At 41.3% G+C, this 70,508-nt stretch overlaps 4 protein-coding genes and 1 long non-coding RNA gene across 15 annotated transcripts in view; 2 read left to right on the top strand and 3 right to left on the bottom strand.

Moving 5' to 3' along the window:
* The window catches only part of LOC137152891 (uncharacterized), a 13,477-nt gene extending 12,034 nt beyond the window's left edge, over positions 1-1,443 (bottom strand). Inside the window, exon 1 of the long non-coding RNA XR_010919641.1 lies at positions 1,347-1,443. This is a non-coding gene — a long non-coding RNA (uncharacterized lncRNA). The remainder of the gene's footprint in view (positions 1-1,346) is intronic.
* An 11,100-nt stretch (positions 1,444-12,543) lies between these two features.
* On the bottom strand, positions 12,544-38,158 carry MFSD11 (major facilitator superfamily domain containing 11). 3 transcript variants are annotated; one of them, XM_067547632.1, is made up of 14 exons: positions 38,071-38,158; positions 37,604-37,774; positions 35,786-35,841; positions 34,847-34,954; positions 34,284-34,363; positions 34,080-34,176; positions 33,588-33,646; positions 31,293-31,437; positions 29,869-29,909; positions 28,623-28,688; positions 23,686-23,811; positions 21,872-22,046; positions 19,724-19,859; positions 12,544-18,249 (listed from the first exon to the last, which is right to left on the bottom strand). In XM_067547632.1, the coding sequence occupies exons 1-14, from the start codon at positions 38,140-38,142 to the stop codon at positions 18,085-18,087; spliced, it is 1,497 nt and encodes a 498-aa protein (XP_067403733.1). In that variant the 5' UTR covers positions 38,143-38,158; the 3' UTR covers positions 12,544-18,084. The 3 variants fall into 3 exon arrangements, with proteins under 3 accessions (XP_067403733.1, XP_067403734.1, XP_067403735.1); XM_067547633.1 differs by having other exon boundaries at positions 38,116-38,150; XM_067547634.1 differs by having other exon boundaries at positions 37,959-38,095.
* A 3,375-nt stretch (positions 38,159-41,533) lies between these two features.
* SRSF2 (serine and arginine rich splicing factor 2) lies at positions 41,534-45,378 on the top strand. Of its 7 annotated transcripts, none has more exons than XR_010919585.1 (4): positions 41,534-42,481; positions 42,907-43,217; positions 43,539-43,642; positions 44,329-45,378. XR_010919585.1 is itself a non-coding variant. In XM_067547630.1 (3 exons), exons 1-2 carry the CDS (start codon positions 42,120-42,122, stop codon positions 43,208-43,210), a joined length of 666 nt encoding a protein of 221 aa, XP_067403731.1. In that variant the 5' UTR covers positions 41,536-42,119; the 3' UTR covers positions 43,211-43,217; positions 44,329-45,378. The 7 variants fall into 7 exon arrangements, 2 of the variants coding, with proteins under 2 accessions (XP_067403730.1, XP_067403731.1); XR_010919587.1 differs by having other exon boundaries at positions 42,907-43,642; positions 44,329-44,439; positions 44,948-45,378; XR_010919588.1 differs by lacking the exon at positions 43,539-43,642 and having other exon boundaries at positions 41,536-42,481; positions 44,329-44,439; positions 44,948-45,378.
* A 1,158-nt stretch (positions 45,379-46,536) lies between these two features.
* METTL23 (methyltransferase 23, arginine) lies at positions 46,537-51,283 on the bottom strand. Of its 2 annotated transcripts, none has more exons than XM_067547626.1 (5): positions 50,925-51,283; positions 49,448-49,552; positions 48,401-48,638; positions 47,431-47,515; positions 46,537-46,899 (listed from the first exon to the last, which is right to left on the bottom strand). In XM_067547626.1, exons 1-5 carry the CDS (start codon positions 51,033-51,035, stop codon positions 46,731-46,733), a joined length of 708 nt encoding a protein of 235 aa, XP_067403727.1. In that variant the 5' UTR covers positions 51,036-51,283; the 3' UTR covers positions 46,537-46,730. The 2 variants fall into 2 exon arrangements, with proteins under 2 accessions (XP_067403727.1, XP_067403729.1); XM_067547628.1 differs by having other exon boundaries at positions 50,894-51,046.
* Positions 51,284-53,328: 2,045 nt separating this feature from the next.
* Positions 53,329-68,812, top strand: JMJD6 (jumonji domain containing 6, arginine demethylase and lysine hydroxylase). 2 transcript variants are annotated; one of them, XR_010919583.1, is made up of 7 exons: positions 53,329-53,734; positions 55,530-55,918; positions 57,752-58,038; positions 59,644-59,740; positions 59,953-60,088; positions 61,517-61,655; positions 63,008-63,144. XR_010919583.1 is itself a non-coding variant. In XM_067547625.1 (6 exons), exons 1-6 carry the CDS (start codon positions 53,606-53,608, stop codon positions 63,137-63,139), a joined length of 1,212 nt encoding a protein of 403 aa, XP_067403726.1. In that variant the 5' UTR covers positions 53,338-53,605; the 3' UTR covers positions 63,140-68,812. The 2 variants fall into 2 exon arrangements, 1 of the variants encoding a protein (XP_067403726.1); XM_067547625.1 differs by lacking the exon at positions 59,644-59,740 and having other exon boundaries at positions 53,338-53,734; positions 63,008-68,812.
* The last annotated feature ends 1,696 nt before the right edge of the window (positions 68,813-70,508 follow it).

Below are 70,508 nucleotides of genomic sequence, written 5' to 3'. Positions count from 1 at the left end.
ATCAACTGCCAACTTCTCATTACCACAGGGGATTGCTGTATTCTCCGGTCTGCACAGATGCGTGTTCTAATACCTCTATGTCAACGGTTCCTGGCCTGGAGTGAGGGATCCCCTTGTGGGAGGGGTGCAAAAGATTACAGGGGGTCCATGAGGCTTCAGTGATATTGAGGTCATTTAGCCCCCTGAGCTCCGTGCCGGCCCCCAAGCTCCATGCCAGCCAGAGCAGAGGAACAGCCTCAAGCCCCACGCCAGCCAGAGCGAAGCAGCCTCAGCTCCAAGCTCCACTCCGGCTGGAGCAGAGGAGCAGTCCTGACATCCCCCACACCGACCAGGCACCCGGCCAGAGAGGAGCAGCCCGGCCAACCTGCACAGGACGTGCAGTGGCGACTGCGCCAGGGAAGGCTTTGCTTCTTATTCAGGTCAGAATCATTTATTAATTATTATGATGTAATTTAGTGTTATTATGATCATTATGTGTTTGTTTATGGCTGGTGAAAAGGGAACTGGGGGGGCCTGTTTTACCTAGTGTTAACTAGTGGAGCTTTCACTGGCTGTGTGTTGTGTGAAGAATACTTCTTAACTACTTGTCATTTATTGAGTGTCCTCCGTATGCTTGGGGCCGCATAGAACAAAGAATATCCACCCCACTTAGGTCATCAATATCTTCAACACTGAAAGTGCAAGCTGCTACTGATCCCTGCTGGCCTTAAACTCTATTAATCTTGATAGCCTCTTATCCTCCTCCTTAGATCAGCCAGTAGAGGGAGACAGACACGCACTGCGCTAGGGTGTACTTTGCCTGCAGGGATGTGCTATTTCATCCTTTCTTACAGCTTGTCAGCCTGCCCAAGTTATACCACTTTAACTACACCCGTACAGTTCAAGCAGTACAACACCCCTAGTGTGAACACAGTTATGGTAGTAGAAAAGGGTTTTTACTGGTATAACTTATTCCTGTCTGGGAAGGGGAATGATCTGTACTGGTATACAGTGCCTCTCTAGCAGTGTAACTGTGTCCATAGCGGTTGTACTGGAATAATATTTTGGCAAAAAACTTGCACCCCTAACCAGCATAGTTATATTGGTACAAAATCTGTGTGCAGACCAGGCCTTGGGGGAGGGGGAAAGGGGCTAAACATGAATCTGAAAGGCTTCGAGCCCTCAAAGGCTGCAGGACTCTGAAATCATTTCGTCACGGCCTATTTACTCAGTAGGCCACCATTCCTTGGGCTGCCACTCAGTTTCCCATTGGGATGTTGTCATGGTTACAGGGCTAGTCGCATCTCTGCCCCCTTTCTGCTTTCTCCAAGTGCACCCACAGCAGGCCTTCAGCCTCTTGCCCTTACCTGTCTGGGGGTGGAATTGCAGACCAGGGCCCGGTCATGCTGCACCATGTACCAGCTGCCTACCATCCTGCAGATCCAACGGGGTTCAGGCATTTACCTTTCTTCCCCTTTGGGAGCCTGTGACCAGAGAGACTGACTATCAGCTTTCTTGAGAAAGCACGTTCTGGAACAAAACATCAGAAAGTGGGTTTAAAACAATAAGCAGCCTGCACCCTACTTAGCCTCCACTGCTCTTTTGCTTCATTACAAGCTATATCAAATTGGTTTTCCTCTAAAGTGAGGGGAACAGCACAGACCGACATTCGCCCCATCAGCTCCAAGCCTCCTGTGTGTGAGAGCCTCTCTCAAAATGGCTTCTCCCCAACCTGGCCCGCCCTGTTCTAACTGGTTTCAGAACCATTAAGCATGCTTGCTCTGGCACTGGCTCCTAATGACCCTTTGGTCTCAGGGAGTTGTAATCACTGATGCTGTGTCTGTATCTCACCTGTGGGGGGAAGGTGTTGAAACTCCTCTCATTCTGGGATACAATTCAACAATCCTTAGCAAGCTCCCCTACATTCATAACCGGTGTCTTGGCAATGACCAGGACTCACATTATGGGCAGCGGCGTAGCATGGCAGCTGTTCACATTCGGGATGTGTGTCCTTCCTTCTGCTTCCAAAACCCAAAAGCAGGGGGCGTTTGGCGCAGAATCCACAAGTCACCTTGACTGACAAAGTTTTGCTGTTAAAACCAAGATCCAAACTTAGACACCACGTAGCCTTGCCAATCTCCTGGGTTGAGGCTTCACCGTGAACCATGGCAGGGCAGGCTTATTAATTCAAACGGCTGCAATTGTTTCTCTTGTACTGGATAAGTGGGAAGGCTAATGCAGGCCAGCAGCTGTATTGGCCCCAGAGAGCAACAAACGGAGTCAGTGATATGACAAACGCCACCTCTCTCTTCATGAGCCGTGTTCTTAGATAGCTCTTTTCATCAGTAGAGCTCAAAGCACTTCACCAAGAAGGGCTGTATAATTATATGCCTTTTACAGATGGGGAAACTGAAGCACAACGTGATGTGACTTGCCCAAGGTCACCCAGCAAACCAGTGGCAGAGTCAGGAACAGAACCCTGGTCTCCTGTGTGCTGTGCACTAGTCCACACTGCCTCTCCTAGGTATGAAAGGCCTGTTCCAAAGGCCACTGAATGAAGTCCTTCCATTGACTTCAGTGGGCGCAGGCAGGAACCAATGCAGAGATTTCCCCTCTTACCTTGGTGCAGGGGCGTCTGGCTTGGTTTGTAGAGTTGCTGAGCACTTGAAATGACCTGACTGCGAGTCAGTGGGAGCGGTGGGTGCTTATCCCCCTAAAAAACAGCTCAATAGAGGGTGCACCCTAGCACAGGAGCAACAAACAGCAATGCTGCTTCAGGCTACAATCCAAAGCCTGCAGAAGTCAATGGGAGCCTTTTCACTGACTGCAGGGGCTTAAAAGAGTGGGAAAAGGAGTTAGAGCCCCATGCATTTGCACTATGGGAAAACGCACGGGGAGACAATGGGCCGAATTCCCCAGATGCTGTTAATGACTGTTGCTGACTATACACATCAAATCAAAACAAATAATCATACTATCCAATTTGTTTTTATTCCGTGCACAATTTGTTAGAGGGACCCCAAGTCTACAGATCAAACCTCCAGCTTCTGACATGGGCCTTATCGTTCTCTCTCTACTGTACAGCACCATGCACACACACTATCCTTAACAGTAATAACCATCATCACTAACAGTGTAAGTACGTACATGGGAACATGCGACCTGTCAGACTGGGTCAGAGCCAAGGTCCTTCGAGACCAATATTCTGACTCAGGCAGGGGCTAGCACCAAATGCCTCAGAAGAAGGGGCAAGAAACCTCATAGTAAGCACGTGTGACAATCTGCCCCTGTAATAGGTCCCTCCCTGCTCTCTAATAGTTAGAGGTTGGCATTTAAGCCCTGAAGCACAAGGTTAATATCCCTTCCAACATTCGTGTGTTCGTTAATTAGGATAACTCTGGATACAAAGTGCTGTGCACTCAGCAGCTAAGAATTAACGTTCTGTACTTCCTACCGCCTCTCGGTGCACCGAAAATCTGGCTCACCAAGCCAAGCGTAAGCTACGCTCCAAGCCCAATGCCTCTGCAGAGAAAGTTGCCAAGGAGAAAAAATATCAATTTTAAAAGGGTTGGCTTCCAGCGAAAGATTTTTATTTTTTGTTTTAGTTGCATGTTAGAAATATGCTGGCTGATAACCTCCTCGAGTTACGAGGGAGGCTTCTTGTCAGAGCTGACCTGAGCTGGATTTAATTGAAAGTCTGCTGCTGGCAGTGGGAGTGAGATATCGGAAAGGGCACCTTGATGGCACAGTGTAGTACAAAGATCAGCCAGAAATGACATGCGAAGTCCAGACCTTGTAGACTGGAATGGGAGGACAGGCACTCCAGTGAGTGAACGGCACCCTCTACAGGCCAATCCCGGTAAAACAGCCCAGGGCGACGGCCAACGTTTTCAAAAGTGATTTTGGAGTTTACAAGGGCCGCGCCATGAAACGCAGTGCTGCACGCCCAGGACTCCAAATGAATAGGAACAGCAGGTGCAAAACATGCCTGTTAGATTTTATTCAGTTAAAATAACCCCTGAGCCACTATTCAGCAGTCAGCTTTATAAAACACTGAGCTCTCTTCAGTTTAAAATGCACGAAGGCAGCAGCCATACGAAATAAATCTGCATACAAACCCCACACTGAACGGGCACTGCCAGGGCTGCGAGGCCCAAAGGCCTGCCTCCAAGCTCACTTCATCTTCTCCTCCAGATTGCCCCAGTTTGTAAAATGGGGTTGTAGTTCCCTACCTCAGAAGGAGGTTTTAAAGCCGAGTCAGCAAATGCCTGTGCATAGTGCTTTGAATGTATGCATCTAAAGAACTGGTGCTATTTGAACCCTTTTATTCCAATAGAGGAAAACACGTACATCAGGAGCTTCAGTCATTCCCAAGAAAAATCCCTCTTGCTCTTTATGTTTCTAAAAACAGTTTGAGGTTTGCAGGAGAATATTGCATTCCTGGCCTCCACGCCATACTTTGTCGGTTGTAATTTATGTAGCTATTCCAGCTCCTTTCTATTTTGACACTCTTCTAGCTAATCCCATAATGCTTCAGCCTTATCAACGTTTGAAATGGGGTTTAATCTTTCATTGTGCAGTGTTATCCTCCACTCATTTCAAAATAAGACGAAGAGGGGCAGCAAACCCACCCCATCACATCACATCCCATCCTGTGAGTTTAAAAGAGAATCATTTTTGCCCCAGTCCTGCAACAAGCTCCATGCAGAGAAGCCTTGGCACCCACACAGAGGCCTATTGAAGCCAAAGGGGCTTCATGCAGGCACAGTGGGCCATACACACCTAAAGAGCTCTTTGGAGAATCAGGACCTATCTTTGCATTATGTCCAATTGTTTCCACCTGCCATCTCTTTACTTTAATACAGTGCATTATAACTTAGTAACTGACCTATTGTTATAATAGGAAAAATAACCTCCTGCTTTATGTTTATTTGTATGTCATTAGTGCTTAGAGGCCCCAATTGTGCTAGGTGCTGTACATTCCATATGGATTTTAATTAAGCACATTTAACATTCATTTACCTGCCAGACTGGAGTGAGACCTGAGCTGTTCTGGTCTATTGAGCCCAAAATGCTTGCAGCCGCTTGCAACCAGAAATCTCAGAATCAGAGACAGTTGCTCTGATCTCTTCAAGGGAGGTACTCAGGCAGTGGAGCTAGAGATGGCCTCATTCCAGTACTGAACTGTGGATGTTGCAAGAGGGGCTTACATAAGGAGGGGGGAACACTCAAATATCTTAGACAAACCTACGTCCATTTTCCTTTCACAGCACAGTCATAATACCTTTCATCCCATTGCTACTTAGCCTACCCAGTAGTGCTAAACCAAAGGCTTTGCGCCCTTGTGAATCGGTATGTGTTCTTCCCTTTGACCCTGCGGCGAAGCCAGAACTGGAGATGGGAAAAGCGTGACAGTTTGGATCAGAACACAGACTTCTTTAGAGTACAAAAGCGAGGTTTGGATTTGACCCATGAGCGCAGCTATGCAAAAGTACCATGTCAATTTATCAGCCCAGGCATCAGAATCCACCTCACCCTGCTGAGTGGTAATGAAAAGTATCTTACTTACCTAATGAAAAATATGGCTCTGTTTGGCTGAGCAGCAGGGTATGATTGTCCACTGCCCTGGTAAACCTGCCATACCATAGTGGAGGGTTTGCAGCCATGCAAGCAGCTGATTCACATAAGAGATTAATTAATTTGCTGCAACTACCACTTAGGGACCTTAGGACTTGATCCAAAATCAGGTGGAATAATGCCATTAACTTCACTGGGAGTTAGACCAGGCCTGCAGTCCTTTAACTCAAGCAGTAGAGACTTGGGAGGGAAGGAGCATGCTAAAGGTTCAAAGGTCACCTGCAAATAAAACCTAAACATTGAGAGAACCACTGAAATAGGAGAGGAAGCCCCAACTAACTGGGGCTCAGGCAGCACAGAAGTACTTTAAATAGCCTTTTAAAAGAAAACAGTGTTGCACAAAGATCACCTGGCTGGTTTTGGGTTCACTTGAGCCTCTTCTGGCCCAAGCGCATCATTCTGGGTTGTCACAAACCTGGCCAGGTGCAGGACTGGATCAGTTCAGAGGGTAAAATGGGATTTTCTTTGCGTCCCTGTGTGCATTATTCAAACTTCCCTTTTGTACTGTTTTGTAAATGGGGAATTAAAAAGAGGAAAACTAAAACCACTCAGTAGATGAAAGCAAACTGGGCTTGCCTATTTGTCATGTTCTTTTCCTGGGGCAGCGGCTAGCAGATGAGATCCTTGGAACAGAGAGAGTTTAAGAAAAACTGGTGTTTCCTGCAAAGCCATCTGATTAGCTTTTCAGGGAGCAAGCCCCAGGAATCTGTATGCTGCCTTCCCTCTCTCCCATTCTGTTTTATACCCACAGCACAGACTAACCTTTAGGTACCAACCTTGCAAGATATTCTACCTGGGCAGATCCAGGCACCTTCCTGAGCCTCACTGACTTCTGTGCGGCAGAAGCCAACCTCCCTCCCTGTTTTGTGCCTGTGCACCATTTGTGATGGTACCAGGAGTGTACACGCTCAGGATGTTGTGGTAAAATGCTGCCTTAGGGTCAGCAAGAAGAAGTGCACATCTTTTTTTATGCATCCTAGGGAAAAATGGTGTTTACAAGCCTGTGTTTCAATGGCTCCGAACAACGTAACAGCTGATTCAAAAGAAACTTCAATTTAGGATCACGAGGCTGTATTAGTCTAGATTATATCAAGGAAGAAACCACAGTTTGAGCACTATATCCCTTTAGGCAAGAATGGGATGCAACCTCATGGTCAGGCTGACCCTAAATCTCTGATTGCTAGAAGCCAGGAGGAAAGTCAGGCATAGATTTCTCCAGAATTCCCCTGTTTTATACACTCCCCACTGCTTGGAGATAGGATACTGGGCTAGATGGCCCATTGTCTGACCCAGAATGGCTTTTCTTATGTTTTTAAGAATATATCAGGAAGCTTTGGCAGACATGTGAAGCCTCCTGGCCTAAATCCCCCGAGTTGCTCACTGGGTCAATCCAGAACAACTCTACTGCTATCACTGACATGCTGTAACAAAAAAAAAATTGTTTTATGAGCAGGAGCCTGCTGGCTAGCAGGGATATGAGGCATCAGAATAGGAATGTGTGTGAAAGGTGCTTTGCTGGCTAGACTGCTGGGAAAAAACACTCTTTGCAGATTGCAGTGCTAGCTATAGTAATTGCCATCTCCAGCAAAGTTTGACAGGCAGCTTCACTAATGGGTAGCATATATGAAGTGTCAGAATTCCTTAATACTTGGGTGTGTTCTCTGGGTAGCACATTTGGAACCTCAGGCTTCTATATTGCACCAGTTCAAGATATAATTTCTTCCCAACACCTATGATGGGGGCTTATTTGTTCACTGCAGATACTTAAAGGTATTTTATTGCCTGGTAATCTTTTAAATCTGATTTTTCTTTGTATGAAATGAAACTCAGCCTGCAGCCCCCTCAGGGTCATATATATACAATCAAATCACAGCGATGCGAGCAAGGAGCTAACGGGAGTTGTTAAGGACTAATTCTGCAGCGTGCTCCCTGCCTTCTGAGTGGGACTGGGTGCCCTCAGCTGCAACTGTTGTCAATGAGAATAGAAAGCACGTTCAGCGCCATTCAGGGGATGCTCAGTACCTTCCAGAATTAGGCCCTTATAAAGTATAATGGTTATTATTAGTCACAAGCTTTGCTGGGTTTAACCAGAGCTATTGGTGTTAAGCGTCAATTTGTTCACAAAAATATACACAGAAGAGCAGTAAGGACTTTGTAACTCAATGGCAAGGCTTGTATGTTTCAGTTTTATTTCCAGGATTTCACTCATGTAATATTTTCTTTTAAAACTTTAAATTATGGGATAATTTGTCATCCACATTGGTGGCTTTAACACTGACTGATGTCCTAAGTGCTACGTGATCTAACAAGCTAATGATGAGTGTCAGCTTCCCACCACACACAGGCTGTTGGCTCTGACTACAGATGAGGAATTGCAACTCATTGCTATTGCACTGCGGGGGAATAGCGTCCAGTTTTGTCATGCTTCAAGTTTGAGGCATTGACACCCACACAGGGACAGATGCCTGAAAGTTAACATGAGCAGACTAAAGTGTAGTCCCCAGCCTATATTAAATTGGGCCTACCAACATTGTGATACAGTACTTGTTCCTATCATTTCTTTTTGCTGTTGTTATAGTAAAATGCATACTGTGAAGAGAGGGAGTCTATAAATTTAGGATCAGAGAAATTGGAAATTTTATCACAGGGGAAAATATTAAGAGTCCACGGCTATCCTCCTGCTACCTTTCTCTCTATCAATCATTCCTGGTTGAGAGGGGCATGTACATGTGTTTTATTGTTTAACACATATTGTTATATGTGTTTAACATTGGGGCCTGTTGGCTGCATCCCATAGCTTCAGAAACTTCAAACCAATTCTTAAGTGGAGTCTCAAACCTTCACCTTTAAGACAAACACATTCAGTCCATTGCTGATGAGGCCTGTTATGTACATGGGAGGATTCCTTCTATGCTGTGTATTCACAGCACTGCCAGATTACGGCCAGCAAACTTTCAGTCAGGAAGGCAGCCACAGAATTCTCTTTGGAGCCCTTCATTTCTTTGTAATTGACTGGAGGGGCTAAAGAGGACCTGTCATGAAAATTGAAAATTGGGCTTGTGCCTTGACATATGAAGAAAGCCTGATGTTTTTTCCCGTGGGTGTTTTTTGGGTCAGTTTACCCTGCAAGACTCTGTGGAGACTGGACACTTAATGAAGGGACAGCATCACAAGAGTGAGAGTTGAGCAATTGAGACAGTAAGGGATTTTTAGGCACATTGTTTAAAATGCTTTGAGCCAGATGTAACTGAAAAGCAGACTCTTCCCAGCTCTGCCACTGACTTATTCTGTGGCCTTGAGAAAGTCACTTCACCGCTCTGGCCTTGTCTTCAGCTGTACAAATGAACTTCAAAGTACATTAAACAAGTTGGCTCAGATAACAAGGAAATCTGTGGCTGAGCCAGAAATGGAACCCATATCTCCTGAGTTGAAGTCCATAGCCCTATCCACTAAATCATCCTTCTTCCGTAGCAATATCCATTGGGGCCTGTACATGCTATGGTGCCACAAATAACAGCAATTCCCATCACCCCAAAGATGATTAGCTCCTGTTGAATGAGGTAGCCACAGGTGGCCCCAAAGAACAAAAGATGGGTCTCCTGTGTGACAGTGCGGACAGTCCCATAAGACCCAGGACCAGCAATTAAATCTGCTTTTAAAACAGCTGCTTATATTAAAAAGGAGGCAAATCAGTAGATTAGGAATTTCATTCATTGCTGCCGGAATATGCTTAAGTCCAAGTGAGGCACATTTCAACTGAATGTACATTTGAATGACTAGCATGTGAGAATATCCAGCCTGCAGTGGGGGGAGAAAACACATTTCATCTTTCCCTGGTACAATCATGTAGCACTGGAACAGTTAACAGAGCTGTATATTCTATTTGTTCTCCTGCAGTCATGAAATTAATAATGATGTATAACTGTGAGACTCTTTCAAACAGGTTATTTTCTACGTATTTTTTCTTTAAAAAGATTAATATTAGACATAAAACCGTGTAGGTCAGCCACGACCATAAGATGAATGGCCCTGACAATAAGCAGAGACCATTATATTTGGTATGCTTGCTTAATTGAAGCTAATTTCAATAAGTGACCTTAACAAATAGCTATTTTCCTTTAATATGACAGAATGAGTAATTTTTCATTTGAGGCACAAACCTCCTTTCTATTTTTTTCCCCTCATGACATAAATATGAAGTGTGAACTCCAAAATGTCCTGAGACACAAATGGCTCTTTGGAAGGAAAACAAATCAGAGTCTATTTTGCTGATCTATTTTTTGTAACGGATTGGAAAGGCAACTGCTTTGAACACAGAGTTTCATGGAAGGAACTCAAATATGAAATGGCAGAACTACTAATGATGATATGTAACCCATTGCTTAAATCTGCCTCTGTACCAGATGACTGCAGGGTAGAAAATGTAATGTTCATTTTTTAAAAAGGGCTCCAGAGGCAATCCTGGCAATTACAGACTGGTAAACCTAATTTCAGTACCAGGAAAATTGGTTGAAATTACTAAAGAACATAATTATCAGACACACAGATAAACATGATATGTTGGGGAAGAATCAATATGGCTTTTGTAAAGGAAAATAATGCCTCACCAATCTATTAGAATTCTTTGAGGACGTCAACAAGCACGTGGACAAGGGTGATCCAGTGGATATAGTGTACTTGGACTTTTAAAAGTCTTGGACACGACCCCTCACCAAAGGCTTCTAAGAAAGCTAAGCAGTCATGGTATAAGAAGGAAGGTACTCTCCTGGATCCGTAACTGGTTAAGAGACAGGAAACAAAGGAGGAATAAATGGTCAGTTTTCATAATGCAGAGAGGTAACAAAGGGGTACCCCAAGGATATATATTGGCACCTGTACTGTTCAACATATTAATAAATTATCTGGAAAACATGGTGAACAGTAAGGTGTCAAAATTTGCAGGTAATACGAAATTACTCACAACAGTTAACTCCAAAGCTGACTGTGACAAGTTACAAAGGGATCTAACAAAACTAGGTGACTAGGCAACAAAATGGCAGATAAAATTCAATGTCGTTAAGTGCAAGGTAATGCACCTTGGGAAAAATCCCAATTATACATACAAAATTATAGTGTCTAAATTAGCTGTTACCACTCAAGAAAGAGATCTTGGGAGTCATTGTGGATAGTTCTCTGAAACCATCTGCTCAATGTGCAGCAGCAGTCAAAAAAGCCAACAGAATATTAGGAACCATTAGGAAAGGGATAGATAAGATAGAAAATATCAGAATGTCACAATATTAATTCATGGTACGCCCACACCTTGAATACTGCATGCGTTTCTGGTCATCCCATCTCAGAAAAGATATATTAGAACTGGAAAAGGTGCAGAGAAAGGCAACAAAAATTATTAGGGGTATGGAACAATTTCTGTATAAGAAGAGATTAAAAACACTGGGACTGTTCATTTTAGAAAAGAGATCACCAAGGGGGGGCGGGATATGATAGAGGTCTATAAAATCATGACTGGTGTGGAGAAAATGAATAGGGAAGTGTAATTTAGCCCTTCACATAATAAAAGAATTAGGGGTCACCCAATGAAATTAATAGGCAACAGATTTAAAATAAACATAAGATAAGCTGATGGAGGATAGGTCCATTAATGGCTATTAGCCAAGATGGTCAGGGACACAACCCCATGTTCTGAGTATCCCTAAACCTCCAAACACCAGAAGCTGGGACTGGAAGACAGGGAACAGATCAGCTGAAATTATCCTGTTCTGTTCATTCCCTCTGAAGCATTTTGCACTGGCCACTGTTAGAAGACAGGATACTAGCCTTGATGGACCATTGGTATGATCCAGTATGGCCACTCTTATGTTCTTACCCCTTCATAAATGGAAATATTGAAGGGATGCAATCTTCAGATTAATAGGAACACACTGAATTTTGTGGTGTGGGATATGCAGTATCCTCAGAGGAAAATGCAGCAGAGCAGGTTCCTTTGTGATAGCCCATCTGCATGCAGGTGCAGGTGCTTCTTACCCCCACTGCAGTCTTCTTATTTTTAATCCATGCCCCCTCATTCAGAATCCATGGTTTTGGCATCTGACAGCCAACAGAACTGTTACCTCAGTTGCTACTGTTCTAATTTACTAAACTATCAACCCTCATCCTCAAATTCCTGAAGAAAACTCTGGTCCAAATGTTACATTTTAGCCAATTAGCTATCAGATTGAACAAAATATCTCCACACTTGTATCTAATCTGACTTTTAAATAGGTTCCAAAACACCATGCTGGAGCCCATTAAACTGACTGATTTTACAAGAGAAAAGGTGGATAAGGTAGTATCTTTTATTGAACCAACTTCTGTTGGTGAGAGAGATAAGCAACAGAAGTCAGTCCAATTAAAGATATTACCTAACTCATCATGTCTCTCCAAAATCCTGGGATCAACAAGGCTAAAACTACACTGATTTTATAAGGGCATATCTCAGGTACAACATGTGAAAAGAGTTGTGAAGTGAATATCAGAACTTGAGACTTATTTTATGGGGCAGGGCATAAATCCCATGCTATAAAATTGGATGGAACCACATCTTTCTTTCACTGATTTGACCTAGACTTCTTAAAATGGGCTTGCAAATGGAGTGGGACGAAAAAACTGATCAGGGAGTGGAAGTCAGATCTGTATTTCCAGAGACATCTCAACAGTCTACTCTCTATGCCATGACTAACATGAAGTGAAATCCTTCCTGGCTGAAATATATTGCTGATGTTACAGGACACATTCATCTTCTAAAAAGCAAGCCCATATAGATGAAGCAAAGACTTTCAGAAATCAATCAGACCACATATGCTGACTCCACAAAGCCTGGGGCATGACTGCACAGCTTAAAACAGTTATATCAATTCTAACAATTTAACAAGCGCATTAGCAAAAATATTGGCCTTGATTCACTTTTATTTGTGTGGTTGTAACCACAAAAGAAATATAGTAAGGAATCTATTGTCACTCAAACACTCATATACAGTCAGTGTCTTCAATGTAACAGTCATCATATGGCTCCTCTTTTAGTTAATGTGACATCAATTACAACCAAAGTCACCTTTATGTAAAAAAGGCTTAAACCAATTTTAATAAGACCTCTGCCCGACATCAAAATGTAAACAACACAGAAAAGATGGCTTGGAGGAGGGCTTGTCAACATTTGAAATAATAATTTAGCAGAACAAACAGAAACTGAATTAATGCCAACAGCTAATTCCCTAAACTCATCCTTTTCATTGAACCCTGGTCTCCCGTCCCCTCGCATGCTCTTTCTGAAGCACTCTCTCTGCTTCCAAATTTCCTTTCCATTGCGCTCCTATATCCCCAAGCATATTTCTTCCACTACTTGCCCATTAGCATTAAACTGTTTTAGATAGTTTCTAAAAGGAGTTGACATTAGTTACTGCATCCCTTTTGAGTGTGCTAATGGAAACTGTAACAAACAGAAGTCTTAGACCCTGACCCAAACCGGTCATGTATCAATGTGGAGCGTCTTGTAAAACAGGATTTCTCAGGTCTGGTCTACATTAAAAATAGGTCAACCCAGCTACGCTGCTCAGAGATGTGAACAATCCACACCCAGGTGATGTAGGTAAGTCAACCTAACCTCTAGTGTAGACAGCACTAGCTTCACAGAATTCTTCCACTGACCCAGGTATCACCTGTTGCTGAGGTAGATAACCTACGCCAACAGAAGAACCCTTCTGTCGGCATAGGTAGTGGTGCAGCTGCAGCACTCCAGCCATGCTGCTTTAGTGTTTCAAGTGTAGACAAGTCCTTAGACCTTCCTTACACTGTTTTTTTTCTGAAATTCTACTATGGCTGACATTTTTACCACCAGGTTACCTACAAAGGGTTAGAAGACATGGTAAAAAATACACTGAAAGCTGGTCTCTATACTCCTCCCACTGTTACTAGCACTGGTACAACTGCAAGGATTCCAGAATAATCAGCGTAAACATAGCCTTACAGGATCATCTTTGCTAGAAAATTAGGTCATTGTTAAACATGATCTTGATGTGTCATGTTAACTAACACAATTTTGCATTAATTGTAGACAGCGCCCAAGTCATGATTAACATTGTGTCAGCTGATATGGCTCGAGCTGGGTATATCCAAGTCCAGCTGGCATGATGTTAAACATAATGGTCTTTGTCTCTATTGACTTCAAAGTTTGTGTTTTAATATTGTGCTAGTTAACACAACTCTTCAAATGCAACCGAATTTGCTACTGAAGTCAAGCACATAGGATAATTTCTGTGAGAACAGTTAGCAGCGATCAAGCAGCGTGATAGCCATGGATCACTACAACCTGTGGTCCAGATCTTCAACTGATGGAAACTGGTGTAGCTCCACTGAAGTCAATAGGAGGTTTGCCAATTTACACCAGCTGAGCATTTGGTCCTGTTTTTGTAAAATAAAGCACTATAATAGCTTCCCTTCTTATTCCAACCTACTAGTGTATATTATAGTCAAAATTAAAATAATACAAATGAAAACATCAATTAGTGATGAACAAGAAAAGACATCCAGATTGCAAAACATCTTTCCATAGATTTTGCTGTTTTCATAAGAATCTAAACTTTTGAGAACTGCAAAATGAAGAGAAATTTACATATGCCCTTATGGTTTTTTATGATGAATAAAGAAGGCCTATTTAAAAAAAAAATCCGCAGTTTTTTAATTAAAAAGTTCAGGAATATCAATTTTGACTTTCTTTCTTCCTACAGGATTTTGCCATTTGTTTGGAGGACTCACAACATGACATCATAGGAAGTTGAAACCATTACAGCATACAGAATAAAGGGTACAAAAACAAACACATGTACTTCCTTGCAGCTAACCAAACCAAGTTCAATCTACAGCTCTTCCGCTTCTGAAGATAACCTTCCCAATATACGTCAATGCACCAGTCATTTTGGAGCCAGCAAACCAGACTACAGCAAATTCACAGAAGGCCTGGTCCTGATCCAAATCCCACTGAAAAAATGGAAACAAAACTGAATACAGTGGGCAGTGGTGGTTCAAGCTCCAAAAGAGATGCAACTTTACGCCATTCATCTCAATAGGCCAGTGCTTAGATTTGGTGATAAGAGCTTTAGAAATGTTGACAGAGATGGAGCATAATTAGATGTCAACATTATTAACCTTTTTAATGCTGATCACTGTGTCAAAGATAGCTGACTTATGTGCTTTATATCCTGTGTAGCTGGACGTATTTTTCATGTTCTGACATTCCACAGGAATAAGTCAGCAAGTTTAGATGTAGTTATATATCATATGGTTGTTTGAATAATTGAGGGTATTTTTCTACTTTTCTTAAAAATCAGAATTAAAACATTATAGGGTTGGTGAGGTAATATCTTTTATTGAACCAATTTCTGCTGGTGAGAGAGATAAGCTTCCAAGCTACACAGAGCTCTTCCTCAGTTCAGACTCTGTATCTTGAAAATGTGTCTCCTTCAGCAACAGAAGGGTCTAATAAAAGATATTACTTCACCTACCTTGCGCCTCTAATATCCTGGAGTCGACACAACTACAAAAACACTGCATACATTTATAGGGCTTAGTTTAAAAATGTTTGGTATTCATAATATGGCTTGAAGAATTTTGTACATTTCTTATCAAACTTGGCTTAGAGAAGCAAACTTAGTTCACTTTAATAACCTAATAAAGTTCTGAGCCTTCCTTGTGTCTTACATCATCTGGTTTTGAGTCAAACCAGGTGGTATAAAAAAGGTAAAGGTTCTGGATTTTCAGAGGTGCTGAACACCCCCAACTCTAAGTGTCATCAATAGAAGATCAGGTACTCAGCGTCTCTGAAAATGAGGTCCAAACTACTTGCTGAAATTGTGAAAATTTAAAGACAAAAATCTTTCCCTACAGATTTTACTAAAGCTCTCTGCATACTTCTATTATCCCACACAAACAATATTGCACACAGAAGTCCATTAATAAAGCACCATTTTTAAAAGCGATCTCATTAGAAGCATTACCTTCTAAAATGAAATTGTATTATTTTTAATGCATTTGTAAGGCACTTATCACCATAAGCACCAATTTGTTCACCCATGTATTACCAAACAGAATTGCTCCTTGTGAACTTTTGTCAATTAAAATCTTCTCTCACTGATGTGTGGAAGAGAACAGACTCCAAGAAGAGTATGAAGATCGATATTTTTTATCTCTTAATTAAATTAAATTAAATCTCTTTATCCCTTTTGGTATTTTGAAGAAAATATAAACAAGAATGCAATAAGAAAATATCTAATCACTGAAGAATTTCCTAATGTCTTTACTTTTTATCATAAATGGTATATAAAAATATTATATTTGAAATTACTGAATAAAAAAAGTGGATGGGAGGCACTAATGTGCAGCCAGCCACGTCATATACATTGATTCAATCCATGTCCTGAATATTCCCTTTTAGTTTGACTGACCAAGTAGAATTATTATACTAGGTCTTCTGACTTTTCATTTTCTCCTCCATCTCACTCCCTTTTATACTATTCAGGGAAACTCCTCCTGACTAACAAGCGTTTCCTTGAGTCCCCCGCACCTATCCACTTCCCAGCTAAGTATCTGGAGTTTCAATAATCCTTCTCACTTACGCCTTTTTGACCTCACAGCAGAAACCTGGAGTGAACTCAAAGCCAACCCCCTAAATGTGTGTACTGTGCCATTTTACTATGCGCACAGATTTGGTTCTGCCACATGAGGGTTTCACATGACTCACCACTTTGAGAGGGGCAGAGAGATACAGAAGGAAACAGGGTTTCCATAATTCAATACCAATTTTATCCTCCAAACACACCTAAGTAGTCAGAACATAGTATGAGAAACTGAAACCTCATTTAAGTATCAACTTTCTTAATCATCTTTAAATACAAGAAGCCAACATACCAACTGTGCTCATAAAAAGGTTTGCAGTCTAACAAACGATGGTACTTTGCTAAAAATTGAACCAAGAAAGTTTCTAAAAAGGTGTTTCTAAACAGTTTCTACCTTGGTGTTCTATATTTATTCTGAACCGCTTCAGATCAATTTGCTTACTAGTCAAAACCTGACTGCCAGCACTGCAAGTTCAACTAGGTCAACAAAAATCTAGGTGTGTTTTATCTGCTGCTTACATTATCACCAATTATAACCATTCTGGATCCAAAACTTAGATGCCAGGTTGTTTTGATGATGCATGAGACAGAATAAATTACTGCATGTTCTTCCTACATTCTATTGAGTAATAAAACTTGCTTGTCTATCAGCTATTCAGATATTATTTAGATGATAATCATAGAGCAGATATTGTATGTGCAGTAACAAGAGGCAATTTTTACAGTCCACTTTCCTCTCTAACCATGCTTTAAAAAGATACATCGGAAAGTGTGCCCATTCCAAAATGCTATTACTAACATGTACATCTAACTAATGTAAGCCCTGATCTTGTAAATACTTGTACACCTGAGTAACTTTAAGCATGTGAGTAGTCCCAGTGACCTCAGTGTTTATAGGCAGAGAGCGTGTCTTTATGACTCCTTATATAGCATTTCCTGGAGAATGTTATGGCAGCCATCCTAATCTATAGCTTGATCCTGAGAGTTGCTGAGCACTCACAATACCTGTTGATATAGATGGGGGTTCCAGTTGCTCCGCACCTCTCAGGTTCAGGTCCTTGATCCTCTTGGCCTTCCAATAAGCTTAAAATAAAGAAAATCTTGCCAAATGCTTCTCAGATACTTCCATGTCGGCCCATAATATTTAAGATCTCTCTTTTCTAAAAACTGAGCCTAGATAAAATTTTAAGCTACAAAATAAGATATCAACAAACTTAAATATTTATGAACCAAGGGATGGAGAGGCATAACATCACAAAAAGTTCCTATTAGAACACCTCTATTGCCACATAAATCCATGGCTTAGATTGATTTCTCAGATACATAGACATGCTGCAGCACACTGTATCTTATTTTAAAAAATCACTCATACACAGGAGGAAGTTATACAAGATAAGTGTCTGCAGAGCTTAGATCTAAGTAAAAACTAAGTAAAACTATTTGAGAGGAATGAAACTAGAATTTCTACCATACATGATCATAAGAAGTGAAATTGGAGAAATAGGTACTCAGCAAAGGGATGTAACAGAATAAAATTGTTCAATGCATAAATCCCCAGTTTTCCTTCCATTTTCTAATACGTGATTTCTGTGAGCCTGCACATCAATGTTGATTAATTAAAATAAGAAAGAGAGCCTTTTAATTTTGGCATTTTGTTTTTCTATGTTTCATTATCACTGTTCCTATCAGTTACACTGACAGAGCTTTAACTGAAAGTTCCTTCATCCTGGCCTCTGCGATGTGATATTTTCACCTTCTCAAGTCATTTCAATAAATATGTTTCCATGCCATCTCTTCACAACAGGCTGATGGAGCACCTGGATCAAATGCTGCTATAGTCAGAGCCACGGGCAACAAATGCTGCTGCTTCCCACTCTACAGTAAAGAAAGAGATCGTTCCGAAGAACCCAACCACCACCATGATCAGGAGCTGCCACTGAAGAAGAAGGTAGTTGCTGTAGAAAAATGCAATTGCAGCACAAATGGACTGAAAGAAAAAACACAAAATATAGGTTATCACTACAGGTATCCAGTCCAGCTGTTCTATGTAAAGATTATCATTACTGACATGCATACAGAATGACATTTACCCTTTAGTTCTCTTAGAAATATACTCCTTTATCTGATATTAAATGTAAAAAGGCTTCACTATATTTCTGTACATGTTTTGGTCTGATGCACAGAAAATTCAGTTTTTACTTCTGTCATTTAAGTAGCCTTCAATGAATGAATTGAATACCACACTCAAAGGTGTTTATAGTATCTTATATGCAATTCTTTGTTACTGAAACCACTCAATCTCATGCGCAACACATCTCAGGAATGAGTACAGTATATAAGACTATAACCTGAATAATCTTTTCCTGTATTACTGCACTTATTACAGAACCAGAGGCATGCGTGTATGACATAACTGCAAATTTCAACCATGTGTTACTGCTTACGTGCACTCCACCCTTGTTAAGGATTCAAGTTACAATACTCATTAGCTCCCAGCTAGATTAAAGAACCTTTATAATTAGCCTGAGCCATCACCACACTAAATATATAACTATCTTGGATAATGTTATAAAAAGGGAATGGTGCATCAGGAAATCATTGGAAATAATGAAGTCCTTACAAACACAACAGCTGTGATCTAGTGGATTAGGCACCCGGGCTCTGTTCCCAGCTCCAACTTATTGTGTGACCTTGAGAAAGTCATGTTACCTCTTCATGTCTCAATTTTTCCACTGATATTCCTGACCATCAAAATCCATGATCTGGAAAAGCTCAAAACCACAAAGGTTTCCTCTTTTAGAGGGAACCAACTGGGCTCCATGTCTGCTAGTGAATCAACCCGTTCAGAATATGGAGAATGCAATCATTTATGTGAAGGGCTTCTAATTTAGTCCACAATTGGCATAACTATAAATATTTTGGGGTTATGGTTTAAGACAGTGAAATGACAATTTCAATTCTTCTTATGTCCATGCCCCCCTCGCCAAGTGTTGGGCACAACTGTCAACTCCAAGTGACATGTGGTACACGTTTTAAAAAACTCTGAAACCAAATTTTAACCAATAAATTTGCTGATATCTACTGCCCAATTTCCAAAGACTTCTTCCAGTAAATAAATATTTAAATAAAAAAACAGAATCTGCATATCTGAAATTGCCTTTTGACATTAAAGCAGAATCCACCATTATCTATAGCTCACACTCAAAAACCTGAGAGTGCTTGATGGCTCAATAAAACAAAACATCACTTTTATATTGCTCTCCTGAATCGAGGGCTACTACTTGAACCAGTTTTTCCACAGAAAACAGAACAGGCTCTCATGCTTTCTGGGAAGGATGGTATTAAATATATTGAGCTCACTATAATATCTGTATTATTTCAGTAGAATACTAATTATTCATACACCCAAAAGGCATCTTCACATACACAGTTTGATTTTGCTACTTGACACAAGATAATACCTGTACAAACTTGAAGACAGCGAAGGCAGGTGCACTGTCTTCTGCATAAAGATACCCCAAAATACTGAGGAGTTGAGTGTTAAAGCAGCTGTCTCCTAGTCCCAATAGAAAGCTGCATAAAATGGCCACCTCTTTGCTGCAGGGAAAAATGAAATCAACTTTAATACGGAACAAAAAAGGCAACAATAATTATTAGGGGTATGGAACAGCTTCCATATGAGGAGAGATTAATAAGACTGGGATTTTTCAGCTTGGAAGAGACAACTAAGGGGAGATATGATAGAGGTGTATAAAATCATGACTGGTGTGGAGAAAATAAACAAGAAAGAGTTGTTTACTCCTCATAACACAAGAACTAGGGATCACCAAATGAAATTAATTGGCAGTAGGTTTAAAACGAACAAAACACAGCATTTCTTCACACAACGCATAGTCAACCTGTGGAACTCTTTGCCAGAAGATGTTGTGAAGGCCAGGACTATAACAGGGCTCAAAAAAGAACTAGATAAGTTCATGGAAGATAGATCCATCAACAGCTATTAGCCAGGATGGGCAGGGATGCAAAATCATGCTCTAAAGTGTCCCTAGCCTCTGTTTGCCAGATGTTGGGAATGGGCAACAGGGGATGGGTCACTTGATGATTACCTGTTCTGTAAGAAGACAGGATACTGGGCTAGATGGACCATTAGTCTGACCTAGTATGGCATTCTTATGGATGTTCAACTACCAGTTAGTGCTAATACTATGTGCACATAAAGACTCTCAATATAAACAAACTTTTGTCAGATTTGTCTTGAAAATAAAAGTAGGAAATTAAAAGTTATCGGATTTGAATTTTGATAGAAAACTACTGATGTGGGTGGTAGAAATATTTCCTCACAGGATTTTTCTATTCTGAAATTCTAGGTTTTCTGCCAGTGCTACAGCCAGTCAATCCTACATTGAATTGGAGCTGCTAAAACAACTACCTCACTTGGGGACTCCTCTTTTGTTAATGGGCAAGTCTATCTGGATCTTGGTGCCTGCAGCCACCAAACCCACAATGCTTTCCCAGGAGATAAAAAAGTAGTGACACAAAGCTGACAGCCAAGGATATAGAGAGCATGAAAACTGTTTGAATAAGGGAGGCTTAAAAAGGATCTTTCAAATATAATGCTTAACACAAATCTATTAATATTTCTTATGTTGGCAAATTAGCAGTTACTTATATTTAAACATGGGATTCCTCCCTTGTAACTCATTCTCCTTCACACGTGTGTGTGCATGAGAAGCAATGGAAATGGAATAGTCACTGCACTATCCTGAGCATAGAGTCTAAAATTCTGCCTGGCCCTTACAAGGGTCATGAACGCATAAGGCAAGAAAGCTCCTGATGCCCTCTCCCCAGCACTGAGCACCCATGTAAAGGACAGGCAGAATCTGGCCACAAGTTAATGGAATGGACCTGGACAACGAGTATTCAATTGGCTTTAGAAACTGCTGTCATAGTGTGTGGTATAGTTGTGCCCTATGGTGTATTAGAATATCTAGAATCATTGGCATCTACTATAACTAAAGTCATTTCTCAGACCACTAGTAATAATGTTCTCAAACAATGCACTTACTATGAACTGACACCATACTGACATGTCCCTTCACCCCACGCCATTTAACCCCATGCATTTTGGTATGAATTACTAGAACATCTGAAGCCACCAAGAATGAAGAACTGTGGAAACCTTCTCTAAATCCTTGATCACTAGTCAGTGAAAATAGCTTGAAACTGCCTTTCCAACAGAAGAACAAGCTGCTTTTCTCCAAGGTTGTTATAAAAGAGGACAGTGACAAACTGTTTTCCACATCCTTCAAGGTTAGGATAAGAAGTAATCTGAGTTAATCTGCAGCAAGGGAGATTTAAACTAGATAGTAGGAAAGACTTTCTAACTACTGTATAAGAATAGTTAAGCACTGGAACGTTACCAAGGGAGGTTGTGTAATCCTGGTTATTGGAGGTTTTTATAAACAGGAAAGACAAACACCTGTCAGGGGTGATCTAAGTATATTTAATCCTGCCTCAGTGCAGGAGATGATCTCTTGAGGCCCCTACCACAGCCCTGCATTTTTATGCTTTAAAATTACATTGATCAAGAGAAACAGAACACTTTGTACCTTGGATTCATATAAGCTCTATTATTTGTTCCTTCGAAGGAAGCAATGGGGGCATCATTTGGTATGTTATAAAAAATTAAATAAAAGGCTACAAAATGGACAACAATGCCTAGCATCACAACTGGGTTCCTGCCAAAGCGATTATCTTTGTTCACTAAGCCAAAGAATCCTCCACCTGTAGGAGGGGAAAAGAATACATAATTATTAGTATTAATGACAAAAAAGAAAGAAACGTGTTTAATAAGTTTCACTTAAATATTATATTTACAGTGTAAAGAAAGAATCCAAACTTCAGTTATGGCAGTACATTTTGAAAAAGCACATTAGAAATTTGTCTGATAGACTCTGAAGGAAGGACCAGCAGAGCTGAGATCAGCCAAGTAGTATCTTGGCTCCTCAGGTTTGCCCTGCACTGAGGGTTATATGGGGAGGCTGCAACTTGACAGGTGACAGAACGAGCTGTCTGATGAGTCAGAGCCATCAGTGAAAGGTGAGCAGGAGCTTTGTGAGACAGAACTGAAAGGGCTAATTGCATTGTTGCAACTGCTGTGTCCATACTTACTATCTACAGTAAGATTGCGATGGTGTAGGGTAATAACGGTTTATGATACTGTGCTTAGCCTCATTTACAGCAAGTGCAATTACAGCAATGGTGTGAATGCCTGTACACCATTACAAAAACTCATGTGTGGATTCGGGGCATTTCACAAATTGTTAGGGCAGAAGTCACCAAACTGTGCCACCCAGCCCCACTCAGCTCTGGTCCCACCTTGAGCTGAAGCTCCTCTCCTGGCCCCAGCTTTGGCCCCTGACTCCCACCCGACTGCTGCCCGGCCATAGCTCTGTTCCCAGCCTCAGCCCCTGTTCCGCTTCCGGCCTCGGCCCCTGGCTCCGAGCCCAGCCACGACTCCACACCAGACTACAGCTCTGCTCACAGTCCCAGCCTCAGCCCAGGTTGTGGTTCCACTTCTGGTCCCAGACCTGCCCCCAGCCGTAGCCCCTGGCTCCCAACTGGCCACAGCTCTGGCCCCAGCCTTCACTCCTGCCTCGACCACGGAAGCACTCCCTGCCCCAGCCCCAACCATGACCCTGCTACTGGCCCTGACTCCCAGGGGTGTGCAGACAGGGTCAGGGGGGCACCATGTAAAAAGTTTTGGAACCACTGTGTTAGGGAATTTTAGTAGTGTTTTCTACATCAAAATGCTCTATTGTAAGCAAAGGGTAGGAGATTTTAATCTAGTCACCTGAGATTTGTATTCAGTCATTTGAATTGAGTATTAAGTTTACCCTTGGTATATGTTTAGTCTTTTCATCTCGATGCATTTTTATTATAAGCTTTTTATTATAAGAAAGGTTTAAGACTTAGAGATACCAAAAATGTAAACCAGACACAGCTAACTATAAAAGCATGATGTACAAATGCTAAAACTTGCCTATTAACTCTATAGACTGCATTCACTGTTTCTCTACAGCTTACATAGACATTTATACCAGTGCAGAGTGAGTGTAAAATGCTAAAACGTTTATGGTAATAGTCTACATTCTTCTCTGCATTCACTTTGTGCTGGTGTAAATGACTACACAAGATGTAGCTCAATAACGAATCACAGAACCATAAGATTAGATGGGACTGCAAAGGTCATCTTGTCTAACCCTCTGCCAAGTATTGCATCAGATTTTTGTTGTATTTTACTTCTTGCATATGAAACTTTTGCTGCAATGATGACAAATGTACATTTGTGTAGAAACAACCTTTTCAATAATCTCAACAACTTCATTTTTTAATCCTTAAATTTTAATTTCTTTAGACTCACCTAAAATTTCTCCAATGCCAATAAAAATACCAGAAAGTCCAATAAGGCTTTTCTCTTCAGTGCCAAATCTATTCATGGCACCAATACAGGTCCCATATACTCCAGAAAAGAATGTTAATTCCAGACCTTTAAGGAAAGGCAGACAAAAGTTGACAGCTGTACTAGTATGCGGTATTTCAGACACCATTATGCAAAAATTCCTTATGTCTAACCATTCTCTCTTACAAATACATAGTTAAAAGACAAAGATTGTAGATGCAATGAGATTAGTTAAGGAGTATTCCAGCTATATAATTAAGTGACTTTCATAAATCAGAATATATTTTAGATTAAATATATCTAAATTTTATATATATCTCATTTTAGATTAAATATATTTTAGAAACATCCAGGCAACATGACATGTGCAGTTAGTTTTGTATTTGCACCTGCTAGGCAAAACTTACATTGACTTTAATGGAGTAGGTTTTATCATGGGTCTTTGACCTCCCACCAAACACCTAAGAAGTGTCTGACAATATAACCACACACCTATAGTGTATCGTTACTTTGAGATACTGTGAAACAATATATGACTGGAAGTTGGTTTATATATATATATACATATATATATATATATACACACACACACACTGGAGATGAAAAACATGTAGCCCCAGTGATACATGTGGAATGACAATTTAAAATTATATTAAGCAGACCTGCTGCCAACAGCAGCCACAACAGTAGTTTAGTGATTTACACACACTTCATGTTTGTTTTAAAAAGCACATTACATTTGGAACCCTGTGGGAACCTTAAAATTTGTAGTGGATTTCACAAAAATGGGTACTGCAACATGGGCTGCATGAATGCTATGTTTTTGAGGACACTACAACACAGAAAGACATGGGTCATTTCTGGCTAAATCTCAGCTTAAGTAACTCTTTTCTATCTTGTTAAATTATGCATGAATATTCACCCATACAATGAAGCATCATTACTCTGATAACCATATACCACTTCATTTATTTTATGTATTATATCCATTCATAATATTGAGCACATACTCCTTATCTTCAAAGTGCTTTACAAAAAAACTAATGCTCATATACCCCTATTATGAGGCAAATAACCATTATTGCCCCCATTTTATAGAAGGGAAAAATGGGCAAAAAAATGTTAAGTCCCTTACCGAAGGGCTCATAGCCAGTCAGAAGTAGAGTTAATAATAGAACTCAGACCTTCTGACTACTAGTCTAATGCTTTAACCACTAGAGAAACAGCCCTTAGATAGTTCACACTTCCCTACACAAATTTTGTTCTGTGTTTAGTAAACTCTGTTTTTTTAGCTATGAAATATATACCTATGGTGCTCTATAATAGCCGTGTTTAATTAATATACGTCCCCTGAAGTTCTAATAAGATATGGTATTTTTCAATCCCCATCCTAAACTGTGATGTAGTGTTATTGCACAGTGTTGACTAGCTGCTGTGTTCCAACCCAGAGGTAGCTCTATTTCAGAGATGAGCAGTGTGATCCCTATATACAATGTGTATTTCAGTTTTCAAAATGTTTTGGGAATTCTTCCAGATGAAAAGTGCCACAGAATTGTTACACAATATTATTTCAGGAAAATAGTCAAATACACAAGTCTTTAAAGCCTGATTTCAATGTAGGAAAAACAAATGTTTTTTGTCAAGTGCTGGTATTTCTGAAAAAGAGCCTGTGTCCAAAGACTTATAAAGGAAGTGGCAGATTCCAAGTTAAGCTCCTACTATGTACTACTACTTTCAATACACTTATAACTAAAACTGAATAAATGTAAAACTAAATTCTAAAATAAGACCAATGCTTTACTTAGTATTTTTCTACCCTGGTACTGTCATTAACATGTGGGAAGGTAACATAGCTGAGTCCCAACTAGGGTGACCATAGTGAACTATAAGTCAGGCAATAAGACTTTTCAATGTATAGACTCCATTTTGTAAATATCAATTCTTCAGTAGCAAGTATATTTACAACAGGGCAGAGACTTGCTTAAACCAGCACAAAGCCTGGTCAAAAATTTATTCTTAAGTAAACCTCTTTGCCCTTTGCTATTGCAGACAATATAGTACACCATATAAGGATCTAATAATAGTGTGTCATCTTACATGATATGTGAGCTGTAAAGCCTCATAAAACTTTGAACAAATTCAATAACAGACCACAATAATTTGGAAGCACTATCTGATTCTGGAGCTCTCAAAAGGAATTGTACCAAACCACTTTACAATACAATGGTAAAGGTGAATTTGAGCCACCAGAGGGCAGCAATATATTTCAAACTAGACTAAGATTCTGAAATGGTTACTGTAAGAGCCCAGTCCTGCTTCAGTTATACAAAACTGCCGTTGATTTAAAAAGTTTTGCCTGAATAAGGATTGCAGAATCAGACATCAAAATGCATCTTATTATTTTTTGAATTTTTGTACAACAGTAGCGCCATGTAGCACCTTCCCTCAAAATCCCAAAGTATTGCACCTCTAAGAGGGCCCCACTGTGCTAGGCAGTGTACTAACACATATTAAGAGACACTGCCACAAGACACAACCAATGAATGGAACAGATTAATGCAGATAGGGGATGGAGGACAAAGCAACAGTAAAATGAGTACATTTTGAATAATAAGCAGTAGTGTCAGCTGAACTTCATTCACCGGCAGTGGTTTGTAGACAACATGGTAGAGGTAAGTCTCGAGGGATTTGAAAGGGATATGGTTGTGACTTTATGGACTTTGACAGACTGTTTTCCAAGCATAAGGGGTGGACATTGTATTCCCCACCGTTCTGATATTGTGAGCAGGGAAGGACATTAAAATTTCTATTATAATTATGTTACTCTCCTGTCTCTCATACAGTTTTCCCTCAGAGATTAGAAGGCAGCGTGGCTAAAATAGCCAATTTTTAAAGTGTGTTAAAGATAAATGGCAAAGTCTGAAAACACTTTGTAAGAATCCAAGAAATTAAGGGCTTTTCTACACTTGAAATGCTATAGCAGCACAAGCATGGGGCTGCAGCTGCGCTGCTGTACCACTTCAGTGTAGACACTCACTTCAGCAACAAGAGAGGTTCTCCAGTTGGCATAGTTAGTCCACTTTCCCAAGAGGCAGTAGCTAGGTCGACAGAAGAATTCTTCCCTCAACTTAGCGCTCTCTGCACTGGGACTGGCTTAACTGGCTTAACTAAACTGGTTTAACTACATTGCTCAGGCTTGTGGACCTGTGTCTAGTCAGCTGACCCCCAACTGGGCACCTTTCCTGGCCCCTGGAGGAAGGAGATAACCAGATGAAAGCATCTGAGACCAGGAGAAACAAAGAAAAGAAGTAGCTAGAGAGAGAGCGAGAGAGCAAAACGCTGCTTGGACAGAGCTACAAGAGACCTGGTTCTGTAGAGCTGAGTTCTGCAGAAAGCTGGAACAGAATTATTCATGAGACCTGACCAAAGCTGGGAGCCTCTAATGAGCAGAAGGCTTGGGCAGTGGCCCCTATGCAAATGGGAAAGATACAGCTTGGTGCCCTGAGCAGGGGTAGGATTCAGGCAGAGAGGCTTAAGAGTGGAACACAGTGAGGAGCTCTCTTGTGGGAAACCCTGGCTTGGGGGCTGTAGTAAGGGGTCATAAGACTGGTCGCTCTCAGATGGATGGCATGGACAGCCGGGCCAAAAGGAAGTTATTGTCCCTGAAGAGAGGACAGTGAGTTTGTCAAACATAATCCTCACTGGTATATATGGTCCAGAGGCGAATTTTCTATCAGACAGTGAGGGTATATTTACAGTATGGAGACTATACTGGCATAAGTATAAACATAATCCTATAGTGTAGATGCAGGAACACAGTGCTGCTATTGAGTCTCAAGTGGGTGATCTGGAGTTATTGTCCCTGAAGAGAGGACTGGAAAAATTGTTGCACCTTAGTATGTTTATTATGAGTTTGTCAAGAACAGTTTTACTACAAGGGCTTTCGGAGAATTACTCACTGGTATATATGAACAAATTATGTCCAGAGGCGAATTTTCTATCAGACAGTGAGGGTATATTTACAGTATGGAGACTATACTGGCATAAGTATAAACATAATCCTATAGTGTAGATGCAGCCTACAACAACAGAAGGGGTTTTTCTGTCGGTGTAGAAACACCACCTCCCTGAATAAATTTGGCTATGTCAATGGAAGCCCTCTTCCATCAACATAGCTGCATCTACATTTTGTCAGCATAGCTATTCAGGAAGGGACACGCATATAGAGCTATAACTTTTCAGTGCAGACCAAGCCTGAGAGTCTGTCTCTTTCCTGGGCAAACAAAGGAGAAACTGAGGCAGATGTATTTGTTGTGCAGCAGCCCGCTGCAGGAGTGTGCTCCACACAGGGGGCTGCTCTATTACAGAGCCAAACCAGTGATTGCAATGTAGAAAGTCTTTGCAACATCTTCCTAATGCAGACATGGCTTTTAGGACAAGAGCTCATACAAAAGTCTCCTACCCTTCATTACATGTCTGCTGGAGCTGATATTAAAGGACGCATCTACAAAAATGAGTTTCATTACCATTATTAGACTCCATTGCAGTTTAACTGTGTTCTAACATTACTCAATCTGGAAAGTATGAAAAGGGACAAACTGTATAATACAACAGATTCATAAACCATGCCCTAGCCAAGATACAAATTGACTGACCTCAAACTGAGTTTAAACAATCCAATAATTTTGGCAGGGTTAGGTACAAAATAATTAATCTGCAGAAGAGCATTTTTCAGAAACAGAATACAAAAGTAATAGAAATGGGTAATAAACTCCAAAACATTAAAGTAATATACACTTGGATACAGGAATATAGTCCTGATTGAGGAGTATTCATTAGTGTCCCATAAAATGCTCTGGCACCAGCAAATGATTGTGTCCTTTTGTCTGTTTCATTACCTGTATATGCTGTTGTAACACTAAGGAGCAAAATCTCTTTGGTGAAATACAGCTTAATAGATCTTTCTGCAAAGAAATAATAATATAAATGAATAAAATTCACTGACATGAAGGTTACCTGTACTTTTTTTTGCTGTTTACCAAGGACACAAATACATTAAAGTGATACAAACCATGCACTGATTTTTTCTGTCTTTGATTAAATAAGGTTGCTAGGCAGAGGGGCCTTTAACTTAAAAGGTTAATCTGAATTTTTTTTTTTGTGGGGAGACAGGGTAGAGAAGGGACTCAACCAAATAAGTTTTCCAGTAACTAAAGGCTGAGTGGTTTTTATGCACTGTATTCCTGTAATCTCTCTCAATTCAGAATATCTTTATTTTTAATTAATTAATTGAATTTTTCTAAATGTTTTTGGGCCAAATTCTGCTTTCAGATACCAACAGTTAAGTGTCACTAATTACAAGCTCCAATGGGAGCTGCACACGTGTATCTGAATGAAGTATTTTTATTTTTTAAATTGTTGAACTTTATTGTATATGTTGATATAAATTCATACAAAATGTAACCTTTTACTTCATCTTGCTCTTTCTTTAACGAGAAACACTTTTACTTTAATAGAGTGGCTTTTCCTCCCCTCATCCCTGTGATCTTTCCCTCTCTCACACCGTTCTCCCTTCCAAGCGTTAAGCCTCTTTTTCACCTCCCTAGACTTGTTTCAATTCTGTCCTGAGACTGTCAAATATCCTCTGTTTTCCTCTCATATCAGCAACTTGCACAATTGCCTATCACGCCTCTTTAATTTCCACAGAAGGAGATCTTTGCTCTTTCCACTGAGCCTTCAATCAGAAGGTGCCCAGAGCCTTCAAAACACAGATACATCCTAGTCTTTGCTTCAATGTCATGTCACTTTAAAGCAAGCACCACTGTTGCAGACACTAAAGATCCTGAACTGATCTGGGATAAGAAGGATCTGGGCTACATGCTACATGGGATGAAGGAAGAACAGATGAGGGAACTGAGGGTTGTTCAGCTGAGTAATAAACAAGAAAGATTAAGTGTCTCAGGATAGTGTTGCAAAAAAACTTTGGAGGAAAGGGAGATTGCAGGTCTATTGCCCTACATTCTTAAAGCCAAATTTTTGTTTAAAATTACTCAGATATGGTTGTGTAGAAATAGGATCACTTGATAGTTCATAAATCTGTTGTAATATTTTTGAGAGTTGGTTCTAAAGTGTAGTAATACTTACTAAATGCATCCATTGCCCTCGTCGCTTTGCTTTGGACAGACCTGGGTAAATATTTTTTTTTAAGATCAGAAAGATAAACCAGAGATAACCATGCTTTACCATTATGTTGGAAAATAGGCTAATTCGTCTTTCAGTTTTCTGTACAATTTCCTGCCCATAATTAGCAATTTTAACACAGTAATATGTTCAACAAAACATGTTTGTGAAGTAAGTCACTAGTTGTAAAATATATTTGCATTTAGTGTGGGTGTATGTCATTTAGAGGGTATCCTCCTTTATAGCACTATGTCTCAGACTTGTTCTCATTACATTCTCTCTTATTTCTAATCTTCCTATAGTTATGCTAATAAAATAACTGTATCTGCAAATACCATTTCAGGAAGACTTTAATGCTTATATGTATGCATTTCTAATATGCACATCAGGATGGTATCTAGGCCATTTATGACTGATCTGCAGCTAACTAATAATTGATAGCTTAAAAGATCTCTACAATGTATGAAATCTGTCAGAATAACCCTTGCCTCCCACTGTGACATATTTTTTTAAAACTGTTGGCCAGATAATCAGCCTACATTGCTACTGATACAACATGTCTTGTTGAGCAGATGCTTTTGAAAATCCTGACCCATATAAAAAGCACCTGCCATAGGGCCAAAGTAATAAGAATTCTGAATCCTATATCCATCAGCAAACCAAAATTACACACCAGCTCCCAAAGCCACCTAGTTTCAAATAACTAATAAAGGACAATGGAAGAACTGATTAAGGTAAGGGAGGTGGATAAAAGGGTTTAGAAACCTACAAAGCTCTTATAACTACAAAGGCACTTGTCTACCAGATACAAATTCTGATAAGAAGAATGAATCATGCTTCATGTAATTCTCTGTGAGGCTCTGAAGGTTCTTTCTGTGCTGCTCAATAAGGAGGTCATCCCACTGTTGCAGAGACACAAACTGACAATGTGCTCTTAGAAAGGAAGTAAACAGTCTGATGCCAATCTGACCCCAGTCTGTTTTTTCCTTCATAAAACCCCCTCCGCTCTGCTTCTATCCCCTAATCAATTCCATGATTGGAGATCAACAGTTACTGTTTGGAGATGAAGCAAGGAAAAATATGAAAGAACATATACATGCTTAATAGTGAGAGGAGGGAGATAAATGATGTCTCTCCAAAGACCCTTACTTACCAATGGAAAAACACTACTTGTTATGCCCTATCTAGCCCATGCTCAAGTGTACTGCCTATGAGGAGAACAAGTGAGGACTGCATCAACTAGTTAATGGCTACAGAGACTCTCTTATACTTTCTCCAAATTATACATGCTTTGGTTTGGAGGGAGAAGTGATACGGAGTTTTCCATTATGCACTACATACACACATGCTTGGCTGGATGGTAATGTCTTATTGCCATAGGCACTTACGAGCTGTCTGCAATGTTTTCATCAGTGGAAGAGACTTCCTCCTCCAGTGTCTTTGACTCCTCTGGTTTCCTAATTAGAAAGAACAGAAATGTGCCCACGAGACTGATGACTGTTAGAGCAATGAAGACAGTCCTGCGATCACTCTCTGTGGAAAACCAAAAGAGTGTCACACACAGGTCTGCGTAAAACAATTCAAGTCTAGTAAACTATCTCCACAAATGATGTCCAAATAGCTAAGATGTTTCCATGGTAAAGAAAGGTAACATTTATAAAGAGGTGTATATAACATATTAACTATATTGCTGTTGTTTGACTTAGCACACATAGGGCAAAGTGTCCCACATGTTTGGCAAGTTCCTTTGTCAGTGCTGATATGCCATTGGAATATTGGCTGGTCAAAGAATATCACCACCACTTTCTGCCATGGCTAAGAGGAGGTTAATAAAAGAGATGAGGAAGTGCAGAGGCTGTCCAGTAACAGTAGCCAGTAATGACTAGAAATAACAGCCTTCCTCTCCAACCCCAGAATCACTAGTGTTACATCATGTGATATCATAAACTGGTAGATCTGTCAATTTCAAAACCTTAAAACTCATGAAACCTCAGAATCTGACAAAAGATAACAGTGAGTATCTGGAGGGAAGGTACCTGCTGTTTCATGCACAAGTCCCTCTACACTAACCAACTTGTTTGGCGCAGTAAACGCTTTTGTGCAGTGGCTTCCCCCATGCACCAATACTAATCAGGCAGAAACATTGCTGAGAAGTAGCTAATCATAGGTTGTGCTGAGACAAACTAATCTTTGGGCTCCCAGTTCTCAATCCTAAAGACACTGCCTATGTACTTATATTTATTTCTCTAATGGCTTAAGGAAAACAGAAAAATTTTAACAACATTTTTAAAAAAATAATCTGTGTTAAGATTCCAAATCAATAACAATGTGTGTGTGTAGTCTTAAAAATAGTCCTTTCTGTACATATGCAAACAGCTCTTGTGGGAACCTGAAATGAAGTGTGGCAAGGAGGGAATGATTTTCACATGCAGGAACATTCACCTTTAGGAGACTCCTAAATAGTTTCAACATGTTTCAAGAGACTTTAATTCACTTAAAGTTGAAGGAAAACTTCAGTGTGAGTTCTGTTAAATGCTGTAATCCAAAGTGATTAGCAGGAGCAATATAAATCAGGAAGCATAGAATTTCAGACTCCATGGATTTATGTTTTTGGCAGAATTTAAGCTTTTGCTTTAATTTTTGGATGTTTGAATTTTTTTTTAAATCTAGGCTGTGCTACTCAGTCTGCAGAGAGCCTGAATCTATAGTACAGTAACAGAGCTGTGAACTGTCCTGTTCATGACAAGAGGATGCTATATTCAGGCTGAAGCCTGAGATGATCATTTAAAAGTCAATATTTCATTCCTGATTGTCTTTAGCAGAAACATCTTCCTAAAACACTTAACCAATACGGATGAAAATTCCATTTATTTGGAAGGATGTCCTACAGAAAAAAGCCTTCATGTTTTTTAGTACATAATATAGGAAACAAGAGGAGCATCAGCTCCATTTACTATTAAAGTTCTGGGTTTTTTTCATGGTTTCCTGACTGATTCTATTAAAACACAGGTTTTGTCAGTTTCAGTGTAATCAGTTGCCTTCTCAGTTGACAACCACATATCAGCACCTGCCTCCACCTTTTTATGGTAACAGATGTTCTCTACTGAGCCCTACAGCTTTTACCACTACCAGTTTCTCCACTGAATTATGTACACATTTTGTTCCAAATTCTACACTGATAGATTTGTAAGGCACCGGCCCCAATGTTAATTATAATTCAAACAGGAAATTAACCTTGATATTTATCTAGAAAGGGAGACCTATGGTTTGTCTGAACCAGGATATTATTATCTAACAGGTAGGATGTGAATTTAAAATGTAATAGCTATTCCGGAACAGCTGGCCATGTGGAATTCTTATTCCAGAATAAGAGTCTCCACATAGGAAGCTATTATGGAATAGTTTATGCTGCAATAAACTATTCTGATCAATTTCCCTCTGTACACAAGCCCTGAAAAGCAGGCAAAGGGAGCAATAGCCAAGAACACTGGAGATATGCACAGCTCTTGTATTACATGGATTTACACACTAAAACTAAATACACTCCAGAAAACAAATTAAAAAATTACTTGCTCTTCCCTATGCTTCTAGCTGTTACAACTATGGCTGCTTCCAATTTCATTTACTGTATTCATTTTCTTCATACATCAAAGTTTTCTACACATAAAACAAATAATACAAACCTGATATGTGAGTTTTCCCACGCCAAGCAAAGTATATATAAAGATTTCCAAAAAATAAGCTGCAAACAAAAGAGGGATAACACAGGAATATAGTATTTATTATGGTAACAAGTTATATATAAAAGAATAATTTGGTGTAATTGTGAAAGAGAAAGGAGATGTCTGTCCTCACACCATCAGAGTGAAACTGCTAGCCCCATAGAAATGTAAAACAAAATTGAGGATTCCCCTTCATAAGGCCAGCTCCACATTTTAAAGGGATCCAAGGTACCAGAAATGACATTAACTTTAGTATACCAGGAGGAAAAACCTGCTGTATATAACTCCTATTTATCAGCAGCAATGTCACCTCCAGCTTTTCCTTTCATTTCAGTCTGTGGAACATCACTGAAGTATTTTCTGAGACAAAAGTCTCCCTTGCACTCTCATTGAACAACCCAGCAAGTACAAGGTGCATGTATCCAAAGGGAAAGATTTAACAAAGAAAGTTACCTGAACTGTAGAAGTGCCCAGAAGATTCCACTGTTTCTCCCAATGGTGTTTTCATCTGAATTTATGGTCAGGCAATTTCCCTGCGCAGTCCAAAGTACTGAAATTCAAGCAACAAGTTGGTGAGAAAGGAAGAAAAATAGTTTAGAGAGAGAGACAAATATAGTGAAGAAGTGCAAGCAAATACCCACTAAATGCAATACTTACCAGCAGCTGCTATCCCAATGAAAACAGAAGCAGTGTAGAAGGACCACGTGAAAGGTTGGATAAAAACCGCAATGTATATGCTAAAATACAACAGGTCAATTTATTATATTCAAATTGAATGTGGACAATGTCACACTGATTATGCTTTTTAACAATTAGATTTGCAGCTTAGCTTCTTCTAAATCAATTACTTCTTCCTAAGCTAGTTTTGAAAAGACTCCAAGTCAATAAGATTTGAAACAAATCATTTTTTTATTACCCTAATCACATAATGCTATTTTTCTAATAGTCATTAGACTGAAACCTGATCTTGGTTCTTTACTCCAAGGTCAACAAGCCTGCTAATGCTGTGGAAATAACATGGTCACAGTCTCTGGGGGAGGGAGTGCTCTGAAGGGACACTTATAGTGATTCAGAAGCAACACTGATATCACTGCAGGAAACCAAATCCAGTCCCCCTCAGCCAATACAATTTCATGCATGACATGGTACCTTTTGAAGGTGAAGTAAAGGGAGGTGGGTGCATAGGAAGTAGAAACTACAAATTTAAATAAATTACTTACCTATAAAATATACCGCTAACAAACATGGATAACTGAGGTCCTACTACAGCAACCACTGAAGGTGAAATAAGATTTGATGCAGAGAACACCCCATAAATAATGGCCATGCTACACAAATAAACAATAAAGATGAATAAGCATTTCAAATGAAATTCAAGGCTGTTGGAAAGTGCAGCCCATTTTATTTATTTAAGAAAAACTTTCAAATGATTCAAAACTATTACGTCAAACACATCACTAGCCTATGTAACTGCATGATCTTATTACTCTAGCCCCTCTTTCCCTTCTATTGTTAGTTACCTTCGTTTGTTGCACCTAATCTTAAATTAGACTGTAAACTCTTCAGGGCAGCAACTAAGTCTCCCTAAATGATTGCATAGACCATAGCACAATAGGCTCTTGATCATGAGTGGGGACTTTGGTGGCTATGGCAATACAATAAACATTAAAAAGAACTGGTTTCCATAATTTTGATACCCTGATTTTCCTCCTATCTTTCTGCGTGTTCCCTTCCATGTGACTGTTGAAATCTCTTCTACAAGCTGATCTGCACAGGCAGACCCTGTGCTCTATGTGGGTACAAAAGTCCACACATGCGGATAAGTTTGTAGGATCAACGCCTTAGTTAGCTGCTTTACCTTTCAATAATTTCACCATTGATTTCATAACCCAAGATAAAAAGCAAAGCATATGATAAATTCATGGCATTGTTTCTTCCTACACAGAAAAAGTACAAAATATGAATATGATTAATTTAAATAGGAAGAACTATATGTAAAATTAAGCTGTGTTTAAGTATGATAACAACATAATTTTGTTTTTAAAGTGTAAATTCAGCAGAATAATACAATCATCTAAGAGCATGTCCCTATAAGATCTCATTAAGACTAGCCATGCCCCTTAAAGTAACAAAAGGACAAAAATATAATTGTAAATTACCTGGTATAGCCACTGCCATGAAAATTCGTGTTGTTTAAATTCGTGATAACAGTTTGCTGTGTGGAGAAAATTATAAATAATAATATAGAAAGTACATTTTGTACTTTTTTTTTAATCTGAAAACTGCAGACACAGATTAGCATGAGAGCAATGTTAGAACAGATTGTTAATAATAACTACCAAGGAACTAAAAGTAATTTAGAAATGTTAATTAACTCTTGTAATACCTACGTGAGGAAGTAAATATTACACCCATTGTACAGTTAGGGAAACTGAACGGCAGCTTGTTCAGATTCAGTGCCAAAGTCAAAGACTTGACATCAAAATTCTGACTCCCAGTCTCTGCTCTAATTTCTCTACTCTCTCTTCTCTTTTCAAAGGAGCAGCGCGCAAGCCTTTGAAAACCATATTTATTAATTACAGCCTAAGGCCCAGATCCTCAAAGTTATTTAAGCTCCCAATTTAAATTGATTTCAATGTAAGATAGGAGCCTAAATATCTTAGAGGATCTGGAATTAAGTCCTTTTGTGGATCAAGGCCTTCCTTCCTATGCTCTCCCTCTGTCTACTGGTTTTCTGGTATGCTGCTTTGGTCACGGGGCAACTGCAATTTGAACCATGGAACCCAAGTCCTGATTCATTCACTGCTAGACAATAGGTATTGCTTACAGACCCTTTTATTTATGAGAGACAAGGTGGGTGAGGTAATATCTTTTATTGGACAAGCTCTCTCTCACTAACAGAAGTTGGTCCAATAAAAATATTACCTGACTCACCTTATCTCTGTACTATCCTGAGACTAACACGGCTACAACAACACTGTATACATCTTCTATTTATAAAAGTTCAGTCCACAGAGATGCTTGGGGTGAAGCTGTCCATTTGAAACAGTAACTAATACTTTGACTCTATAGTGCCTTTAGATCCCAAAGTATTTTACAGATGTTAACAAATTAAGCTTCTCAACACCTCTTTAATGTAGAGTATTACTAGCCTATTTTTACAGAAATGGAAACTGAGACATGGACATGGTCTGTATCAATCAGGAACGGAACCTATTTCCTGTCCTGTGCTTTAGCCACAAGATCAGCCTCCTTTAAGAATAATGCTACCATAAATTAACTATACAACATAGTAAAGCAACCTTTATATGTCTACAAACAAAAGGAGTTCCTCCTGCACATAGGAAAAGAGAGGCTCTAAATATGGTAAAAACAGGATAATAATAAAAGTAATAAGAGGGCAGTTTGCTTTTAAGGGTAAATTCAATTATCTTTATATCCAATTTGCCCGCAGTAAAGGAGAGAGGGACTGGCAGTAAATTATTTAGTGAGATGTACTCACCAAATATTGCATTCATACCCCTTTACCATCCAGTTTGTAATTATATAGAAAATATGTGAGATTAAGAAAGATTAATGAACCAGGAGAAATTAGGTGACAAAGTTACAAATAAGAGCATCTTACTCATATATTTTAAAAGGAAATTATAAAAAAGGTCAGAAACATGACAAGATCCAGTTTAACTCAATTGCTGGACAGATAACTGCCAGAGCAGATATTTTTTTAAAGCTGAATGTGATTCATTAACTTAATTTTTTCTAAACAACCATGTGCTGTCTCATACCATTACCGTTTCACAGGTATACTCTCTTAAAGAAACAGATTACTTATATACCAGTGCAAGTACTAAATCAAGAAAAACACAAAATGAGAAAGTGTAAAGCTATCACACATCTTGGACCCCCAACAAAAAAAACCTTAGAATTGGAGTGTCAGAAAGAGAGAGGATGTGGGGTGGGTTGATATTTGCACTTACCGCAACATTTCCACATGTTTGGAAGGCAGTAAACATAAACATAAAAGCAACTCCTAAAATAATTATGTTAAAAAGCTTTTTCGATTTAAGAGACATTTTGTTTTTCCTTGGAAAGTTATCCTCTTCAGTCCGGAGAAGTTCTATTTTCCTTTTAGAGCTCCCTTTTAAGTTCTGTCAAAAACAACAACAACAAAAAAACTCTTAATAAACAAAGGTTATTTTAAACTAACTTAAGTGTTAGGAAGTATTCACCTACAAGTCAAGCATCTAGTGCATCACTGTAAATAAAATACAGAAAAAAAACAAGTCAGCAGTTTACTAAGAGTTGTGAAGATGATTTAGAGATCCTTTCTACCTTTCACATGAAGATAACAGAGCAGAGTTCAGTATATTATTTCTTCATGACATCCCTGCCCCCTACAAGAAGTAGTTTCCCACCCGCTGAGATAAGTAGTCAATCTCCTCACTTCCTTGCCACCATTGCTCTGAATCAGATTTCGGTCAAAAATCACCTGACAAAGGAAAGAAAAGACACTCATATACACAAGTCATGTCCATTCATGCTGACAGGAAATAAGGAACATTTCACAATCCAGGTCAGCTGATCCAGGCTAGCACACCCTCATGCACTCTGGGAAATGCAGTTTCAGCATTTCTACAACTTAAAAAAAAGAGTACCTCTACAATATTGCTTAAAATAACATGGTTTCTGTAAATAATATTCTGTAACCTTTAGACAATAACACTTTGGGCAAAAAAATAAGTCTCTCAGAAAGTCTTTTAAGAAAACTGTCTCATCTACTGCTTTCAGTCACGCAAAAAGCATTCATAAAGTGAAGACCGAAAAGCTCAGTGAGTCCTTTCAAAAAACAGAGGAGAAAAGAAAAGAAATGTTTCATTGTCACTGACACATATGCACAGTCTCTCTCGCTGTTTCTATCTGTCACACATCCATTCTGAAAAGGAAGTGAGGTAGCTGCTTCTACAATCATTCAATATTTTGCCTTCAAATCCTTCCAACATAAAACCTGTTATTTAATTGCTAATGTATTTATTTATTGAGTTTTGTACATTTTCTTAAAAATAAGTAATCCTCAAAATCAGAAGACCACTATTTTAAGGAGTAAAGCAGAAAAAGGAAGTCAGATATCTCATATTAATTATACCATTTCCTATTATTATTTAGCACTTTTATTACAAGAGACACCAGTCAGGATTGTGCTAACTGCTGCACAAACACATAGGATAGGACAAAAAACCTAGGATAAAACTGGCCCAGTTGAAGTCAATGACAAAACTCCCATGGACTTCAGTGGAGTCCCAGGATTTCACCCAGCATTCATTCCTGCCCTGAAAGGCTTAACCAGAATCTACCATTCTAGCAGCAGCCAAAAACATTGTATTACTTGTTCAGTATTTTAAAGATTTCTGAGCTATTATTTTGCAAAACTGTACAGGATTTTATTTGAAACTAGAGCGTTGTTACTTATGGGAATCAATAGTACTACTCTTACGAGTATTGACTTGGAATAAGAGAACGCAAGGGGATGCCTACATGGATCACATCCCCAGATCAACATCTTGGTTATTTGCTTGGGGAAGAGTAGCTATTTCCACCCCTCAGTTTCTACATCCTGAACACTTACAATAAGAGATCTCTAAAAGACATAGGATGGAGACTCCCTCTACCATTTTAAGAGTTTAATTCTAAAGCAGCTTTTAAAATCCCTCCCGATATGAAGAATTTTTGTAGTGTGATTCAACGAGAAATTTTAAATCTCACTGTCCTATGTGAAATGAACAAATAATAAGAAGCATTAAACAGACATAAAAACAAGAAGTGAGACATTATGTCCTTAGATTACTCATGCAGAAAATACTGTGCTTCTTGTTTTTATATCAGCATTATTGCTTCTTGTTATATATCCTTTTCACTATTGACCAGTATTTACTAAACAAAGCATTACAATAAGAAAAAAGTAAAATCTCCCTATTAGCTTTTAAAAATCTTCTCTCATTCACACTGTAATCCCAGTTAAAGAAAGAGCTCTGGAAATGTTTTTTCTTCATTTCAGTTTACTTCCTTTTTAAACAAAGTAATGTATCAAGGACACAATCATAAACCTTTAGTCATGAGCTACATAAGCATTAGTGATTATTACTGTTTGACTAGTATCACTGAAGAAAACAGTGCAGACAAGGTCTAACTTCCCAATGTCACACTTCCACTAGTTAATGGAGTATAGTCACAGTGCTAGAATGGAGGGGCTGACTATACCTCCTCTACACGTTTGAGCAGGGTTAGACAACAGAGAAGTAACAGTTCTAAATGCCAGTCTACACGAGTACTCTCACTATTGCTACAGTCCCACTAGTGGAGCTATACCATGGTAGTGCAGCAGTGAGAAATTTGAAGAAAAATGCTAGCACAGTCTTTGACTTCATTTATGCCACTGAAGTATATAGCTGAGGTTCCAGCACTTTAGAGGGGAGATATGGAAGCTGTTGAGAGGTGATGTCCATTCCCTGGTGTCAGGGAGTTATTATACCATGCCAGCAGCACATAGCAGCATACATGTGCTTGTGTAGCTTTCACATGGCACCCCAGATTTACCTTGGCAATGTGCATGTAAGCTTTCCCACAGCACCAGCAACACTGTCACAGAGTATAAGGGCTTTCCCACAGCACTCTGAGCAATATGACGAGGTACCTTTGGGAAGCTTTCACACTGCTGGAAAGGGTACATATATGCATGGAGGGTTCATGTGGTACTCCCTGCACTTTGGAGATGAATGAATGAGGAGCTTTTTACACACCACATCCCTAGTAGTGTGGCAATGTATATATGAGGGGGGTGGTTTGTGTGCAGCATTCCCAACCATAGGATGAAAAGTGTGTGTGTGTAGTAGATGTGGGAAGCTTTCACGTGGCACCACAAGCAAAGTGATAGGATGTATTTGGGAGGGGAACTGCTTTCATACACTGCCTCCAGCACTTTGGTGCAGGGCAGGGCAGGGCACTTGCATGGGATATCCCAGCACAGTGACATGGAGTATGTGTTTGAGGGTGGTGAGGAAGAGAGAAAGCAAAGAATTTCACACAATGCTGTGACACAACACTGCAGCACATGGCAGCTTGAGTTGGGGCTTCATGCTGGCGTTACAGTAGTACAGCAGGCATGCATAGCTGTGCTGAGGGCTTCAGGTTGTACCCCCCACATTGCGGCAATGTATGTGTAGGAGTGGAGTTTCAAAGTACACCTTTGGCATCCAGGTGTGTATGAATGCAGGCTGAAAAGGAAATGCCTACATGCATGTGGGGAGCCTTCCTGTGGCATCCGCAGCCCCACACTGGGGCGAGTGGGGGGCTTCATGTACTGACCCCCTATTGTGGTGAGGCAGGTGTAGGGAAGGAAGGGGGACTGACCAGCCCAACAGTAGCATGCACACATGCATGCGAGGAGCATAAGGCCCGGCTCCATCGCACGAGGGGGGGGGAGCAGGGCCCATAGGGTGCGGAGGGGAAGGGGGCAGTGCCCTGCCCAGTGTCTCTGAAGCGGCGGGTTCCTAACTGAGCAGCCCACGACACTAGGGGCGAATGTGTCCGCAGCAGCGTCACTTCAGCTGTAACTTTTCTACAGCCCGGCCCTGCCGCGCCTTCCCTGCCGTCGCCGTGGCTTTCTTCTGGGCCTGGCCCTGTCACTCCCACAGACACCCCGCCTCCGGCTCGCCCCTTCCCGCTCACATGACCCACCAGCCCTTTCTGCTGATCGTCCGCCATTTTGAATCGTTTCCTTCCTCAACTGCCCCCTGACCCGCTCCGCCACGGGAGGTTCCCCCCAGAAATTTCCCGCCGTGATGGGTTTTGTTTCTTTCCCTAGGGGATGAACATTCAGCCTCGGTCTTTGTCCCGATTTTCGGGCCACGTTTCGTTCAAAATTTCCCCGCCTCAGACAAGCTCATCCGGGGTCACGGCCCGACCGCGCCAACGGCCACTTTCTCAGACGGCCGAAATATTCATTTTGAGGCGCGCTCGCCGCGGATGTGTCGCGGCCGCGTCCGTAAAGCGCGGGAAGGGAGGGAAAATGATCAACGGAAAACGTCGGTTAGCGAGAGGGCGCGCGCGGGGCCCCGCTTCGCTTCCGGGTCAGAGGCGGCCATTTTGTGGCGTTAAGTAGGAGGGCGCGGGCGCCGCCTCGCTCATTTGCTAGTAACAGCGGACAGAGACGGGCGGCTGTTGCGCGGCAGATCTCCCCTCCCCCTTCGCAGCCTCTTCGGCCGTGTCTCCTCGCCACCGGGCCGATCCCCAGGGCGGTACCCGCCTGCCGCCTCCACGGAACCGGTGAACTTTGCCTTCTCTCGAGCTTTCCCGGCCTAAATCCGGGGCCCGTTTCGGCGTCCCCCCCTCCTGGCTTGAGGGTCCTCCCCCCGGGCCAGACCCGCTACCGACTCCCTTGATCTCTTCGCCGGGTTTCTCTCCTCCGGTCCCGCCGCCCTTCGGGGGCAACTGCCCGCCATGAGCTACGGGCGCCCCCCGCCGGATGTGGAGGGCATGACTTCCCTGAAGGTGGATAACCTGACCTACCGCACGTCCCCGGACACGCTGCGGCGGGTCTTCGAGAAGTACGGGCGGGTGGGGGACGTCTACATCCCCCGGGACCGCTACACCAAGGAGAGCCGCGGCTTTGCCTTCGTCCGCTTCCACGACAAGCGCGATGCCGAGGATGCGATGGACGCCATGGACGGCGCAGTGCTGGACGGCCGGGAGCTCCGCGTCCAGATGGCTCGCTACGGGCGGCCCCCGGATTCCCATCACAGCCGCCGCGGGCCGCCGCCGCGCCGATATGGCGGAGGCGGCTACGGACGCCGCAGCCGCAGGTGAGAGAGTCTGGCAGGGCCATTAAGTGGGGGGAGGGGCGGGTGGCTGTTCCCCCGAGGTGGTGGAGGGCAGGGCTGCCATTGGGAACTATGGGTTTGGGGGCAGGAGAGAGAGGGAGCGCCTGGGGGAGCCAGTGGCTCGTACCGTATGCGACGGCGGGGGGAGAAGGCGAGCTTGCGTCTCAGGGGACGAGAGGGGTATTTCCTGGCTGGGAAGGCGGGATCGGCGCGAAAACTCAGCGTTATCGAGCCACGTGGTAGTGCATGACGGCGGGGAGTTTCGGGAATGGGTGGCAGGCTCAGCCCCAGGCCACTTCCTGGGAATAATGGCGTCTCTTAACCGCCGGCGGGGACTTGTTCCACCCTGACCGGCCCAGCGGCTCACGTCTTTTTTCACATTTAACCGAGTGATTTTAACGTTCTAGCCCCAGAAGACGCCGACGCAGCAGATCCAGGAGCAGGAGTCGATCGAGGTCCCGCAGTCGCTCCCGCTACAGTCGGTCAAAGTCCAGATCCCGCACACGCTCTCGATCTCGCTCCACCTCCAAGTCTAGGTCTGCCAGGAGATCCAAATCCAAGTCTTCATCCGTCTCCAGATCCCGATCCAGGTCGAGATCCAGATCCAGGTCTAGAAGCCCCCCACCTGTCTCAAAGAGGGAATCTAAATCCAGATCCAGGTCTAAGAGCCCCCCCAAGTCTCCCGAAGAGGAAGGAGCTGTATCCTCCTAGAAAAATGGTAATGTAGTTGGAGCTCTATGCAATTTGCATGTTACTTCATAATAGTACTTAAGTGGGGTGTATTGGGGGTAGTTCTACCATATTAACACTCTGAATCAAGTGAATCCTAATGGGACATATTGTTAGCTTTTTGAATACAACTTTTCAGTTATTTGGCTAGGAAAATAAATACTGAAGGACTTTCTGCAGATGACATATTTTTATGTTTTGTTCAGAGATTAATGGTTTGGTTTTAATGAAATGTATGAGACGCAACTTATTAATGAACATGACTATTTCTTACTGTTTTTATCCAACATCTGCATTTTCCCCTTTAAAGCTGCGGTCTCCTGTTTGCTAAAAGAATATTGGCCAGTTTTGCAGATTTTAACTGATTTGGCTGATCCTCCAGGGACCAGTTTCTGTGGGCGTGTATTGGAGCAGGTTTGTCTTTAAAAGTTAAAGATACACTATCCTTCTATAATGGAAAATCAGTTCAGTGGTCATTGTACTGACTGGAGGTAAAAAAAAAAAAAATCGTATGGAAATGGCAAATACAATGCAATAAAAAAATGGAAACTAGTTTTTCCTCAAATTAATTTTAGAGACTTCTAAGGATATTCTGGGTGGGGAAAGGATAGTGTGTCTTTAACCCCTCAAACTGTTTGGTCCTTTTTTAAAATGGAAATGGGCCTGAGATAGCTGTAAGGTTAAATAATTGTAAGTTAAACTTAGTGATACTGTATCAGATTGTATTGAATGCCAGCTGGAAGATAAAATTAAGTCTTTATAAAGTATTACAAAATGTTATAGAAACTAACTTGTATGGGCTGAATTCAAGTTAAGTGTGTGATTTACAGCCTGATGCTTGCTCTTCACTAACTCAAAATTTAAACTGATTATTAAACTTCTTCAGTATCATCTTTGAATTTCAAATTTGGCCTTTGAATTAGAGGTAATGTGGTGACAAATGGGGGGGGAGGTGGCACATTATACACAATCCTAAATAAAACTTGATGAAATTAGGCAAGGCCAGTTGAAACCCAACCAGAAGCATACTTGAAGTCATCCACATAATTGGGCAGATGCATGGTGGAAACCTGGCTGAACTGTTCTCTCTTCAAACCTAGATGCATCAGATAAATGAGAAATCTACATAAAGGAGCCTCTGGGGAAAAAGATCCTTTGAATCTTCAGGCTGTTGGAGAGACCCCAGGCATAAGCAACCAGCTGTTGAAAAGGTTATTTTGTAACATTTTTGTCTAACTTTTTACTTGTTTAAGTTGCGCCTCAAATGGCAGACTTTACATTTTATGTGCCATTTTGTTGCTGTTATTCAAATTTCTTGTAATTTAGTGAAGTGAACGACTACCGATTTCATTATTGGCTTGGATGTTTGAGGTAAATTTTCATTTTTGTTTATATAGTGCTGACTTTTGTTTGACTTTTAAAAAACTATTGGTAACTAAATTTGTTGCCTCAAGTTTCATGTTGAGAAAACATGCAGCCATTACATGCCGAGTAGCTAACTGTCAAGGAAGTGTTCTCAATTTTGCCTTCATTCCTTAAATAAAATTCTGCAAAAACTTCTTCAAATGTAAACTTACTGTAAATGCTATTTACTTTGAATTTAAATAGTATCTTCTATTCCAAATTTGTATAAAACTTTTCAGGTGACAGTTGATTTTGAAAGGATTGTTTTATCAGACTCAATTCTAATCTCTTCTCTTATGTATTTTTGTGCACTAGGCGCAGTTGTGTAGCAGTTGAGTAATGCTGGTTAGCTGTTAAGGTGGCGTGTTGCAGTGCAGAGTGCTTGGCTGTTTCCTGTTTTCTCCTGATTGCTCCTGTGTAACGATGCCTTGTCGTGCAGAAACAAATGGCTGTCCAGTTAATTAAAATGCCTGACAACTGCACTTCCAGTCACCCGGGCCTTGCATAAAAATAATGGAGCATACAGTGAGCACATCTAGCTGATGATATACACACCTTATTTTTTCCAGAATGGTAAATCTTACCATCTACATTTATGAACTTGCATATGAAAAGTGTAATGTTAAGAGAGCAAATGTTTCATTCCTTTGTAAGTACTGATTGGTGTATCTTTTGCTTATGACATTATGTACTATAACCACTGTCCTTGTAGTTACTATTAAACATTTTTCTTGATGTTAACTTTTCCCAATGTAATGTCTGAGCTTTTATTTTTCACTTGTAAAGATCTCTGCAATTATATTGTGAATGTTTAACTTCTCTTCAATAACTCATTACTGTCTACTGCTTTTAAATTTTACCAAGAGGGAGAAGCTGTTTAAATACTAAATTTAGTATTTAATCTTAATAACTAACAACCATGTTTTAAAAAAACAAAACAATCAATACAAATCTTTAATATTAAATTGACTGCTTAGGCAATGTGACATGTGGCAGCTCTGGAATCTTGAAGCCCTGTTTGTTCAAAGAACAAGTGCAACAGTACTTTATTGGATTTGCCATTGTGTCTGCTTTAAAAGTGAGGATAGCTAATCTTGTGAGAAGTAATGGCAGTTTCTTGAGCTGGACATCAATGGAATTGTAACTGCAACCTGCCAACACTACATAGAAAGCCACCTGTTTATCAAAATACTGTCTCAATGCCCTTTTGAAGTCTTCATGTAAAGTCTTGATTATCTAATATTCAGACTTAACAGGGATATGAGTATCAAAGGGCTTGTCAACACACCAAAGTTAATGCAGTCTTGAAAGTGCTTAAGATAAACAGGAACAAGGTACACTTGTTCCAGACTGACTGTCAACAATGGCGTTAACTTTGGGTAGATCTAATATTCAGATGTCTAAAATAAATTGTGAGCCACTAAACTAAAACTAGAACTTCTAGGAAATTCTTACTGCTAACACCAGTTAATATAACTACATCTTTTATTACTCTTTGTATTTAATAATCTGCATAGAAGGAACATAGCCATTTAAATTTAAGGTACTGAACTAATTCAGTACATTTAGATCATAAACTGGTAAGAAATAGTAACTGGCTGAACAGGTTATAGCCAAGTCCCTAACATGGACTTTGAAGAAAGCTACAAATAGGCTATTATAAAGTCAGGTAAGCTAGGTAATGTAGACATGAATGTGGTGCCAGATTTTCACTATAAATGCATCTTTCTGTTATGCTTATGATGCTATTAAAGTAGATGTAGGAGGCCTCTTGATGATAATTTTATTCTAGATGTGAACATAACTTCCTAGAAGGTCACAACCAAACACTTTTTCAACAGATTTATTTATACAATGTAAGATAATATGAAATACATTTGTTAAAATGTACTAATTAGTATGCCTGATTTTCAAAGAAATACATTAACAATATTAAATCCATTAGGGGCATGATAAATTACTTTAGTAGCATGGATCTGTGGAGGAAATGCATTGTGTTTTATATGCAAATAACAGACAGAAAGGCTATTGATCCAAAACTTGCTTGAAGTCAGTTTTTCTAAAGTATTTTTTTGAATCAATCAACAACTGGAATAACTTAAGTGTAGCTTGATCCTGCTAGTGAGATAATCATCATTTCAATGGTATGCCTTCCTGGGAGAGGAGAGCTAGCCAACTGTTCCTTGTCAGCATTAAAAGACCATAAGGGAACATGGACATTCTTCAACTTCCATTTGTACAGCAAAGCTTCAATAGACCAGTCAGAACTGAAGGAAGGAAACTCTGTCAGACTTTTGATAAGTATAATCTTAGTTCAGTGCTTGTTCTGCTGTCAGCCTTCTGTGCATTAAGTACAGTAAGGAAGAATGACAAACAAAGTTTAACTGCACAATTACCCCCACGTTATTTTATTCTGTTGAATTGTTTAAGGCCTGCTTTTTGTTGCATAGACACTCTTGTTATATCACTCCCACTTATGTTTTGGCACCAGTGATGCCAACCTTGTCCTCCATGAACTGACTGATATCTTTTCACTTCTGTTGTGAGATCTAGAGGAAACTACAAATCATTAACATATGAGGCTGTACCTCACTGTATCCATGCATTGTAAATTGCTTGTGAACCAAACTTTTCAGGGGAAGGATTGTTTGTGTTTAGACAGCATCTAACACATGGAGCCCTGATCCTAATTAGAGTAGCTGGTGCTTTTTTAAGGGGAGTCTAGTAACCCAAAACTGATATCTGTTGACTTTGGAGTCTTAAGACAAAATGCAAACCAGTAAATTTCTCTTGATTACCTTCGAACCTGATACGTAGTCCAAAACTGAGCATGTGGATTCCTTTCCATCAAGAAGTACACGGTCGTTATAATGTCTTCAAAATCTGTATATAGTTTTAAAATAAAAAAATGTAATCTGGTTCTGTGCATGCTAAAATATGCCTTTGCAAATTAACAATGCAGTATTGATTAGAATAACTTCAGAAAGCTAATGTTATCTAGGAAGACTGGAACATACAATTCTACAGTAATTTATTGTAAGTTAAAGCTAGGAACCATGGTGTTAATTTTCAGTTAGTTATTAACTTTCAGTAGCATTTTTCATTCCCTTAATTTCTAATGTTTGCTCTTTTGACCATGTCTGTTCTAATGTTCCTCAATTGTTATGGCATATACCAGTAAGATACACTGATTTTGTTTCCACAAAAGTATTAGTCAATTTAACACCCAGAAGTGACTTTCTTCAAGCATGCATTAATTTGCAGTTGATTTTTGGGAATACAGTAGAACCTCAGTTACAAACTGACCAATCAGCTACACTCTGTATTTGAAATCAGCAGTCTGCAGTTAAGCACTAGCAGAGACCAAAACACCAGGCACAATACTGTGTTAAATGTAAACTAAAAAAGGAAAATTTAAAAAAAACATTTAACCAGGTAAGGAAACTCTGCTTGTTTCAATTAAATTAAGATGGTTAAAAAGCATTTTTCTTCTGCATAGTAGCAAAGCTGTATTAAGTCAATGTTCATTTGTAAACTTTTGAAAGAAGCATTCTGTTCAATTTTTGAACATCTGTTACGAACAACATCCATTCCTAAAGTGTTCATAGCGGAGGTTCTTCTGTAGGTTGGTGCCAGTCATAATTTTTACCTCATTCTGGAGTTCCTCAGAAATTCCATAGTTTGATTAAATTAAATACTACTACCACTTAACTCTTGCTCATTGTTATATAAGTTTGAGACATGATTTGCTTATGAGTAGTCACTCACCTTCTGGTTCAAAAAATACATCAGATGCCAGAATAATGTCTACTGGAGGTAGAGATAGCAGATTGGGAGATATTTGGCCCCAAGTGAGTCCTATAATGTGTACCCCTAGAAGGTTATTTAGCCGACAGCTTCGCTGGCAGTTTTCCAAACACTGAGGCAGCTCTTCAGTATCTGACAGTATCACTTCAGCCCCACATTTAGCAGCTACTATACCAGGTAGGCTCACGCCTGCTCCAATCTAAACAAAGTAAAAGGCTTTAATCTCATTTATAAACTATATTGAATGCAAAGGATAACTGAAGGGTTGGGGAGTATATTCTATATTTTGTCACAAGCTGGCTAATGATGCCATTCTTCAGTTGACTTTACGGGTAACTCTTTAAAACATATTCACCCCCGAAACAGTCCTTGCTCAGGAGGATAATACATTTGTATTTGATCTGTAGCAGCAGTCAGTGGTACACCACAGATATAAACTTAATGTCATGAATCTTACCTGTTTCTGTTCTGCAAATAAGTGAACTGGATGGAATCCTACATCTTAAAACGTAAGTTATTAAATTCAAAAAGCTACATCTTGAGTTCATATGTGGGTAAAACTTCTATTTAACAGGAAGTCCCTTCAGTGGCTTATGTACTGCTTCTGAAAACCAGCCTGCAAAATTACCTGGCTTATTTAGGGTTTTACTTGTATCACCTCTTTTGAGTATTTTGGAATTTTTCCAACGTTTGACCAAAAGAATTTGCAAACTACTTAATGAATCGCCAACCACACAAAAGAAAATTTACCACAGCAATAATTTGACACAAATGAGACCACTTACGACACATGAACAGAACAGAAAATGAGAAAAGCTAAGAGGCTGCTCCCTGACTGATTATAATTCTAGATGTACCTAAAGAGGAAAAAGGCAAAAAGCCTGCAGCTCACGTAAATTAAACAGGAAATCAAAACTTTAAACTGATTGAGATTTAAGATACAGCAACCCTAAGCCTAATTTTTTTAAAGGTAATTTTTTGTGATAAATCTTTTGAAGTTACTTTTACCTCCAAAATTCTCTTGCCAGACAGCATTCTCCTATGAAACCACAGGTACTGAGCAAGAACCACAGCACAGGGCCAAACGTACATGCCATATTGGGAATCCAGGACCTGAAATAATAAGCTCCTTTTAATGAGCTTCAGAGCACTTGGAAAGAGGAACAAAAATATTACATTAGTGAATTTTTGCTCTAGCCCCAGTTTGGTCACTCATTTTGAGCCTGATCACCTACTTCAATTGACTTACTGTTATTTTCTGCTCACATGTAATTGCAAACAAATTTTACATCCCTACAAGTAGGGAAGCTATTATGCATAGGGCTAGTGCTTTCCTGCTTAGAAAAGACTTGCCTCCCACTTTTGGTTAACTTTTCTAGATCAGTAAAGATTTAAGCATGCAGTCTTGATTTCATCCCATTTTTCCTTAGTAAAGAGCTCTCTCCTGTAGTCTTTACTCAGGCAAAACTGTTAAAGGCATTTTGTGCCTAGATATGGTGATTCCGTGCATTTTATAGATAATTGGGTCTATTGGTTCTTCACAATTTAAAGGAAATGAAGGTCCTCTGTGTCTACACTGTCAAAAAAAATGAGTTTACCAATGATGGTTCATCTGAGATAGGCTAAAACCATTATGCAATTTATTACATGGTTTGGAGGAGTCTATACAGGTCAGAACAAACATAGGATTCAGTTTAGCAACAGCTAACTTTAACTATTGTTAAATTTGACTGAGTTGTTTAGACATGGCCTAAGGCGCTTATTGTCATGAAGGCAGCTCGCCCAGATAACATTTTTACCATTTAAAAATATATATATATATTTTTTCAGGCAATTCCAATTTTTGCAGTAGTTGGAAATTTAAGAGAAACCTCAGATGTGAACTATTTGTTCAAAACTTAATGAATGTAGAAAATGAGATTAAAAAAATAAAACCACTATTCAATCATTTCATTCCATAGGATTGATTTCTTACTACTTCATCTTTAAGCATCCAATAAAGTAAATATCTATGAATTCTTTGCTAACAGCTACTTGTGCAGTTATCAGCCAAACACTGTAAAATTTATTTTCAACTTTCCTAGAATGTCTTGTCCTCAGCTCCCCCTTTATTTTTTCCAGTAATGCCCAGGGTCCCCAATCTACATGGGATTCCCCTTTTGCTAAGAAGACTGTACATACACATCCCGAGGTCCCTTCCAACCCTAATTGTCTATGATTCTATGTGATTTCTGCTATACAGTGGCATATTGTGGGTCGGAATGTATTAGATTGGATAAGCACAAAAGATGCAAAGAAATCCAGGTAAAGAACGCCAAATCTAGGACTCTTTGTTGTTATAAAAAGAAAGATCCCACCCCTCTTCTAACCCCACGTGGCTCTGAGTTCCAGGCCCCTATGCTTCCTCTAAAGTGTCCTCATGAGGCAGGAAGGAAATCAGGCTGCACAACGAACCGAAGGGCTCTAGGTGTAGATGTATCAGCACCTCAGGAATCAGCACCACCAGCTCGGGCCTCGGCTCATCTCCTTCATGCTCCTCCTGCTCTTCCGCAAACCTGTACTCCTTGATGCTGAACCGCGGGCCCCCCTCGCACATTGGAACCACTTCTCTAGCCAAGCCCAGGCAGCTGCTGCTGAGTTGCTGTGCTGCACAGGCACATCCTAGTCTTCCCTCCCCCTGCAGACTTCAACCATGAGCTGACTGACACCAAAGCAGACCAATCACAGGCAGGAACGTTTAAGGCTGCACCTAGCTGAGGTCCAACCATCAGCTGGCTGAGAGGATCTAAGACCCAGGAAGCTAAAATGTGTCAAAGTACTGCTGCGGCCCTAAGCCCTTCCTTCTCTTCCTGCAGTCTCCTAGCTCCGCTCCTCCCCTCACTGCCACGGCCACGGCCTTGCTGCAGTCTGACTCTGAAGTTAGGGTGACCAGCTAGCAAGTGTGAAACATCAGGACCCTTTTATTGGGAGGGGTACAGTCAGGGCCCAAGCATAATTTTTTCGGGCCCTGTACAAACTTGTAACACGGGCCCCCTCCCGTGTTGCGAATCTCAGAAGATCTGGACAATAGATACAGGGAAATAAGTTTCTATAAATATCCTCAGACATGATCTACAATTTAGCCTCAATTTTTTCCTCATGGTAATGGGGGTTTCAGCCTGGGCTGGGCCCTGGTAAAGTGTACCCTCCCCCACCCCATGTGGGGGCCCTGGGTATAGTTGCCTATATAAGACAAAGTCCCTAATATTGGGATGTCTGATCACCTTAGGCCCTGCAGGAGAATAAAGAGCAAATTTCTCAGCTGTCATCCAGATCTCCCTCCTTAATCTCCCTTTGAAAACATCAAAGATTTAAATTGCAGTAGGCATTTGACAGGGAAATCCAGCACTCCCACTCCAGACTTAACCCTCTGAGTTTTGATCCTGCTCCCTTTGAAGTCAATAGGAGATTTGCAGGCATAGGGAATGCAGGATTTGACCCATAGATTTTTGCATAATTGTGGTCCTGATTTTCATCAGGCCCCTATTTTTTTCTAGGCATTGTAGAAAGGTAGAATGAGCTGTCTATTAGTGTATGACGATCTCTTTCTAGCCGAATACCTGCCCTGAAGAGTTTACTACCTGAGTTTGTAGGAAGTTACGATAATTAAAGAGTTTGATCCTGTGACCCTCAATCACATGGGAAGTCTTTTACTGCAATGAGCAGCTTTTCAGGATCAAGCCTCCTATTAGGTTTATCTAAGACCTGGTTTCTCAGGAGCTATGGCCACCCTCCCTTTCTTCATGAGTAGGTGGGAGGTAGAGTCTGGAAATGTTTTTTTCTTTTAACATGGGATCACAGAACAGGAAAGGTTGAGAACTGCTGATCATATGGAAGACAGAAAGCCTGTTCTTGCTTTCACTGAAACTCACACCGACTTCAATGGGAGTTTTGCCAGTGAAGTGTTTGAACACTGTACCATTTTATCCTGAATTAACTCTGAATTTATTTCCAGCTAGTAGGACTTAAAACTATCTCTTGAAATATATGTTAAATGGAACTCTGCCTGGGACTCCCTCCTGCAACACATGACTTCAGGATCTACTCTGATTTCCACCATCCCATCTTATTAGAAGTCTCAAGTTCCAAAAAACCCAGTGTGTGGGAGCTTTGTAGAGATAAATATTGTTCTCATGGGGATGTTGTTTCATCATGTTTGCTTGCTGCAAAAGGTTTTGGGCTCTTTTTTTTTTTTTTTTTTTTTTACATTTCTGACTTTTTTTCAGTTAAGATGCACAAAGTAGGAACACTGAAAATACCCTGTTGTGCATCATTGAACCAATGAAAACAATAGAATAGACAAAAACCCACATAAACAGTTACAAAAGGTAAAAAGTGGCTGCAACCCATGACAAGTGGAGCCACCTGATCTTAGAGTGACCAGAGAGCATGAAAAAACATGAAGTGAAGTGTGAAAAATCAGGACAGGAATGGGGATGAATAGGCAGCTATATAAGAAAAAGCTCCAAATATCAGGAGCGTCCCTATAAAATTGGGACATCTGGTCAAACTCTCTGACTGAGGGGTTTTGCTCAGCACCTGATTAAGGGGCTGAAAAGTCAATGAGCTAGGAGCCAGACGTGGAAGTGGAGGCGGCCTAGAAAAGGGAACATACCACGAAAGACACGGGGAACGAGATAAGATCAGGAGCGCTATCGCACCTCAGCCAGCCCCAGCTACCTCCCTTTTATACCCTGCCCCTCCCCTGCCTACCGCTGACGTTTCCTTCCCAAGATGGCGGCGCGAACCCCACCTTTCCGAGCCCGGCACGACCAATCACGGCAGGAGATAGGCAGGGGCGCGTGGCGGAGGGGAAGGCGATGACCAATAGGATCGCTCCGCGGCGCTCGTGGACGGGCCCCCGTTCTGAGGCGGAGGCAGCGGCATGCAGCCGGGGTGAAATTTCTCGAAAGGCAGCAGGGCGCGGCGCGGGACTTTGGCGGAGTCGCGGGCGGCCGCTGGGCCCTGGGCGGGAGCGGAGCCGGCGGTCGGGTCGGGATTCCCTAGGGGCGCCGCCGGCGGCAGCGGCAGCAGCAGCGGGTCCTGGGGCCCGGAGCGGAAGTGGCTGTCGGGGCCCGTCCGGGAGCGGAGGAGGAGGCGGCGGGCCCCGGCCCCGGGTCCCCGAGCATGAACCACAAGAGCAAGAAGCGGATCCGGGAGGCGAAGCGCAGCGCCCGGCCCGAGCTCAAGGACTCGCTGGACTGGACCCGGCACAACTACTGCGAGACCTTCCCGCTCAGCCCGGCGGCCTGCACGGTGCGGCCTGGGGGGCGGGGGATCGGCGACTGCCAGACCCGAACTGGGGGTGCACAGTGCGGGCCGGGCCGGGGGAGGGGTGGGCTCTGGGGACGTCCGCTACCGGGGGGCCTCGGGAGGCTGCACTGTGTGGCCTGGCCCCGGAGGGGGTGTTGGTTCCTTGGCATCGGGATCTCCAGGCTGAATTCGGATCCTGGGGCAAAGGGCATGGGGTGTCTCTATGAAGTGGCGGTGGAGCCCCTCTTCTCTCCCTCCCTTTCCCGAGGAAGTAAAGGCACTCAGGAAGCCCACGGAAAGGGGATTGGGGTGTCCCTACAGCAGCCATCCTAGGGGTGTGGGAGCTCGCAGAGTGTAAAATAGGGGACTTGGTCCCCTTAACTGCCCCACGGAGCAAAGGGGGTGGGGGAGAGGGGCTGGCAACCTGGCCTGGGACAGTAGCGCAGTGTTGAGTGTGTGGCCTAGTCCTCTGAAGCCAGTAGATTATTCAGAGCCAAAGGTGCAGTTGGTGCTTGACAGACAGTTAAGAAATGGCCAGGGCCTGGCCCAAGGAGCTGTAGTCTAAACGGGGCATTAAACAAGGCATGGGAGGGAAGGGGCTGGCCAGGTCACGGGAGAGGGCTTGCATGCATCCTGTTGCCTTTCTTACTAGAAGTAGCTTCCTCCTAATCTCGTGCGGAGAGGGAGGGAGGGCTTCCTGCTACTCTTCAGTGACTCCTGGGATTCAGCTCTGGTGTAGCTTTCCCACTCCTGGAAGCTTGTCAAGCATGTTTTTGAGGCTGGAATATGAGAGGGGGGCCAGAAGTCATAGATAATAGGGAAATATTTGGGCTTAAAGAAAAGGGAAATACTTGGAATGGAAAAGAGCTATCGTCATCTGGTTAATTGCCCTTGTGCTGCATGATTGTTGTGTCCACAATATTTAACTGGGTGACCCTGGAGGAGAGTGGGAGATGCACGGAAACATGGGAGGAAGACATGATGGTGGAATCAGAGGATATATAATTTAAAAACCCCAAAATAATAAAACCAGGATTGTTGACCAGGTGCTTAGGGAAACCTCTGGATTCCTACAGTGGCATGTATTTTTAATTAACACAGGCATGCCCACTTAATTCAAAGGCTGTTTTAAAATCCCTTCCTTATAGTCTTGGAGAGAGGAAGAAATAGAATTCTCACATCACAAATAGCAGAGTAAAATGCTGTGCAAGGGGAACTGTTTGCCAGGCTTCAAGGCTATGGATTTCTTTATCCACTGTGGGTCGCCTCTGCAGTGTTGAGCATCAAGTAAAATTTAAATACGCTAATGTTTCTCATGATGTTTGTGGGAGCAGGGACAGAGACTTATTACGGTTGGGGTCTGATACTGCAGTACTGTGCAGGGGAAGCCTAAAATTGCATGCCATCTGCCTAATGTCTTCAGATCCTCTAGATCTGAATGCAAGTGTAGGGTTTGCCCATGTAAATTTAGCAGATGCCATTTAAGCCTGGCCTCAATTTACAAGTTAGGTTGACATAGCTAAAGAACTCAGCTGTAGCTATGCCAATTCAATCTCTGTGTAGACACAGCTAGGTCGATGGAAGAATACTTCTGTCAACCTAGCTACTGCTATTTGGGGAGTTGGATTACCCTACAGCAATGGAAAAACCCGTTCCATCGTTGTAGGAAGTGTCTACACTGTGTCTACAGCTGTAGTATAGATATGAACTCATGCAACCTTTAGCAACTTGGCCTGTGGTGATTAAGATAGTTTGTTACATTGCAGGTTTTTTTTCCAACTGTTCCCTGGTTTTACAGGATAACGTGGAAAGGGCAGATGCACTCCACTTATCGCTGGAAGAATTTGTTGAGCGGTATGAAAAGCCTTATAAGCCTGTAGTCCTGTTGAATGCACAAATGGGCTGGTCCGCCCAAGAGAAGTGGACTCTAGAGCGCCTGAAGCGCAAGTACAGGAACCAGAAGTTCAAGTGTGGTGAGGACAATGATGGGTACTCTGTGAAGATGAAGATGAAATATTACATAGAGTATATGGAGACCACACGTGATGACAGTCCCCTCTACATCTTTGACAGCAGCTATGGGGAGCACCCAAAGCGCAGGAAACTCCTGGAAGACTACAAAGTGCCCAAGTTCTTCACCGATGACCTATTCCAGTATGCTGGAGAGAAGCGCAGACCACCTTATAGGTACAGTATCCATGGGGTGGGGATGGGGATTCCAGTTTTGTCTGTCAGTTGCTCATGAGCAAACTAATTTGCTTTTAAAATTAATTTCCATGTTACTTCAATTACAGACATCTCAAGATTATCATGCAAATACAGAATAGAGAGGAGAAAAGACAAAACTGAGAGTAAGGACTCCTGGGTTCTGTTATGAGCTCTTGGCATAAACTTGCTATGGGACTTTAGACAAGTTGCTCAGTTTCTTCATCTATAAAATGAGAATAATGCCCACCTCAGAGCTGTATTGTGAGGATTAATTCGTTAATGTCTGTAAAGTGTTTTCAAATTTTTAAATTACGTTACTGAGGTCAAGTTTACTATTAGGCCTTCAATGAGACTTTGGTTGTGCTTAAGCCAAGCCCTATTAAAGCAAGCAATATATTCGGTCATATCTAGACTAGAGCTTAAATTCTACAGTAGCAATGCTGCAGCAGATCTTCAATGTAGACCGTATCCGTTGACATAGGTAATCCACCTCCCTGAGAGGCAGTAGCTAGGTTGAAGGAAGAATTCTTCCATCAATTTAGCACAGTCCTATGCCAGGGGTTAGGTCAGCTTAACTATGTATCTCAGGGTTGTGGATGTAAGTTTCCAATGTAGACCAGTCCTTGGAAAGTGTCAGGTTTTAGGTCTGATTTAGCTAGTTCATGTTCTCTCCATATTTCATACAAGCTCTGCCTAAAGACTTGTCTACACTAGAGCTTTTACCTTAACTGGCAATCAATTAACTGTAACTGTCTCAAAGTAGCTAATGTGTTTCTGAAAGCTAGTTTAGACACTCCCCACACATTTGGACTGGCCTGCACTAAAAAGTTGTCAACCCAGCTACGTTGCTCACGAGTGTGAAAAATTCTTGTTGGGGGTAATTCCCGTTTCCAGCACTGTCACCTGGCTATAATTGAAGTTCTCAAAGCATCTTATTGGAAGGGGACCTACAATTCCCTTGTTTGAGGACTTCATGATCTCTCCCCTGCCCATGCAGGAAGTTAGAAACCTGCATTTGTTTCCTTCTCTTGTGGACATCTAGTCATGATTAACCCCACTTAAGTTATCGGTATCTAGTATGATATTTTTCACATCCTGCCCCAAACCAATTGGGATCACTAAGGATGGTATAACTTTAAGCCTTTGAAGCAGATAGTCTCAGTTGGGAGGATATGCAAGTATGCAAGCTAATTTTCCCCATGCAGAGAACTATTGGGGAATTTATCATCACCCAGTAAATGATGTAGTGGTGAATAGAAAGTCACAAGTCAACAGTGTGTGGGGGACAGGAACAGTCTTAACTTCATCCTAACCTTTATCTGAAGATGTTTTTGTTTATTCCTCATTGGAACAAGAATTGCAGAACAGCACATCCATGGATACTACTCACAACAAGCAAAAAGCTTAGAAAAACATAATTACCAATCTTAAACACCAGGTGGCTTATGTCTTTAAAATAGATATTATCTGCTCAGGTACAGTTTCTAAACTATTTTTATTGTAATTAAAACAAACAAACCCTTGTACCAAGAAACCTAAGAAAAACAAGTGCCATTATTTGTATAGGTCCTAGGCAAAAACAACATTATGCATCTTTTGCTGAATATTAAATTAACAATCACTATAGGCAATGCTTTGCTGCCAACTCTGCTTCTGGTGCACAAAAAAGGAAATCTATAAAGAGCCATACTAATTTCAAGCTCTGCTAGAAATGGAAGGGAAACAAATGCTTGCTTAATGGAAAGGAAAGTTAATAGAAGAAAGTAATTATCTCCTGTAATGCGCCTGGATATCTTTTTCTTCCATGTGCAGGTGGTTTGTAATGGGCCCACCTCGATCCGGAACTGGCATTCATATTGATCCCCTTGGAACTAGTGCTTGGAATGCCTTAGTCCACGGACATAAGCGCTGGTGCCTCTTCCCTACCAGCACTCCCAGAGAGTTGATCAAAGTGACACGGGATGAAGGAGGGAACCAGCAGGATGAGGCGATCACTTGGTTCAGTGTCATATACCCTAGGACGCAGCTCCCCACCTGGCCACCTGAATTCAAACCCCTGGAAATTGTGCAGAAACCAGGCGAGACCGTCTTTGTACCAGGTATGTGTGGCTATCTCTAATGGAAATCTGAGCTGGTATGGGAGAACACATATTTAGATGTATCCTTGTTGAGTCAGTATCCAAGCTTGTTTACATGATCCTCATTCTCCAAAACTGTACACTATAGGACAATGTTTCAAACCATTTTTGTGTTGCATTTTGAATATGCAAAACATAAATGCCGTGTATGGTCCCCTGTTGCAGGGGACTGATGGCATAACAAGCAGGACATGAGACACACAACATATAGTGTGCTGAGGAAAGTGATCCTGTACTAAATTATACAGTGAGGAAGTCATCAAAGCATGGAAGACTAGAGACCTTTGAAGACCAATAACCTTATCTCATTTTTTTTTCCTTGGGGTTACTGACAGTGTAAGAGATGACAGATTTTGTGAGCTATGAGGAAAGAGTCATGCAAAGATGTATCCGCCTTCTTGTTTTCAGGACTTTGATTTCAAATGCAGGAGTATGCCATAGCTTCTAAATGTCCCTCTACTAAAAGGGCATAGCATTTCTATTAAGTTGATACAGAATTACACCCCCTTAATTGGGAGGGGAGGAGAGCACATCTCTTGGATAAAGCATGAGAGTTTGACACCTGAATTCTATTCTCATTTGGCCCTGAATTGCTATGTGACCTTGAGCAAATCTTTTATCTCCCCTTCTATGCCTGTTTACTTCTCTGAAATATGGGGATGATGATTTCATGTTTGCAAAGTGCCATGTAATCATCTTGGCACTTGTGCCTTTTTATTATGTCTTCAATTAAGGCGGCTTTGGAGCCTTGTCAATTTCCATTATAAACCTTGGTTTTTTTTTTATCAGATTATAACATGATCATATGAAACTGACTCTAATTTTACCCTTTTATGGAAAAAACTTTAAATATTTCAGTTTAAAAAAAGAACAACATGAATTCTTCAAGCTAAAAACTCCATTAAGGTGAAAATTGATCTGCAGTTAGACATTGGGCCTTTGTGCAGCTTGGGTCACAGTGGCATTTGCAATTAAGCAAGCTGTCAGCAGCCAGAGGCTCAGAAATGCCACTTAACCAACAAAGATGATTTGACTTATAGTGTGCTGGAAAGTTCTGTCACCAAACTTGAAGAATACTGCAGTAAGCCAGAGGGTTACAGCTTTCTGATAAAGCTTATGTACCAGCAGGGAATTTTGAAAGAAGAGTTCTCGGAGAAAAGCCTCCAGGTAGTCTTCTGTATATTGCTATAGCTGAGTGTGTTTGGGAGCTTTCATCATATGGAAGAGATGTTGGAGTGAGAGTGGAGGGGATCCCTAGTATGAAGGTGTGACAATCAGGGTCCAGAAACTCAAAAGAAGAACAGAAGGTTTAAACCCTTAAAATGAGCAGTTGAACCAACTGATTTATAGTACAATAATACAGTATGCTAAGTGTATCAAGTATGTTTTTTTATGAAGGCTTTTAATGTTCTGAACTTGATGGTCATTATGAGATGTGTACAGACTGGTTATGAATTTATATATATACACAAATACATACATTCATAACCACAGAAAGTTCTTAACATATATACAAACCCACTTCTTAATGTGGGCTCTATTAGCTATTGTTGATTCTATCTGCAGAGAGGAAGGATAGTCCAGTGGTTAGGGCCCTTGCCTGGGACTTGGGAACTGAACTTGATTCTCCCTGCTCCGCCACAGACATCTTGTATGACTTTAGGTAAGCAACTTAGTCTCCTGGTCCCTCAATTTCCCATCTGTAAAATAACAAGCAACGGGGTGTTGAGGGCGAATGCATTAAAGATTGCGAGGTGCTCAGATACTGTGGCAATAGGGACCATATAAGTACCTTAGATAGATGTATCTTCAGTACTTTAGCTAAACAATATAAGAACATGTATTTAAAAGTTGCTCTTGCGTTGCATTTTGTAGGTGGCTGGTGGCACGTAGTTCTCAATCTCGATACAACTATTGCCATCACACAGAACTTTGCCAGTTGTACCAACTTCCCTGTGGTATGGCACAAGACAGTAAGAGGGAGGCCAAAATTATCAAGGAAGTGGTACAGGTAACGGTGCAGTAAATTCTGTTCATATTTCTAATTTCCAGGTAGTTGAAGGGATAGTCCAAAGACACTTTCAAAACAAGACTTGTACTATTATCTACTGTCTACCATTACTATTGTCTACTAATAGTACATACTCATGTAAGACTTTCCAGGGGAAAAACACATTGTCATTTTGAAAGACTTGTTTTCTAAACTGTGTCCTGCTTTTTACAGCAACATTTTTTGGCTCCCTCCCCAGTGAGTTGGTAGCTTAGTCTTACTGTTTGGGGAAGCATATGGTTTCTGGATTTCAGCTCTGAGTTCAACTGACATGCATTAAAACTCAGAGGATGCAATCTGAAAATTCTTTGCCAAGCATAATAAAATGGCTTACTTTAAGACAAAATGCAGAGGCACTAGGTTAGTAAAGTAATGTTCTAATTCAGGGATTCCCAAACTGTAGTACATGTTCTGCTGGTGCTACATGATTTTGATGTTCCATCAATTACTTCACAGTTTTTTAAGTGGTATGTGAACAAATATGCTGGAAGCTGTTGCTTTAAGCATTTAAGGGGAATTTAGTCATGGTGAAAGGATTAGCGGACATGGAGATGGGAGTCAGGTTAATACCCTTAGATGGAAGTTCTTTATCTCCCAGAAGGGTGCATTTTTGCCCCTGACCTGCGGGTACCATTACTATGGTGAGAGTGTCTTAATCTCCCTTCCCATTCACACTCTGGTCTCTGAAGAGATCACCAACAATGAGGCTAATTGTGATGTGGTTCTTGTCACATGGACACTGCTCTAGTGGGGAGAGCTGGGATTCAACCCTTTGTAATAGACTGCTAACTAGCCATCAGCTAGCAGGGACTTTAGGTCACTATTGACCTGGCTCATATTTATCCATGTAATCTAGAAGTGAAAGGCTTCATATGCCAGTACTGATCTCTAGACTGAGCTATCTAGTGTCCAGATTTAGTATCTTATGGAAACTTTTAAATTCAAGGTATTTTTCTGACCAATAGCCTCTGAATATAAATATAATTTACTTCTAGCTACTTTTATTAAAAAAAAAAAAAAAAGGCAACTCGGTTATCACACTAATTCCATTCTCCCTTCAAGAGGATCTTATTGATATCAAATCACTGTTCATGTCCTTTCCTATGAAGTCCCATGTGAGAATATTAAATTGAGGGTAAAATAACTATGGAAACTATATAAGAAGCCACCAAAGCTAGAGTGCAGCGACTGCATCAGGAAGTTGCATAATATTAGGTGATGCACCTTGCTAGTGAATCATCATCTATTGCTCTTGCATTAACATGGCAATAGATGATTTTGTGCCCCACCTATACTAGTGTAAATTATAACAACGCTACATCCATAAAAGCAAGGACATTCAGTTTCTCAGTATGTCTTCTAAATGCTAATCATGGTGATTGTATTTAGGATCCTAAAGCAGGAGCATCCTGAGCTGGCAGTGTTGGCTGATTCAGTTGATCTACAGGAATCGACAGGTATCGCTTCAGATAGTTCCAGTGATTCCTCCAGTTCCTCTAGCTCCAGCTCCTCAAACTCTGATTCAGAGGTAAGGATTTGCCACTGCAGATGACCCTAATCCCATAACTGTTGAAAAGTGTAGTGTAGTCATTGAAGGAGTTGTCTTGTTTCTTTTCTAAAAATACATACAATCTCCCTGACTTTCACAACTCTCAGGTGGGTTTAAAGGTAACAGTAGAATAAAATTTAGACTCCAAACTTAAATCTTAAACTGCAGAGGAGGCTACTAGTGTGCAAGTATAAAACAAAGGACTGGACGAGTGCGGGTCTTGGTGAGAGCTTTAGTTTTCTGCGAAGGGTGGCCCACTATTTCCAAAACAAACTTGGCTTTGAGATGTTCCTGATTGTCTGTGCTCCCGAGACTCCATCTTCTTATGCTCAGTATACTTGGTAAAAGAAGCAGCACAAATATATTACCCCAGTCTTCTAACGGCTCCATTGGCTTCCCATTTCTTTTGGCATCCAGCTCCTTGCAGATCTTCCTCCTTTTTAAGTCCCATGGATGTACTCAAACTTCTTTGAGACCTTGTCTCTCCCAAGAGTAGGGACTCATCTAGGCCCTGCCTCCTCTCTCCAGCCATGCAGTCTTCAAGTTATGACAACTGGAAATATCCCTTCTCATTTTCTCGCCCATCCTTCAAACTTTCTCCCTCTGCCACTCAGTAGCTATACGTATTAACTGACTGTTATTAAGTTTTATAACTTAATTCTCTCAGGTGTTCAGAAAAACCTGAATGAGAGATTCTTGTCCAAACATTTTTAGTGGGGGAGAGAGTGAATTTGAGTTCCCACTAACGTTTGCAGCCTTTGAGGAAAATTTGACTAGTTTAGCACTTGCACAGCACCTTTCACATGAAGCTCTTTATTCACTTTGCAACCCAATATCTAGTCTTACAACATGCCTTAAATTAGGCAAGTAAAACTATCCTTATTTTATAGATAGGTAACGAATGCACAGAGTTAGGGCCAAGATTGTTTCAAAAGTGACTATTGATTTTGGTTGCCCCGGTTGAGACACCTGAAGTGACATGACGTTTTAGCAATTGCTGAGCACCCACAGTCTGAAAATCAGGCTTTTGGGTGCCCAATTGCAGTACCTGAAAATCATAGTCACTTGTGAAAATCTTAGCCTAAGTGTCGTGCAGTAAGTGAGTGGCAGGGCTGCGAACAGACCTGGAAGTCCTAGTTCTTAGTCCCTTCCTCTAAACATGTTCTCTTGTATCGAAATTATGCATGTTCTTCCCCAGAACATCATGATAACTTCTCTGGTGACTGTATTAGCACTGATGTGGTTCATTGTCAGATCTTCTGAGTAATAACTGAAAGCTTGTATTTCCCTGCGTTGATTTACTTTTTTATTTTGTCTTTCTTTGTATTTAGTGTGATTCTGGATCTGAAACAGAAGGGATGATGCATCGGAGGAAAAAGAGGAGGACCTGCAGCATGATGGGTAACGGTGACACTACCTCTCAAGACGACTGTGTGAGCAAAGAGCGCAGTTCCTCCAGGTGACCAGATGTGACAGCTCTTTCTTTTTCCAAACAAAAGACATTGTAAGACAGAGCTGGCAGGGTTAGGTCAGGCTGTTCATCATGCATGGGTTGGGGGGTGGAGGATGAGGGGACTGCCTAGAATGTGAAACAACTTACTACTGGTGATGTCCTCTGTCCTCCCCCTTCCCCAGTTCCAATTACATTGGCCTGCTCAAAACAGGAACCTAAGATCCTCTCTTTTAAAAAAACAAAGTGCCAAGGAGAAATTTTACATGATTTAATAAACAGTTTTATAAATTTTTCCTAATCATTTTAATATAGAAGGAATGTTCCAATTGCTGGGGGTGCCCTTGGGAGCAGCGGAGCATTTTGTGGGGAATGTGGAATATCTGATTTTGTCCCCATTGAGGAACACAATTGTATAGTAAATGGGCATGGGGAGGAATAACCAGCAGAAAACAAAGCTTGATCACCTGATTGTCCAAACTGAAATGAAAAGCTTCAGGCAACTGTACGCTTGGTCCAGGCAACAGTGAATCAGGAAAAACCGTTTCAGTTCTTCCTACTTTTCTATTTTCGTAAGAGTGAACTGGTTATAAACTTCATTCTCAGACCTTGTTGCTTTAAGTAACACAGAGACACACATACAAAAAGCTGTGCCCAAGACTGATAAATGACAACAGAATTCACTTGGTGCGAATTTATTGGGGCAGGGTCCTTTCTCCCATCCATGGGCTCCAAGGTAAGAAGGATTAGAAAATGTTAAGCATTTGGGAGGCATTTATTACTAAAAAGCTCTGGCAAAATGCTGGATTTAGAAACCATTCTGCTTCTGAACTGTTGTCCCTAACTCCTTTGGGTAAAAGGTACCAGTTAACCACACTAAGGTGCTCCTTGTACCAATCACCTCACATTAATTTATGCACTGTCTAATTCATCACAGACCTTGGGTTGCTCTGAATCTATCTGGTGATTGCAAGCTCCGTAATGAATTATCAGAAAGAGGCACATAGTACTGACCCAGTGGGAGGAGCCTTACTTACCAGACGCATGCCTAATGAGCCTGGGTAGACCTCTGTCTGAAAGCCTACTTCCTGCTCTTTTAGTATATGCAGCTATCTAACTTTCAGTGATACAGCATTTAGCTATTCGACTTCTCCTGCCTTCGTGAGTTGTATGTCAGTCATATGCAGTAGAGTCAAAACACCAAACCATCCTTAAATGTTTGGAGTTAACTGAACTAGCAGTTTCTCACCTGAGGTTATAATCCCCTTTTATGGCACTGTCAATTTCAGTGCCAGCAGCCAGTTCTGATTTCAGGCTGGGAATGAGCAGCAGAAACTAATGAGTACAGATCCTGATTTCTTTGCCTCTTAGAAATGCAAGCTATATTACAGAGCTCCATCCTGTTCGCATTTTATTCAGTCTCTTGCAGTGATTAATTTTAATATTTGGTATATATTACAAAAAATGAATAAGTTAGCACCTTGTCCAAGAATCCCTCTCTATTTCCCAGATGTCTCTTCTAGACCTTCCTATGTTACAGCTTATGCTTTGCTTGTTACCTCTGCTAACTCTTTATAGATGATATTGTGGTGTTGTCTGGGGTCTCTGCTGCAGATGAGTGGAGGAAATACAGTCAATCTAAGTAGAATTGTTTCTAAACCTCATCAAGCATGTCAGGAGTTTTGTTTAAAAAACAAAACACAGTGTAGTCCTTTGCTTAGCCAGCATACTACTGTCTTGCATGGTGACACTGGAGGAGAGGTTGTAGTCATGACAGGCAGTTGTACTTTTTTTGACAGGATTAGGGAATCTTGTGGAAGCCGTGCTCACCCTTGAGAGATAACAAGAACCATCTAGAGGCAGCTGCTACTCGAAGCTCTGTTAGCAGCCAGCTCTGTTCTACCCCTCTCAGCTCCTGTCTACTCTTCTGATCCTTCTCAAGTCTTCATCACTGCTCTTTGATCCAAACTCCTATCTTCCATCACATGCTAAGGATGACTCCTTGTTAACTAATGGGGGAACCCCCCAAATTACCATGCAATTTTTAGTGCCCTTCTGTGCCACCAAACAAGTGCACTAAATGACCAGAAAATAACCCAGCTCTGGGCAAGGACATACATGTGTTTTACAGTTCATGACGTTGGCAATGAAAACAGACAGATACCTGTCTTTAAAGAACTGTTTTAAAACCAGCAGCTACATCCAGAAACCTACCCTGCTTTGACTCTGTCATATGTTTAAAAGTACTGCACATGCTAAAACTGGAGAGGATCTCCGCACCTTTGCTCTACATAAACATCCCATGGATATTATACCAGATCATTGGAAGGGAGACTAACACTACTATGTGATCTGAATGCTGAGGTGACCTCAAATGACTATAAATGGCTACCTGTGAAAAACACCTCTTGTGGTCATATTTAATCTATGTACACGCTGACTAAACCAAATCATCTAAGATGTGACACCTTAACCAGCAATGACCCTACTTATGCTTGATGTCTGCCAATTAAGTATAAAAAGAGATGAACTGGCACTTGGGTGTAGTAGTAGAACTTGAAGGAGCAAGAGATGAGTGACTTCTTGTACAGTAGAAGCCACTGAAAGTCCACATGTATCAACAGTGACCCTAGATACTAGGTTTAGGGGAAAACCGATATAACTGAATTACAGACTTTTATTCAGCCCCAGCAAACAGCTGCCTCTTTGAGGTCATTATATTTACGAGCTTCCCAGAACAAATGCAGCTATCTATAAAAGAGTACAGGAGGGGTGAGTATTTTGTCTTAAATGTTTTAAATTAAAATGTGGTGCTTGTGTTCACCAGATGCAATGGTATTGTGCCAAGATAAACTCTCACCCCCAAGTGATATTAATTTACCAGGACCCTGTGCATTAAAGCTTTCCCATGGCCTTGGGCCAGCCAGCTTAGAGGCTGTGCTTAGAGAGAATACCCATCTTCCTCTGATACAAAGAACACCACACCCAAGAACCAGCTAATTGGGCTGTTTCTGTTTGCACCCTCCTGAGTTCTAGCAGATGAGAGATGTGCTTCATTTCAGTCATGCTGTTTGGGAGTGGGAATTGAAAACAGACTGGCATTGCACTGTCCTCTGTACAAGCTGCAATGCTTAGGTACTACTGGCTGAATTAAAATGCAGACTGGCAGACCTAACTGTGAATTTTCTGTATACAGTGGATTACGTAGACTCCCCCCATGTTGGTTTTTAATGTTGTCCTTTACTATTTAAGTGTTCCCTCTCCCATCTCAGGATATGACCCAGTCTCTGTTGTAAAAGTGAGCCCCGCTTATCTTGGTTTGTCAGCAGTACAGACCCTTGTTTCCAAGTCTTTTGTGTCAGTCACTTTTATGTAGCAGAGAAGTGGGGGGAGGGAGTTTGGGATGTCGGTACATCCCTCAGCAGGCAATCCAAGGGGTGTATCAGTGGCAGTGGAACACACAAGAGCAAACATCTCTTCAGAACTGCTCCAGTCCTTCCTTCAGTGGCACTCTTTCTTAAGGCCGTTTGGATCTAAAGACAGTTTTACATCCAGCTTCCCTGGCAAAAGAATGCCTGTAGTCTGCCTAGCCCGAGGGGGCACATTGGCAGCTTACCCAGAGCCTGCATGCTGCACCTAATCCTCATAAAATGGAGCAGACTGCAGCTGCTGTCACTTAGAACAAGGCACAGGTGTGGCGACAGGGTCAGAAGGGTAACCAGGATTATAAAGCTCTTTGGGCTGTGGTTTGGGCCACTGCCTGGCTCTGAGGTTGGCTAGCCGTTCCCTTTGGCAGCACGGTTACATCTGTGCCTCATCTTCATATTTTACTGTATGAAAGAAGCCTGGGCTTGAGCCCTTGAAGTCTGTCATGGGGAAGCCAACCTGCCTCCCTTGCCAAGAAAGCTGCACCTTTTCCAGCAATAGCGCAGTCTGATGCTCCAGAATGCAAAGCACTTCTCCAGGCCTATGAACTAATCAGTGGTGTGACAATAAAGCTGTCAATTAAAATGGACCAAGTCTCCTCGTATTGAATGGTCTACAAGGTGACGTTTATTACTAGCAATAGGAAAGGTAATGTCAGCAACTGTAAATTGACTTCCACAAAGCATCCCTTGCCTCACCTGAGAAACAATGTCTGTGTTCAGGCAGCCTGGTATAGGGGCTGGGAGTCTGCACTGGAGCTACTCAGGAATGTTTTTCATCAGAACAGGCAGATTTTTTCACAGAAGTGTATTGATTTTAATGAAAATTTTGTTGGGAAAGTTCCTCACATCCAGGATTGGTTTTGAGCAGAAATTCCGAGACACGCCAGAATAGCCAAGGCCAGTTACTTGAGATGAGGAGACCAGATTTAAGTCCCTGCTTTGCCTAATTGAGAGTAGGGATGTGAACCTGGGTCTCCTATCTCCCAGGTGTACATCCTACTGACCAGCCTCTAGCACTCTCCTGCTGAATATTTAATGATTTATGCAAAATGGAACAGCTTCAGCAGCAGAGATTGAGAGAAAGGGACTGACTCTAGCCTGCTGGAATGTGAAATGCACCTCAGCATTTTTCATTCTTGTTTTCCAGCCAATCCTACTTGGGCTAGCTGGGTTCTCTTAGGTCCACCACTTTTGTGCTGTGTGACCTTGGCCAAATAACTTAACCTCCCTGTATGTCGGTGTCCTAGCTATAAAATGAGGATAATACCTACCTTGCAAATGTGAGGCTATGTTGAATTAATCTTTGTAAAACACCTTGATCCTTCTGCAAAAGTTGTTACAAATGACTGAGTATTGTTATTTGTTAAGCCCCTATTAAGCAGGCTTGGCACTGCTTTCTGAACTGGTGCTAGCTCCTCACACTAAAAAGTGCTATGATCACAAAAGTTCAGTGCTTCTGGGTATTTGCTCAGCAATAACTTGAGAAATGCCCACTTCACAACCCATTTACACTACATGAACTGTGCCAGATGAAGGGGCAGGTTTCATTGAGCATTGGGATGAAAATGGATTGGTGCCTAAACTTGCTGAATTATGGTCCTGGTTTTGCTACTGCACATCAGCTTTGCTGTCTTCTCTTTCCATTTCGCCAATGAACATTTGAGACCTGGCACAGCTTTTCTACCCCTGTTGAGCAGCTGGTAGGAATCAGTTGTATCCCAAGTTCTCCTCTTCCTTGATCCAGGTCAGAAGGAGTGACTGATGAAATCTTGTCAGAACCACAGCTACTGTTCACAGGGTGCACATTTCTTTGAAGATACCTGTTCCATACACAAAGTGCAGGGGGAGCCTGTGGCTTCATGGGAAACCAGTACTGGCTTCCTTTCCTCCCCTCTCTGTGGTCAGACTAATGCCAACTTCTTTTCCCAGCTGGTTATTAGAGAGATCTCAGCCTCTGTCCAGATTAATCCAAGCCCTTTTCCTTCCTGAATCCCCAGCCATCCTATGGGGACAGATGGGTGGCACTGTGAAGCCTTGGTGCTGACTGGACTCCCAGAGAGAGTGCTGTGTGTTCCTCTTGTGGGGGGGGAGAGGGGATTTGAAGTCTGCTGATTCATTCGACAGTTACAAGCCCTATCACTGCCACTGACTGCTCTTGTCCGTCCCCAGGCAGAGCTCTGATGTTCTTAATTGTTTTGTCTGGATGATGATTGTGCTGCTTTTTATTTTAAATAAAATGATTATTTTGCATTACCCTATTTGTCACTTACTCTTTTTCATCTAGTGATCTGGAAAAATCATAGACATGTAACTGTGCTGTAGCAGCAGACAGATCAGTTAAAAGGAGGCTCTGTCATTGTAGCGTATTGGGGCGGGCAGTGTCAGTCGCATCTCCCAGTATCCCTTCTACTACCTATGGTCTCTGTTGTAGCCTTGTGCTGCATGTTAGTATCAGATGAGGCCAGTGCACATTTTTGGAAGCTTGTGCCACCGTGGAAAACTACTAGGGACATGATGGCAGCCAGGAGAGGGACCCCCATATCTAATATTCATTATTAGACTGCAATCAGTGGCAGGGAGGGCGAGAAACACGAGTGAGTTGTTGGCAGCTTGCCTCCTGCTACATGCATCTCCAGCAAAGGGTTAAACTCAAAGCAGTGCAGTGATTTGCCCCTCTTGTTAAATGCTTTATTTTTTTCTGGTGAATGAATGGAGTTAGTCCAGTGTACTCCATGAAGTCTATCTTAATTAGTCACTGGCAGAAACTAGATGGGACACATCTCTATGTTAAGCCTGCCTGCTTATACACATGTTCATGTACTGGAATAACATTTGGAACTTGTCAGAGGGTTTGTTTGTCTGTTTTATCAATGGGCTCTTAGGAAACCAGCTTCCTAGGGTCAACAAAGTTAACACACAGCACACATCAACAGCAAGGGAGAGAAAGCCCTGAGGAAGTGAAGAAACGTTTTTAAAATATTCCAGAAATTGTGGAAAGCAAAATCTGAAGGGGAAATGGATTTGTGGCAACAGACAAGAATGTTGCTGACTTGTGCCTATGCCTTGGTCCATTCCTCTCAAGTTTGCTCCTCTCCCTGCCAAGGATTGATTTGAAAAACAAACTTTGTATTCCATTTTCCTCTGAGGAGATCTTGCAATGTAACATACACAATTACTTTCTCTTCCCTTGCCTGCTGGAAAACTGGCTGGAGCTAAACAGCAAATGGAACAGCAACAGCATTGTTAAACAAATCCAGTCCCCCAGCACATGCCCTTTGGGAGAGTTAACATCGTGATGGAGGCAGAGCCGTGAAATGCTAGCACTATTAAGTGCTGCAGTTAAGGATGACCAGATGTCCTGATTTTATAGGGACAGTCCTGCTAATTGGGGCTTTGTCTTATATAGGTGCCCATCCCCAGTTTTCACACTTGCAATCCAGTCATCCTAGCTGCAGTTTGGATTAATGCTGAGCTGCAGGAGAAGCATTTTTGCAATGGTTGTCATTCTGCTTCTCATCCCTAGAATTCCCATGATATATGCTTTCATATACCCCCAGATTTCAGCTATCCCCTGTCCGCCTTTGTAGTCAGGAAGGACTGCAATGGCCCTGCTCCAGTCTTTCTTTTATCCTTCTACTGCAATATGGCACCTCCCTCTAGCACAGAGGATGGGGACCGTTGTTCCTTTGTTTAATTGCTGCTAATGAGCTGCAGGAGGAGGTTACCTCAGTTGAAATGTAAAGCTGTGATTACCATGTGACAGCATTGATGGACTGCTTTGCTCTGCCATCTTTTCCCTGTTCGCCTCAATTAGAGGCACAAATAGGGTAACAGTGGCCCCCCCTCCTCACAGGGTGTGATGTAAAGGGAACAAGCAGCAGATTTCTGTTGTCATGGACCTTAGAAAGCCAGTTAGAAATGATGTTTCACAGCCTGTGCTGTACTCTTACCACG

Source organism: Emydura macquarii, unplaced genomic scaffold (assembly GCF_026122565.2).
Source record: "Emydura macquarii macquarii isolate MOO-44397 ecotype Brisbane River unplaced genomic scaffold, CSIRO-AGI_Emac_v2 contig_1230, whole genome shotgun sequence".
Lineage (NCBI taxonomy): Eukaryota > Metazoa > Chordata > Testudines > Chelidae > Emydura > Emydura macquarii.
This window is presented reverse-complemented; position numbering and strand designations above follow the sequence as displayed.

Bases quoted from the DNA above. Each gene is read 5' to 3' on its own strand.
- MFSD11 (XM_067547632.1), bottom strand. From the start codon at position 38,142: ATGAGTGTCTTTTCTTTCCTTTGTCAGGTGATTTTTGACCGAAATCTG. The intron at 34,177-34,283 runs GTAAGTATTGCA...CTTGAATTTCAG, and splicing joins CATTGGGATAGCAGCTGCTG to TACTTTGGACTGCGCAGGGA. The intron at 33,647-34,079 runs GTAACTTTCTTT...TTTTGTTTGCAG, and splicing joins TGGGCACTTCTACAGTTCAG to CTTATTTTTTGGAAATCTTT.
- SRSF2 (XM_067547629.1), top strand. From the start codon at position 42,120: ATGAGCTACGGGCGCCCCCCGCCGGATGTGGAGGGCATGACTTCCCTG. The intron at 42,482-42,906 runs GTGAGAGAGTCT...TTAACGTTCTAG, and splicing joins TACGGACGCCGCAGCCGCAG to CCCCAGAAGACGCCGACGCA.
- METTL23 (XM_067547626.1), bottom strand. From the start codon at position 51,035: ATGTGCGAGGGGGGCCCGCGGTTCAGCATCAAGGAGTACAGGTTTGCG. The intron at 49,553-50,924 runs GTGCTGATACAT...TTATTATTTCAG, and splicing joins TGGTGGTGCTGATTCCTGAG to GTCCTGGATTCCCAATATGG. The intron at 48,639-49,447 runs GTAAAAGTAACT...TACTTTGTTTAG, and splicing joins CTGGCAAGAGAATTTTGGAG to ATTGGAGCAGGCGTGAGCCT.
- JMJD6 (XM_067547625.1), top strand. From the start codon at position 53,606: ATGAACCACAAGAGCAAGAAGCGGATCCGGGAGGCGAAGCGCAGCGCC. The intron at 55,919-57,751 runs GTACAGTATCCA...TTCCATGTGCAG, and splicing joins AAGCGCAGACCACCTTATAG to GTGGTTTGTAATGGGCCCAC. The intron at 61,656-63,007 runs GTAAGGATTTGC...CTTTGTATTTAG, and splicing joins CCTCAAACTCTGATTCAGAG to TGTGATTCTGGATCTGAAAC.